We start from the raw sequence: 58,714 nt of genomic DNA on the forward strand, positions 1-58,714 counted from the left end.
CGATCACTCCAAAGAGGATTCCTGTGTGTATATGTTATAGCACGAGCCACCACGTGCCCAATCTTCCAATGTCTTGTCTGTCTCTGTGAAACTTCCCTGCCAAATTGTAAACCAATCATGCATAACCAAGCATTCATACATGCATAATCATGCATTTTGTGTGCTCATACATTTGACAATGTTGTTATACCACACATACATGTTGCATTTTCAATCTCAAACTCCAATTCAACTCAATCTCAACTTCCAATTCAACTCAATCTCAACTTCCAATTCAAGTCAATCTCAACTTCCAATTCAACTCAATCTCAACTTCCAATTCAATTCAATTTCAAACTTTCAATTCATTACCATGTCTATGTCTATGTCTATGTCTCTGGCTATTTTCAACTTCCAATGTCTCTTTCAACATCAACTTTCAATTCAATTCAATGTCTCAATCAATGCCAATCCACTCTCAATTTACTTTTGGGCCAACAAAAATGGTCATGTCTATCTTCAAATCCCGTCAATGTCAGGCTACCCTCAATTTGTATCTTGTTAAATCAAACCTCCAATGCATCTTGCTATATGTCTTGTTCAAGTGGCTAGTTCGATCCAAAGAACAGCTTGTACCTGCTTGTATGCCTATGTTTCCGGTCAAACGACAAGTTCGATCCAAAGAACAGTTTGTACCCTGCTTATGTTTTGTTATCGGTCAAACGACAAGTTCGATCCAAAGAACAGTTTGCACCTGCCTATATGTTGTGACAGTGATCAAGCAGCAAGTTCGATCCAAAGAACAGCTTGTATCAGCCTTTTGTCTATGTCTCCAGGTCAAACGGCAAGTTCGATCCAAAGAACAGTTTGTCCCTGCCTATCTGTTTGTGTTTTCAATCAAGCGACAAGTTCGATCCAAAGAACAGCTTGTATCTACCTATATGTCTATGTTTCCGGTCAAGTGACAAGTTCGATCCAAAGAACAACTTCTACCTGTCCTGTATTTCTATTCCCAGTCAAGCAGCGAGTTCGATCCAAAGAACAGCTTGTACTCACCTTCTGTTTGTATTACATGGTCAAGTGGCTAGTTCGATCCAAAGAACAGCTTGTACCTCCCTTTTGTCCCCTGGCTTGTCTACCTTGTTAATGTCTACCTAGATCCCTAGTGATATGGCATGCTCTGTAGACTCCAGTTGATTGTCTTGCATTCATAATTAAAATGTTGCATGGCATTCATGTTTTTGAAAAATCTGAAAGCGTATTTTTATATCCAAAAACAGTGCAAATGTTAATATTTAAGTATCTTCGTCCCGTCAAATCAAAGACTTCGTCTCTTGACCCTCCGGACAAAGAAACTTAAATAGGGGCAGCTGTTATGCCCTAATTTTGGACCTAAAAATACTAGCTCAATTCTTCTTTTCTTGCATTTCAAGTCATCCAAAATATTTTTCTTGCATTTCAAGTCATTTGAATTTGTCCTTGATCAATTGCATCTTTCTCTGCATCTTATTTCAATGTTATTTGCAAAAGTCATGAAGAAGGGTATTTTAGTCATTTCCTGCATTCAAACTCATTTTAGTCCTTGAAAATTGTTTGAGTCCTTTCAATTGGTTTGAATAAGTTTTTGTTTAATTCCATGTCAAAATCCATTTCAAAAATTACATTTGAGCCATTTTGGGCCATTTTGGGCTTAAAAATTGTCTCTGAGTCTGTTAATTTGCTTGTATAAACTCTTGCTTTAATTCCCTGTTAAAAAACCATTTTAAAATTGCATTTAAGTCATTTTGAGTCATTTTAGTCCCTAGGGGCATTTTGGTCATTTCACATGAAATTTTGACAGAGAGAGGTTACTTTGAAGTACCTCATTTATGTAATTGGTTCATTTTAGTCCTTTTTGTGTTTTTTATTGGTTTCACTTTACGTTTTTTCTAATTTACCAATTTTATTTCAATTTTATTATTAATTGCATTTCAGTCCTTCAAGTTTTAAAAATTGCACTTAGGTCCTTTTCTTCCATTTTATTTTTCTTTTAAAGACTTTTTCAATTTACATTTTAGTCCTTTAAGTCAAACTTTTGTTTTTAGTCCTTTTTCTATAATTACAGTTTGGTCCTCAAGTTTTAGTCAATTGCAGTCCAGTCCTTTTTTGCAAATTGCAGATTGGTCCCAAAGTCTCAAAAATTGCACAAAGGTCCTCAAGTTTAAGAACTCAGCAAGGCCGAATTCCTCAAAGTCCAGTCCAGGTGTCAACTTTCTATTGGATTACAAGTACACATGTCAGCTATAAAAGGATCCAATCATCACCATTCCATTCAGAATCGAACAACTCAGCAAAATCATCACAAACCCAAAAACTGATTCTCTCTCATCACACAAAAGATCAAAATCCTAACCGTTTTCAGAAAACCATCAAGAATATGAAGAACAGTTCGAAACCCTAGAATTTTCAGAACCAAAATTCATCATAAATTGAAGCAATTCGCTTCAGTTCTCAGTGATTACTTGCGTAATCATCATCATCGAACTATTTTCCTCGCAATTCAAGCAAGAATTGGTCAACTACGAGGATGAATTCATCACGATCACGAGGAAGTTGTGAGGAAGAGAAGAAGAGAAGTTGAATTCGAAGTGAACCAGAGAAGAAGAAGAACAACAACGAAGCACTTACCAGAAGCTCAGAGAAAGTTCGCGAAGGTTCTCTTCGTCTTCTCACTCGAATCTCCGTTCGAATTCAGGTAAACTCATAAAACCTCCTCGTTTTCGTTTCAAATCTTCATCGAAGGTTCATACACATAAATAAACGGTGAAACGAAGTAGGTTAACAAGTTCTAGAACTTGTTCTTTCGAAAAAGATTGAAAAAGATTGAAAAAGAAAGAAACCGAAACATCAAACGTAGATCTACAACATTTCACCGTTTATTTTTAAAATCTAAGTTCATATTTGAAATCAGCATGAAAAATAGAGTAGTTTAGGGTTTAGATCCATGTAGATCGGAGAAAGTTAGGGTTCCGTCACCAGAAACTTCGCCGGCGGTAGTCAAACCCGCAGGAGAAGATGATCGGAAACTTAGAGAGAAGGGAGAGAAGTTTGAAGCTTAGAGAGAGAAGCTAACGTTGAAAATGAGGTGAACCGGTCCACAAACCCTTATATAAGCAGTTGAACCGGTCTGGTTCAGTCTTGGTTCACTTGTCCTTGTATCCTGGCCATTAGATCTAGGGTTTGATCCAATTGGATCAATCCAACGGCCTCTGTTGCTTCCCTGTAGATCCAGGATCCACCTCCCTTTGGGCCTGGGCTTTGGTTTGGGTTTCTTGCCTTTTTATTTTTTTATTTTTTTGCTACTTCAACACTGTTTCTTGCTGTTTGCACCCCTATGTGTTCAAAAACTTTGCAAAAAATTCCAAATAAATTTCTATTAATTTTCTTGTGTCTTTTGATGAATCTTGATGCTGTTTGCATGTTGAATTTTGATTAAAAGTGTATGAGAAATATTTTGTGTTCTTGTTAATTCAATGTTTTGATTCTTGTTAAAATTTTGTTAAAAACTCTTAAGTGTTTGTGAACTTTTTCTTGTAGTAATTTTGGCACTTGAAATCTATCTTTTGAGATGTGGGTTCATGCCAAAATTCACCTCAGGATTATGTGTAACCTTTCCTTACTTGTAGCTCACTTTTTGTTAATATTCTTGTGAAATTGTGACGTGATTTTGAGCTTGGATATTGGTACATAATTATGGCTTTAGACATATAATTTTGTGGAATAAATTTGCCTCTTAATGTGGTGTATGCTTGCTGTTTTGAGTTAGATTTTTGCGAACTTTGTTTTGTAAATAATGTGAAATGCTCTTGTGAAAAAAGTGCATAAAGAACTTGAAAACCTTATAATCTTTGGCATGTTGATTTTCCTTGATCCTCATGTTTCTTTCCATGAAATAAGTCACCTAAAATTTCCCAATGTTGTGAGAATTTAGGTCTTAAACTTGCTTTAGAAGTATATTGAATTTCAAGTCCTTTTTGTCACTTTTGGTTAAGTTTGTTGGTTTACTTTACTTGCAAGTTGTAATTGCTTTATTATGCATTTGTTATTTTATTCCTATATCATTGGTACTACTAACCCCTTTTATTTCATGTTTCATGCATTCCATAAGCTCATCTCATCTCATATTCTAGCTTAATTTTCTTGCAATTTATATTTCTTACAAAAGCTTAGCATGTATAACCTAGGATTTTTGTACTTTATCTTATGCAATTTCAATTCTTGCAAGACCATAGAATGTAAACTAGGGCATATGTAAAGGACAATGGACTCTAATGATGTACACCGACACAAGCACCGACACATGCACACACACATCACATGGATACTTTAGATGTATGTTTAGGGAATGTATGCTTAGATGTATGTTTAGGAGCCTTGAAACTTAGACAAAAATTCTCTTTTCAAAAAATATGAACAACTTCACTCAAATCATTTTCCAAATAAACCTTGGGATCAAAATCCCATTGAATTTTCCTTTTTCTTTTCTTAAATAAAAATCTTGATGAATTTTAATCATACTTGGATTTCTTTTGCAAAATGACTAATTCAACCTCATATTTTCACAATCTTATGCCCTTGAGGCCTCTCTCTCTCATTCTTCAAAATTCCATTTTTAAACTTAAAATCAACCAACAAAAACAAAAACATTTTTGGAAGAGAACTACATGGAGTTTGATCCCTTAAAAGGGTATGTAGGCAAGAAGTCAAAACTTCTCCAAGTCCAATAAAACAAAAATTCAAACATCTTCTTCTCCCTCCAATTCTTCACTTAGTAAACTCTTAGGTGTAAATATCATTTTTCAAATAGCATTTAAAAATAAAGCGCGCGCGTAGAAAGTAAAGACGGTTCCTATAGGATACTATAGTCGTTATGGGTGCCTAACACCTTCCCGTAGCGAAAACAACTCCCGGACCTCGATTCTCAAGGGTTTTGCTTATTTTTCCCTTCCCAAGAAAAAATGAGATATCAAAGGTTAAAAAGGTTCAAACTTAATCAATGTTTGACACCCGAAAAACCAAGATAAAACAGGTTGCAACATGATATTTTTCAATTTGTCGAACACCTCTTTGCATTCTTACGTCCATTCAAATTTTGCCTCCTTTCGCAAGAGTCTGAAGAAAGGAAGGGTGTGTTGGGTGGGTCTGGAGATGAATCTACTGAGCGCCGTCAACATCCCATTCAACTTCATGATTCGTTCTTTCCAGGAGGCGGGCTCCATTTCCCGGACGATCCGACATTTTTCCAGGTTAGCTTCGATCCCCCTCTCCGTCAAGTAGAAGCCTAAGAACTTACCCGCCTTGACTGGAAAGGTGCATTTCTCCTGATTCAGGCGCATGTTATATTGGCGCACCCGGGTAAATACCGCCTCTAAGTGATGTCTGTGTTGGGATTCTTCAGCCGATTTCACTATCATGTCGTCCATGTATACTTCGAGCATCTATCCTATTTCCTTCTGAAAGACTTTATTCATCATCTTTTGGTAAGTGGCGCCCGCGTTTCGTAACCTGAACGACATGACATTGTACATGTAGTTGGCGCCTTCGGTCTTGAAAGTCGTGTGTTTCCTGTCGTTTATGTCCACGGGGATCTGATTGTAGTCAGAGTAAGCATCCATTAAGGATAACAACTTGTAACCGGACACCAGCTTGCCAATGTTGGGAAATGGGTACATGTCCTTTGGGTAGGCCTTGTTCAGGTTCGTGTAATTGACGCACATCAACCATTTCCCGCTCGCCTTCTTCACGAGAACCATGTTGGAGAGCCACTAGGTGTAATTAATTTCGGAGATAAACTTGGCTTGGAGAAATCCTTCAACTATTCCTTTGGCGGTCTGTGGCTTCTCTGGGGATTGATATCGCCTCTTCTGGCTCACAGGCCTAACCTCCAGGTTTACGTTCAGTTTGAGACAAGTGTAACAACCCGTTTTTCGCTAGAGTTATTTTAATTATTTATTTTTTTTGAAGGATTATTTTAATTATTTATTATATGTGTTTATGTGCACTTGTGCGTGATTAATTGTCTTTGTGTGTATTTTATTCAGGATTAGTGGATTTTTGGCCTATAAGAGTATTTTAGTCATTTTTAGACTATGGGGTATTTTGGTCATTTGGTGAGTAAGAGTGATTATTCATTTTTATTAAGAAGGTTGTTTTTGGTATTTTAGCTAGAAAGATTATTTTTACTAAGTTACTAGTGAGTTGGGGGTAATTATTCGGTATTTTGATGGTTTAAGTGAGTAGTAACTTTTGAGAATTAGAAACCTAGCCCAATTAGAAGGTGGTATATAAGCATAACTCTTATGAGAAATTAGCTTAAGCCACTCATTATTTCATTTCACAAAAACATAAGAGGTAGAGAGAAAGTGGATCAAGAGAAAAGAAGAGTGTTGGGTTTTTAGACATGTGTTGACTACATTTTGTTAAAACAATAGTTCTAACAAGATGGCTTAACATGTTGGTACGACATCAGAGCGTGCCTTGATCTGCTTCATGGAGATTGGATTTTAATCGTAAAGATTTTCATAGAATATCTAAAGATTTGTATCACGAAAAGAGTTGACCAAGATAGCGTGGTTCTAAAAGCAGAGGAAGACGGTTTATGCTTATCTTAGTACTTAAGAATGTTGTTGCAACACACCTATTCTGCATTCAGGCTATATAAACAGAGATAGAAGACCTAATTACTCAATGAAGCCGTCATTTACAAAAGAGTCATTTAAGGTTTTAGTGTGTCCTTATTTTTTGTGAGCCACTCTTGTATCACCTTGATACTAGAGCTTGACTGATGTATCATTTAAGGTAGAGTTGTATCTTTGAATCACTCAAAGCTTTTAAGCACGAGTAGATTCTATCTTTCACGGAGCGTGTCTCCAATTCTAGGACTCGTGACACTTTTATTTTAATATTTAAATTTATTATTATCTATTTGTTACATGAGTTATTTGTATTGAAAATTGAGGGCATTTTTGAAAAGAGAAAAAGTCAGCCCAAAAAAGCTGAAAGTGGTTGTTTTCTTTATATATACTACATAGTATAGACTACCCGAAACCTTTGGGATTTTAAACATTTTGTATTTAATGTTTCTTAAGAATATGTATGCTTAAAGTCTCAAAATAACAACATTTCAACCTTCTAATATTGCGCCTCTATTTAACAACAATGTGTCATTTCCTTGATATGTTGATTTTAAATGTGATATGATGGTCATATGATATTTGATGTTGTATTTTTCTATGGAATATATCATAATTGGTTTCACTACAATTAATATATTGTATAAGATTAATTTTTATACGATTGTAGGATGGAAGTGGAGTCTTCTACAAGATAAAGAGACATACTCAACTCAAGAAGTTGATGAATGCATATTGTAATCGAAAATCTATGGACCTAAATTCAATAGTTTTCCTATTTAATGGATGCAAAATACAAGAAGAACTAACTCCTGATGAGGTATTTCTCTCTAGTTTACTATTTATCACATTTGAGATGTAGGTAACAGATCAACATTATAACACTACAATTTTTATGTATAACCTTTCAGCTAGAAATGGAGCATGGTGATGAGATCAATGTCATGTTGCTCCAAAATGGTGGAACCTCATTAGTTTGGATATTCTGCTGGTTTTAGTGATAAATTTAAAACTTCATTATAGAGTATTTATTTAAGTGTATGTACCCAACAAATTTATAATATGAGAATTTTTATAAACATCATTATTGTAGACCTTGCTTGAAAAATACGACATGCTCTTAAGGAGTTCTGTCAGTGGCATCCTCATTGAAATATTAAGTATTATATTTATATTTTGTTTTTATTCTAACACGACACCCATGAGAATTGTTTGGAAATCACAACGTGCTTATTTTTCGTTTCTAGTGAGAATAGTTTATAAAGTTTTCCTTTGAAATAAACATTCTTAATGATCCTTAATAGAGAAATAAACATCGAAACTAGTACATTAATTTGTATCTTTCCAAAATTTTTGCTTTGAAATGATTTAATTGTCTTACAGTTTTCATGGAAAATTGGTAGAAACTTGTTGTTGCATGTAATTCATAGTTTGATTATGTTAAGTTGATAACTATGTGTTTTTAGCTTAACTTGATGAAAATTATGATGTTGTTGTTGAATATTCACTACTAAAAAAACAAAAATTAGTGAGGGAAATTTTGCGAGGGAAAACATGAAATCCCTCTCAAATTCCATCACTAAATTTTGCGACCAAAGAATTTGTGACGGATTTTATTTTTTCCGTCACTAATTTCCCTCTCTAATTTTGCTTTTTCTAGTAGTGATTGTTGAATTCATGATGTATGTTCTTGATAAATGATTGGGTATGTGTGGGTGTTGTTTGTATGAAATTTAAGTGACAAGTTCATGGTTAAAAAGTGATTATGTGATGTTCTTGAGTTTTGGAAAATTGGGTGAAGAATCATGAATTTAAAAGTGGAATCAGTGTTTTGATCTGTTATAAATGCTCATACAACGATTTTGGGATGAATGTGATCAAAAATGGGATTTTGAGGGATTTTTGTGAGTGTTCCCGAGAAGGAAACCCATTTTCTAGGTGACCAGGAAAAAGGGGCTCGCTGAGCGACCTTGTGGCTCGCCATGGCAAGCTATGCAAAAACAACATCTGTTGTTTTGCATGCTTTGGTTCTTTGGGGATGTTTCCAGACATCCCTGAGTACTCCTTATGTGATGTTTTGTTGTTGTTTTGGTGTGTAACAGATATGTAATCAATGATTACTTAAGATTGACTTGATTTTGTTGATTTTGACACGAACATATACATGATGAGTTACAACAAAGTAGTGTTTTCTCGAATGAAATAATGATGTTATGCTTGAACTACGATGATAATGAACATAGGAGAAATATGTAGGGTTAACAAGGATATATATGATTGTGTAATTTGTTTTTTGATGAAATATGTAAAAGTAGACGAACTTTGGAAAAATAGACGGACTTTGGTGAAATGATGAATTATGGTATGATAGTTTGCAAATGATTTTATGCTCATGATAATATGATGAATAATGACTGAATTAGTGAGTAATAAGCTCATGATATATTGATTAACTAGGTGAAATTGATTGATTGTCTAGTAGTTGGAATGATGCTACCTAATCACGATCTTCTGGCGGAATCAAACTGTTGAGAATATTTTCAGTTGATCTTAGCAACGTGACAAACATATCGATCCACAGGAACATGTTGTGCTGCCGAAAAATCGAGAACATGCTCCTCACGTCGTTGTCGTTCTTTAATTCTAGCCGACTGAATGTTATTCTCCCGTCGTCCAACGTTGGACGTTCATACCAAATGTATTTCACCCTCCTTGTGTCTCCGGGGTTGAGTCCTTGGTTGATTTCATCCAGTTGATCCTTGAGACATTTTAACATGACATTAATGTATCGAACCTTGAATATCCAAGGATTTCCACCGTTGAAGCGTATGCAAACACTGAACAAATCGGTCATTCTTTTAAACCTACACCATCTTGAACACCTCAATTTTCCACCGTCTTGAACTATACCCAACAACCAATTCCTTCGTTTCTATTTCCAACATCAATATTACACTGAAAAATCAATTGGATCCATATTGTAACTGTAACTTGATTTAGTCGATGAAGTGTAGTTGAAAATTCTTATCAGGCCTAAGTGTTACCAAAGATTATTATTAGAGACAACATGCCTGTATTTTTGTGGTTACCAATGATTATTATTGGAGACATTGTGCCTATATTTTTGTGGGGTGAGGACAAAAAGGGTAAAGTCGGAATTTTGTGATTTATAGGGGTGAAAGTATAAATGCAGGGGTATAAGATAAAATTTTCCGATGTCAATGTTGTTAATTTGTGCCCAAATTGAAGTAAACACTTTGGAAGGACTAGAACCAATTAAAAGAAAAGGAGTTATATTTGTACAACTAAAATTAGACAACTTTGATGACAACCAATTTTCTCCTCTTGTGATTGGACAAAACAATAGAGAGAGAAAGAAGAAGAGAGAGAATAAAAAATACATGTGAGTATGAGAGAGAAGATTGTTTAAAGAGTTGTCAAAAAGTGGTTGTACAAATATCATTTCTCTTAAAAGAAGTACTCGTGGGCTTGTCATGATTTCCATCTTATTTTAGATTGTCAATTGTTGTTTAAGCGTCTTAAAATTGCTCACTTTATTAAAATAGTTGGTTGGGAGTTACAACTCGATCGACTTTTAACATATAAAAACAAATGATTGAGAGTTACGATTCAATCGTGAGTGAAATTGATTTGTCAAAGGAACGATTCTTGTTTAGTTTTTGTATTATTTAAGACTGAATTTTGTAGGTATCTTTTGTTTCTGTAAGCCTAGTGGGAATTTATTTCTTAGTTTATGTGTGTTTTCTAGGCAAAGGCACTTACAAAAGTGGTGATTAGTTTTTTCTATCTATCAACCTTAGCCTATAAATAGTCATATAAGAATAAAAAAATGATGGAATGCAATTTGCATTTTAGAGAGATTTGTGGTTTTTTTCTTTCTTTCAAAATTATCTTTGTGGTTCTTGTATGTTTGGGTCTTATCAAAAGTATTCTTTCCTTTGTGATTTTATACACTTGACTTTATCTTATTTCAAACTTCTACTTTCTCCATCTTTTTAATTTTGGTTACTTCAAAATGTGATAAATTTATATGTTTAATTGAATATCTACAAAACAATAAAAAAAAAAATGCACACGTAAAAATATCCAAAACATACACATACACATACAGCGACAGAAGTCGATGCTTAAATTTGTCAAAAAAACAAAAAACAATATTGAAAAGATAAAGATACTTAGAAAACAAATTCAAAGATGTTACTCTAATGAGGATGAGTGCTAGTCGCTTTCACTCTAACACTTTCTTTTCAACAACTTTTAATCATTTATTGAATAAATTGATTTTGTAAAATTGATTCTAGGCAATTGAGTTTGTATTGAAGTTTATTTTTAGTTTAAAATCATGTTAAAGTATGGCTTTGAAAGTATGGAACTATAACTCTTGTAAGATGATATATGCAATTTGAACAGAATAGTGTAGTTTGGTAATTATGAGATGTGGACTTGGTTCCATGAATGAGTGTTTTAACTTTTAATTGCTAAGAAGTATAGAATTTTATGGGGGATGGCTCGGGGTTTAACAGATTTTACGATAATTTATGTGTTATTTGTGTCTTTGTTAACTATATAAGTTTTTGATTGAGAGTATTATGTAAGTGGGTTGAAATGAACTTCTGTTGCAGTATATGCCAGTAATTAATTGGTGAGTTATGCATTTTTTAAGTTGCGTTGGTTCATCTGTCTCTTGTGAATGCTATTTTTCATTGCACATAGTTGCCATCACCATCTGATCAAGCACAAAAATACATAGAAGGAAATCATTATATTAATTTGTTAAAGACTTTTAAAAATCGTGAACGAAACTCTTTCTGCATAATTCATAATTATCGGGAAGGGAAGTCTCATTGACGACACTTCTTTATTAAATATTGCAGTAGACTTATATATATACGAGACTTCATAGCTCGGATTTTAAAATTTGGTGCAATCTGTTGCCTTGAAAGAAACCACCTGCCTTTCCAAATCAAACCCAATCAAATAGTTTGACTGGGCATAGTTTCCGTAAGTGACATATTCGTCACTAGTGTTGAAGACTGCAAAGCAGAAATTACCACCTTCAACCGGAATGAACATTTGAGCGGGCGTTAAGAGTACATCTCCACTTTCAAAATGAACGGTTAGTGTTGGAAACTTTGATTGATGTTTAGAAGGCTTTCAAATTTTGGTAATATAGTGATTAGCATGTCGACGGTGTGTATCCTTATTTATAATGTTGCGTGAAGTTGTGGGATGATGTTTGGCAAGCATGTTAGCCCTCCAATTGCTAACAAGAAGATGAACTTTTGACACCGCCATTGTTGAGGTAAATGCTATTTTACTGTTAATTTTCATTTTTAAAGTTTATTCCTTGAGGGCAAGTAATGATGCAAGTTTGGGGTTGTGATGACACTAGGTCATGCATACTTTTATGGTGGTTTTTTATGCACTTTTGAGCTGAGTTCAGGTGATTTTGCATGAGTTAGAAGCTACAAATGACACATTTCATGTTGACAAACAAAGAAGAAATCGTGCTCCGATTTAAGGCATCGGGCTACGATTTTGATGCAGCTTTGAGACATTTTGTCTCGCAAAAAATAGTGCTCCGATGAGACAAAATCAGGCTACGATTTAGCATACATGCCAGTTGTGATCTGAGTTAAGTGAAGCAATCGTGCTCCGATTTACAGCACCGGGGTACGATTTTAGCGTTTCTAGAAATTTTCCTCTAAAAGGGAAGTTTTTTTCTGAAGGAGGGGTTCGAAATTTTGTAGAGAAAAACTGACTTTTGGAACTGGATCACTGTGAAGAAGGTGGGTGACCATCAAAACTCATAGCCGGTTATCAACTTCATGTAATGAATTTTTCTTTGTCATTAGTTATTGTGCTTTAGCCATGAGTAGTAAATCCTTTGTGATTAGGTCAAAGATGATTTTGTACTAGCTCATACTTATGTAACCTGAAACTCTATTGTTTATGAATGTCAATCTAGTTTATTCAGTATAAATGGATCTTAATGCTTTTATGATTCTAGCCCAATATAATTGATTCAAGAGATTATAGGACTATTGACAGTAGATTGTAACTCAGACATATCTATGATGTTCAATATAACGGACAATCTAGGGATAGAGCGTTGTTAGGTTGTGATAATTGAATTAACGGACTTAAAAACCTTTGATGATTATAGGTTCACCTAAGGAATTAGGGAATTATGATTAGATAAGAGGACTTAGGATCAAGGGATTGACCTAAGTTAAATTGTTGATTCGTCGTTAACTTTGTGACATTCGTAGACATAAGAAACAGGTTGCTAACGAGTGAAGTGCAGATGAATCGAATGACCTAGTCATCTCTCTCTATTATTTCAAAACCAACTTAACTTTCGTCATTTTAATTACAATTGCACTTAAAACCAATTTGCCTGAGGCAACCCCCGATTTAATTATATCTTAATGTTAATGTTCTTGTTAAGTAGAGATTAAAACAGTCCCTGAGGAAACAAATTATTTTATTACTCGATTCAAATTAGTACACTTGCTAATTTTCTATCAGTAACGCCAACAATATATTTCCCTTCTTTTTCATTAGATTAAGATTTATCTTATTCTTCTTATTTTTCTCTTTATTCTTATGTGCATCTTCTATAAGTTCTTTCACTAGATCAACACCATTAACATCACTTCGAGTCTGGAGATCTTCATCCTCGTTAATGTTTTCTTCTCCATCTTCATCAAGCCAAATAAACTTGCGACATTTTTGTTGTGTCTGGGATTAATACACAAAAACAAAATTATTAATAAAATCCAGAAATAGAAATAGACATGAAAAATTGAATTTTAATGAAGAATAAAATGGAGAAATAAATACCATTCAAAGCGGACATCTCTAGAATTGTCTACCCGCATTTAGTCCCTGTTTACAAGTCAATAAAACTGTATGATAACCACGAAAGCATTTTCGTCCCCTTCTTGTAACATTTGAAGAAGAAGATGTTGAACATGATCTATTAGGGTTAGATGTGTTTATATTTCCAAGACTTTTCATGTTTAAATCGATGAAGAAGTTGTTTCTACTAAGATGCATAAGTGGGTTCTACTTATATAGGGGTTTGGTATAGAAATAGGGTTAATAATGACTTTTGCCATTATTAAAGTTAAAGACTAGGGTTATAAATGACTTTTGTAATTTTTGCCATTTTTTTAAGTTATAATGACCTTTGCCATTATTAAGCTTAAAGACTAGGGTTATAAATGACTTTTACAACTTCTGCCATTTTTTGAAGTTAAAGCCTAGGGTTAAAAATGACCTTTGCCATTTTTTTAATTAACGAGTATAGCAAAAAAGACTTAAATCCGAGTATAGCAAAAAAGACTTAAATCACTTATGTAGTTAAGGACTAGGGATATAAATAACCTTAAGTCAAAAACTAGGGTAAATATTGACTTACGAGACTTCAAGGAGATAATCGCCAACTTCAAGTCATAGCGTTAGGGTTGACAATGTTCCAGGAGATAATCGCCAACTTCAGATCTTAATGTTAGGTTTGTCAATGTTCGAGGAGATAATCGCCAACTTCACGTCTTAGGGTTAGGTTTGTCAATGTTCAAGGAGATAATCGCCAACTTCAAGTCTTAGGGTTAGGTTTGTCAATGTTCGAGGAGATAATCGACAACTTCAAGTCTTAGGGTTAGGTTTGTCAATGTTCAAGGAGATAATCTCTAACTTCAAGTCTTAGGGTTAGGTTTGTGAATGTTCAAGGAGATAATCGCCAACTTCAAGTCTTAGGGTTAGGATTGTCAATGTTCAAGGAGATAATTTAAATAGCGAGAATATTTCTTTAAAATTTTAATTTAATATATAATTCAATATTATCATATTTAACATATAATTCAAGTTTTTATTATATGTTGGGTATTTGTGTTGGCTGCATTATTGCTAAAACAAATATCCTTGTCCTGTAGGTTGGAACAAATGTTCCAACATGTGGTTAGGCAACTCTGTAAGATGTTGGATACAATGTTCCAACATCCTGGCACGGTTCAGTGTGCCTGGGTTCTTGCCAAAATATACGCGCGCCCTTTATTGTTTAAGGAAACAATATTTCCTTTACTTATTGATCAAGCAACGCGCATATCATCTAAGAATCAGCTGTGGAATATTTCTAAAGTAGATATTTAATTTTTGGAAATATTTGTTATTATTTGGAACGCTCCTATAAATGTTCCGACATTTTAGGACTTTCCAGATTAGTTTCTGATTCTTGTTTTGTAGGTTAGCTGAACCGATCTGCAAGTTACTGAAGCCCAACGATTTATTTAGCCCAAGCTGCTTCAGTATAAAAGGAAGACTTCAAGACCTAATTGCTCATTCAAGCCGTCATTCTAAAAGTTAGATTTTTAGGGTTTGAGTATTCATGTATTCTGTTCTTGTATCGTTTGTGATGCAAGTCTAGAATCTCTTACTGTGTACCTTTCTAGTGTCGTCTGTGATACTTGTTTAGGACTGAGTGTGTGAGTTTGATACTCTTGTGCACTAGCCCCTAGACGTAAGCGTGTTGTGCTGATCTGGGTTAACAAACTTCCTGTGTTCTTTACTTTTCTGTCTTTTATTTTCTTGTTTTTATTTTCTGTTTACCTCGTGATATTGAAACATTAATCGGAACATTGTAAACGTTAAAACATCAGACAGAACATATTAAAAAAAGTGCGCTAGAATTTCAATTGGCATCAGAGCAAGGACCCTTCTTGTTTTAGGGTGAGCTCCAGGGAGTTCTATTCTAGCATCATGGACAAGGAAGGTGGATTTGTAAACAGACTCCCTCTGTTGGATGACTCTAACTACGACTATTGGAAATCACGCATGAGTGCTTTGTTCAAATCCATTGACAACAAAACCTGGAAGGCAGTTCTGAAAGGTTGGGAACATCCTATGACACTTGATGCTAATGGTAACAGGACTGATGTGTTGAAACCAGAAGAAGAATGGAGTGCTGCTGAAGATGAATTGGCTCTTGGAAACTTAAAGGCATTGAATGCTCTGTTCAATGGTGTAGACAAGAATATGTTCAGATTGATCAAGCAATGTACTGTGGCTAAGGATGCTTGGGAGATACTCAAAACTACACATGAAGGGACTACTAAGGTAAAAAGTGCTAAATTCCAACTCCTTACTACAAAGTTTGAGAATTTAAGAATGCTGGAGGATGAAAGTATTCAAGATTATCATCTAAATATTCTTGATATTGCAAACTCTTTTGAGTCTCTTGGAGAGAAAATCTCTGATGAAAAACTAGTCAGAAAAATCCTCAGATCTCTACCTAAGAGGTTTGACATGAAAGTTACAGCTATTGAAGAGGCTCAGAACATTTCAAGCTTGAAGGTTGCTGAATTGATAGGGTCCTTGCAGAATTTTGAAATGACTGTCAACAGCAAAACTGGGGATTGCTTTTGCTTCTTGTGTAGAATCTGATGAGTCACAAGCAAATCAAGAAGATGATGAAGACATGACAGAGTCTTTGGCACTTCTAGCGAGACAGTTCAAGAAGTTTTTCAAAAGATTTGACAGAAGGTCCAAGCCAAATGGGCAGAACATCCGACCCAACATTGACAATCAACCTAGTAAAGAGAAGTTGACAAGACCTGATGAATTGGACTCTCACTACAAAGGAGTACAATGTCATGAATGTGAAGGTTATGGTCACATCAAAACATAATGTGCCACTTTTCTAAAGAAACAGAAGAAAAGTTTGGATGTGTCTTGGTCAGATGGGGATGACTCAGATGATGAGGTAAAAGCTGAATCTGCTAATCATGTCTCTGCCCTAGCTGGTAGAATTATGTCTGACACTGAGTCTTGCGAGGAAGAAATGTCTTATGATGAGCTTGCCATATCCTACTATGACCTTATGTCTAAAAATAGTGAATTAACCCAAAAGGTTGAGGAAGAAGCAAGGAAGATTGCACATCTGGAGGATGAAAAGATTGATAATCTGGCTCATATCTCAGAACTCAATGATGAATTGTTAAGGTTGAGTCTTCAACTGAAAGAACAGATTGGAATGAAGTCAGCAGAGTTAATGTTCAAACATCCAGAGGAACATTAGACAAAGAAGAAATCAAAGGTGTGGGTATGTGATCATTGTAAAGAGAAGGGACACATTAGACCCTACTGCTTCAAGCTGCAAGGTGAGTTCTTGCACTTTTAATAGAAACTGTCCAAGAATGGATGGAACCTCAGAAACACCAAGACTGGGTTAATTGCTCATACATCCCTCCGAGCATCATCTAAAGAGGACTGGTATTTAGATAGTGGTTGTTCAAGACATATGACTAGGGTAGAAACCTATCTGGAAGATGTAAGACCTTATGTTACAAGCTATGTTACTTTTGGTGATGGAGCTAAAGGGAAGATTGTAGGAATTGGAAACCTGATTAAACATGGGTTGCCTAGACTTGATGATGTGCTCCTGGTTAGAGGATTAACTGCAAACCTAATTAGCATTAGTCAACTGTGTGATTTAGGACTACGAGTAAACTTCACCAAACCAGAATGTCAGATCTCAGATGATAAAGGATAAGTTCTTATGAGAGGCACAAGGTCCAAAGACAACTGCTATCTATGGGTATCTCAGGAGGAATCATTCATCTCAACATGTCTATTAAGCAAAAAGGAAGAGATCAAGCTGTGGCATCAAAGGTTGGGACATTTGCATCTGAAAGGGATGAAGAAGGCCTTGTCATCAGAAGCTATTAGAGGCCTACCAGATCTGAAGATTGTTGAAGGAAGCATATGTGGTGAGTGTCAGATTGGCAAACAAACAAGGATGTCTCATCCAAGGTTGGAACATCAAGCAACCTCTAAAATTCTTGAACTATTGCACATGGATCTGATGGGACCTATGTAAGTTGAAAGCATTGGTGAAAAAAGGTATGTTCTTGTGGTTGTTGATGATTTCTCTAGATTCACTTGGGTAAACTTTATTAGAGAAAAATCAGACACTTTTGATGTGTTTAAAGAGTTGTGTACACAATTGCAAAGAGAAAAGGGTTGTGGCATTGTTAGAATCAGGAGTGATCATGGAACTGAATTTGAAAACTCTAGATTTGATGAATATTGTACAGAAGAGGGAATTAAACATGAATTCTCATCACCTATAACTCCACAGCAAAATGGTGTTGTTGAGAGAAAGAATAGGACTCTTCAAGAATCTGCAAGAGTCATGCTTCATGCCAAGCACTTACCTTATTGTTTCTGGGCTGAAGCTATGAACACAGCTTGCCACATTCACAACAGGGTGACTTTGAGAACTGGTACAACAACAACTCTCTATGAGCTTTGGAAGGGAAGAAAACCTACTGTTAAATATTTCCATGTGTTTGGTAGCAAGTGTTATATCTTGTCTGATAGAGATTACAGAAGAAAGATGGATCCTAAGAGTGATGAGGGAATTTTTCTAGAGTACTCCACTAACAGCAGAGCCTACAGTGTTTTCAATTCCAAAACTAAAACTGTGATAGAGTCTATTAATGTAGTGATAGATGATGTGCCTAAAGAAAGGGTTCCTGATGTTGATGCTGATGTTGAAACACCTACTCAGGTAACAAATGCACCTACCCAGGTGAATGAATCTGAACTAGAGAAAGATGAAAATGAAGATACTAAGCCAGATCAGGTGTCCACTACTAAAGGTCCTTCTACCAGGATACAGAAGAATCATCCTCAAGACCTAATCATTGGGAATCCTGATCAAGGAGTCACAACCAGAAGGTCAGTTGGAGTCATTGCCAACTCTTGTTTTGTGTCCAGGATTGAACCTAAGAATGTCAAAGAAGCCTTGACAGATGAATTCTGGATTGAAGCAATGCAAGAAGAGCTTAATCAATTCAAAAGGAGTTAAGTATGAGATTTAGTTCCAAGACCTGAAGGTGTAAATGTGATAGGTACCAAGTGGATCTTCAAGAACAAGTCTGATGAACATGGAACTGTGACCAGAAACAAAACAAGACTAGTAGCTCAGGGTTACACTCAGATAGAGGGTTTGGATTTCGATGAGACTTTTGCACCTGTTGCTAGACTGGAGTCTATAAGATTACTGCTAGATGTGTCATGTATCCTCAAGTTTAAGATATTTCAAATGGATGTGAAAAGTGCCTTTCTGAATGGGTACTTGAATGAGGAAGTCTTTGTTGAGTAACCTAAAGGATTTATTGATCCCAGCTTTGCCAATCATGTGTACAGATTGAAGAAAGCTCTGTATGGCTTGAAGCAGGCACCTAGGGTTTGGTATGAGAGACTCACTCAATTTCTTGTTGGTCAAGGGTACTAGAAAGGTGGTAAAGACAAGACTTTGTTTGTAAAAGATGACAATGGTAGACTGATGATTGCCCAGATATAACACTCTTCATCTCTCAGAGTAAGTATGCCAAGAATATTGTGAAGAAATTTGGGTTGGATAATGGTGGTCACAAGAGAACTCCAGCTGCCACTCACTTGAAGCTGACAAAGGATGAAAGTGGTATATCTGTTGATCAAAGCATGTACAGAAGCATGATTGGGAGTTTACTATATCTCACTGCAAGCAGGCCAGACATCACCTTTGTTGTAGGTGTGTGTGCAAGGTATCAAGCTGAACCAAAGATGAGTCATCTTACTTAGGTGAAGAGAATACTGAAGTATATCAATAGCACAAGTGACTATGGGATTTTATACTCATCCTATGAAAACTCTAAGCTGATAGGATACTGTGATGCTGACTGGGCTGGAAGTGCTGATGACAGGAAAAGTACCTCTGGAGGATGTTTCTTTCTAGGAAATAATCTGATTTCCTGGTTTAGTAAGAAACAAAATTGTGTGTCTCTATCTACTACTGAAGCTGAATACATAGCAGTTGGGAGTAGCTGTTCTCAACTTGTTTGGATGAAGCAGATGCTGAAAGAGTATAATGTGGAACAAGATGTTCTAATCTTATACTATGACAACCTAAGTGCTATCAACATTTCAAAAATCCTATTCAACATAGCAGAACAAAGCACATTGACATTCGACATCATTTCATCAGAGATCTTGTTGAAGAGAAGGTTGTGACACTTGAGCATATAGACACAGAGGAGCAACTGACAGATATTTTTACTAAGGCTTTGGATGCTAAACAATTTGAAAATCTAAGACGCAAGTTGGGAATTTGCCTCCATGAGGAAGCCTAATCTTTTGCAGTGTGAGGCGTGCTGACAAATCTCTACTTTTTGCATGTCTTTGAATTGTGGGATATACTAGCAATGATGTACTTCTGGTGTTCTCAACATATTTCTGTTTGGCATATTTTATGGCTAAAAAGGGGGAGAAAAATTAAAATTAGTATATCTATACTCCCTTTCTGTATATGTGCTCTTCTGCATGTATCTTGTCTGCATTAATCCCTAACTTTGCAGCAGCTTTATGTATGCCTGAATGATATAACTGCTATTCATGTTGTTGCATTTATTTTGCAACTATGTCAGGTTTTGTGTAGATGTTGACACTCATGTTGCAACATCTTGATGGTCTGATGGTCTTCATGATAATCTGAGAATATCTGTTCTCAGTAATTTTTTATTATTGTACATGTTCCTTGTTGATGTTCTCTGAAATGTTGGAACGTGTCTATAGAAGACCAGTGTAGATGTTAGCACTTGTGCTAGAACATCTCTATGATGCTTCTGAGAATATATTTCTCAGATGATGTACATGTTCCCTAGAACTACTCAACAAAAGATTGGAACATGTCTGTGAGATACTGTGCAGATGTTGGCACTAAAACTGCAACATCTTGCTGTAATTCTGAGAATTTATTTTTCTTAGAATTCTAAGTGTACATGTTCCCTGCTACTTCTTTATATTATGGAACATGTCTGGATGACTTTTCTAAAGTCTCAGTGTTTGTGTGACCTTTGATAGGTCTGCTAGCATATATCTGCTAATAAGTTTGCTAGTTTAAATATTCCTTGAATGTTTTATGCCTAGATCCTGAAGTTTTTATGCTTATGCATTAGGAGCTTGTTAAGGGTTCAGATTTTCTGTATGCATGTATTCAGGGGGAGTAATGGAATATTCCTGTAAGTAGTCACTCATAAATTCATATATTCAGGGGGAGTGATACTTCTATGTGTGCTTGTGCTAAGTCCAAGCTGGGTGAAGGATGTTGAGTCAGAAGTTCAGACATTTGTGTCTGTCACTTGTAAGTATGGGAATTTATTTTTCCTTGCTTCTATATGCTGTTGGTGACAGTTCTCTGAAGGCATCTAAGTCTGTCACATGTAAGTATAGGAATTCATCTTTCTGTGCTTTTTTGGTTGGTTGGTGACAACACTCTGTAGGTATCGGAAATTTATTTTTTCCCTTACCTCTATGTGTGGAAGGAACTCCTGTCTAACATTCTGAAGGATGTTGGAACATCCTATATCTGTAGCACTGGAACTCAGTTTTCCTCTTCTCCTGAGAGAACTCGCTTCTCTCTACTTCTGTGTGGGAATTTGTTTTCCCTGAATGTAGCATAGGAATTTATTTTTCCTCTGCTCTAGTGGTGAAGGATGTTGGAACATCCTCTGTACAGGAACTTATGTTCCCTAGTTGTAGCTCACGAATTTATTTTTCCTTTGCTCTTGAGACTATGCTATTGATCTGATCCGCTGCTGCATGTCTCTGATCCAGTGTAATACCTCTGCCAGCTGAAGCTGTGATTGAAGATTCGTGAGGTATTCTATGTATGCACATTTTTGCTATCTCTAGAGTGATACTACCTGCTACTTCTTCTTCTTGAATATGTGTTCGTGATGACTTGAGGAAGTGTAACTATGGTATCTCTTTGGATTCTATGTGCTAGTTGTTTCTTCATAGGTATGGCTTCATGCTCTTGGAGAAATGGTCTTGTGTATCCCTCTTTTTTATAACTATTGGCCTTAATTTGTGTTAGCCAAAAATTTGTCAAAGGGGGAGATTGTTGGGTATTTGTGTTGGCTGCATTATTGCTAAAACAAATATTCTTGTCCTGTAAGTTGGAACCAATGTTCCAACATGTGGTTAGGCAACTCTGTAAGATGTTGGATACAATGTTCCAACACCCTGGCACGGTTCAGTGTGCCTAGGTTCTTGCCTAAATATACGTGCACCCTTTATTGTTTAAGGAAACAATATTTCCTTTACTTATTGATCAAGCAACTCGCATATCATCTAAGAATCAGCTGTGGAATATTTCTAAAGTAGATATTTTATTTTAGGAAATATTTGTTATTATTTGGAACACTCCTATAAATGTTCCGACATTTTAGGACTTTCTAGATTAGTTTCTGATTCTTGTTTTGCAGGTTAGCTGAATCGATCTGCAAGTTACTGAAGCCCAACGATTTATTTAGCCCAAGCTGCTTCAGTATAAAAGGAAGACTTCAAGACCTAATTGCTCATTCAAGCCGTCATTCTAAAAGTTAGATTTTTAGGGTTTGAGTCTTCATGTATTCTGTTCTTGTATCGTTAGTGATGCAAGTCTAGAATCTCTTACTGTGTAACTTCCTAGTGTCGTCTGTGATACTTGTTTAGGACTGAGTGTGTGAGTTTGATACTCTTGTGCATTAGACCGAAGTTGTGAAACAAGGTTCTAGTTGATTGTGTTGGAAGGTAACTTCTACTCTTGTTTTGGTTGAGGTCTGATAGGTCACTGGGGCAGTGACTGACCATTAGGATAGTGAGATGGGATCTCAGATCTAGGAGTTCCTAGGTTGAAGTCTAGACGGGTAGGTCCTAGGTCATATATTGTAAACGAGGAGTTTGCTGAGAGCTATTGAATAAGGACTACACTAGTGGATTTCCTTCCTGGCTTGGTAGCCCCCAGACGTAAGCGTGTTGTGCTGAACTAGGTGAACAAACTTCCTGTGTTCTTTACTTTTCTGTCTTTTATTTTCTTGTTTTTATTTTCTTTTTATCTAGTGATGTTGAAACATTAATCGGAACATTGTAAACGTTAAAACATCAGACATAACATATTAAAACAAGTGCGCTAGAATTTTAATATATAATTCAATATTATTATTTAGAACGAGATAAATTGCTTAAAATAATTTTCCTTAAAATAATGTTTTTTACCACATAATTTTCCTTAAAACATTAACATCCACTTAGTAATGATGACAGATTTGATTAAAAAAGTTTTGGTGAAAAATGATGACTTAGTAGCAATGCCATTAATAATTGTTCAATTTCATTAAAAAATAAGTCTTATTCGTTTTTTATTATTTTTTAATTAAGAATATGACTGAATGTAATTACATTGAAAAATAGATTAACAACCACTTAGTAATGATGACAGATTTGAAAAGTCACATTTTAGAGATTCAATGTTACAGAGAAGTCATATGGATTCCCACTAATAATCTGAACCATTGCTCCCTTCCATGAATGTTTATATCTATTCCATCACATCTTTTCCATTCAAACCCAACTGGTATAAGTATATCAATAGTTCTCTCTCTATCCCTTCCATCACATCTTTTCCATTAAAAGCCAATTTCAGACTTCAAATCCCATTTTAGAATGAACCAAAACTCAAACATGGCGGTTCTACCAGCAGAAGTAATGATCAATATCCTTCTGAGGGTGGAGGCAGAAAATCCTCTACATTTTAGGTGTGTTTGTAGATTTTGGAATTCGCTCATTGTTGATCCTCATTTCATGAATACTCACATTCGTAGGTCAACCACTACCATTTTTGCTGTTCTGAACAATGCTCTTGATCAGTTTTGTGATTTCAAATTGCAATACATTACAAATAACATTGTTAGGCGTCAAGAAAATCGACCCGACAATGAAGAGATACTTAGGGTTATGAATGCATTTAATGAGGTTGACAAACTTTGAAAAAATGTGGAGAACCTTTGTGAAGAAGAACTGGAAAACAATCAAGGAGATATTCAAATTGCTTTGTTGAATCATATGTTGGTGGTTGTTATATATTTGAAAGAGAACTTCAACATTATGATAGTATGCAAAATGTTGAGGATAGAATGAGATGTTATCAAAATTGTTGTAGAATTTCTAACAATTGAATGACATCTTCATCTTCATCCTCTTAGTTGTAATTTTGTCTTTGATTATCTTTGTTATGATTTGTCTTTGATTTAAAATGTATCTTAATGTTCTCAATGACATCTTCATCTTCATCCTCTTACTTGTAATTTTGTGTTTGATTATCTTTCTTATGAATTGTCTTTGATTTAAAATGTATTAGTTCATCTTCTTAGTTCATCTTGATTTAAAATTTATTGGTTCATCTTCTTAGTTCATTTTCTGGTTCATCCTATTATTTTTTACTTAGATAAAACTTAGCAAAGAAAAAAGATAAATAAAACTTTTATATAATTGTCAATATTTTCAAAAATAAACTTTTATTGACTTAAAGAATTCGTAAAGTTTAAAATAACAAGCGAAAAGTTAAATAAATTTTTATTGAATTAAAGAATTCGTAAAGTTATAAATAACAAAGAAAAAGTTAAAAAAAACTATTTTTTTTTTACTTAAAAGAATTCGTAAAGTTTAATAATAAAAAATAAAAAGTTAATGAGAAAATTTATGTTGATAAAAATTGTGCATTTATTGGTGCTTAACCTATGCATTGTTGCAGAGGATAGAGAGTCTCATCATAATTAACTGCAGAATAAGCTAGTTGGAATTGGCAACCAAATAATGACTTTTGCAACTTCGAATTGACAACCAAATAATTATTAACTTTTTGCAACTTGGAATTGACAACCAAACTATTCTAATTGACTTAAAGAATTCGTAAAGATAAAAATAACAAATAAAAAGTTCAATAAACTTTTATATAATTTTTTGATTAACGAAATTTTTTGGTTAACATTATGTGCATCTTCCATAAGTTCTTTCACTAGATCAACAACACTAACATCACTTCGAGTCTGGATATCTTCATCCTCGTTAATGTTTTCTTCTCCATCTTCATCAAGCCAAATAAACTTGCGACAATTTTGTTGTGTCTGGGTTTCAATACACAATAACAAAATTATTAATAAAGTCCAGAAATAGAAATAGACATGAAAAATTGAATTTTAATGAAGAATAAAATGGAATTTATATAATTTTTTGATTAACGAAAAATTTTTGGTTAAAATTACTTCATCAACATCATAAAAAATACAACATCATAAACCACTTATTTACTTAAGGACATTATAAATGACCTTTACCATTTTTTAGTTAAGAAGTATAACAAAAAAGAGTTAAATCACTTGTGTAGTTAAAGGGTTAACAATGTTCAAGGAGATAATCCCCAACTTCAAGTCTTAGGGTTAGGTTTGTCAATGTTCAATGAGATAATCAAAAACTTCAAGTCTTAGGGTCAAGAATGTTCAAAGGAGATGATCACCAACTTCAAGTCTTAGGGTTAGGTTTGTCAATGTTCAAGGAGATAATCAAAAACTTCAAGTCTTAGGGTCAAGAATGTTCAAAGGAGATGATCAACAATTTCAAGTCTTAGGGTTAGGTTTGTCAATGTTCAAGGAGATAATCGCCAACTTCAAGTCTTAGGGTTAGGTTAACAATGTTCAAGGAGATAATCGCCAACTTCAAGTCTTAGGGTTAGGTTTGTCAATGTTCAAGAAGATAATCAAAAACTTCAAGTCTTAGGGTCAAGAATATTCAAAGAAGATGATCGCCTTCAAGTCTTAGGGTTAGGTTTGTCAATGTTCAAGGATATAATCTCCAACTTCAAGTCTTAGGGTCAACAATGTTCAAAGGAGATAATCGCCAATTTCAAGTCTTAGGGTTAGGGTTAACAATGTTCAAGGAGATAATTTCCAACTTCAAGTCTTAGGGTCAACAATGTTCAAAGGTGATAATCGCCAACTTCAAGTCTTAGTGTTAGGGTTAACAATGTTCAAGGAGATAATCGCCAACTTCAAGTCTTAGGGATAGGGTTGACAACGTTGAAAGAGATAATCGCCAACTTCAAGTCTTAGGGTTAGGTTTGTCAATGTTCAAGGAGATAATCTCCAACTTCAAGTCTTAGGGTTAACAATGTTCAAAGGAGATAATCGCCAACTTCAAGTCTTAGTGTTAGGGTTGACAATGTTCAAGGAGATAATCACCAACTTCAAGTCTTAGGGATAGGGTTGACAACGTTGAAGGAGATAATCTCGAACTTCAAGTCTTAGCGTTAGGTTTGTCAATGTTAAAGGAGATAATCGCCAACTTCAAGTCTAAGGGTTAGGTTGACAATGTTCAAGGATATAATCGCCAACTTCAAGTCTAAGGGTAAGGTTTGTCAATGTTCAAGGAGATAATCTCTAACTTCAAGTCTTAGGGTCAACAATGTTTAAAGGAGATAATCGCCAATTTCAAGTCTTAGGGTTAGGGTTAGCAATGTTCAAGGAGATAAACGCCAACTTCAAGTCTTAGGGTTAGGTTTGTCAATGTTCAAGGAGATAATCGCCAACTTCAAGTCTCAGGGTTAGGTTTGTCAAAGTTCAAGGAGATAATGGCCAACTTCAAGTCTTAGGGTCAACAATGTTCAAAGGAGATAATCGCCAACTTCAAGTCTTAGGGTTAGGTTTGTCAATGTTCAAGGAGATAATCGTCAAGTTCAAGTTTTAGGGTCAACAATGTTCAAAGGAGATAATCTCCAATTTCAAGTCTTAGGGTTAGGGTTAACAATGTTCAAGGAGATAATCGCCAACTTCAAGTCATAGGGTTAGGTTTGTCAATGTTCAAGGAGATAATCACCAACTTCAAGTCTTAGGGTCTACAATGTTCAAAGGAGATAATCGGCAACTTCAAGTCTTAGGGTTAGGGTTGACAATGTTCAAGGAGATAATCGCCAACTTCAAGTCTTAGGGATATGGTTGACAACGTTGAAGGAGATAATCGCCAACTTCAAGTCTTAGGGTTTCGCCAACTTCAACGTTGTCTTAGAACGAGATAAATTGCTTAAAATAATTTTCCTTAAAATAATTTTTTTAACCACATAATTTTCCTTAAAATATAACATACTTTAAGTAGCAATGCCATAAACAATTGTTCAATTTCATTAAAAAATAATACGTATGTGTTTTTTATTATATTTTAATTAACAATATGACTGAATGTAATTACATTGGAAAATTGATTAACAACCACTAAGTAATGATGAGTTCAAAAAAAAAACCACTAAGTAATGATGACACATTGAAAAAGTCACATTTTAGTAATTCAATATGCTTACAGAGAAGTCATATTGTTTCCCACTAGTAATCTGAACCGATTGCTCTTTTCCATGAATGTTTGTATCGATTCCATCACATATTTTCCTTTACAAGCCAACTGTTATGAGTATCAATAGTTCTCTCTATCCCTTCCATCACATCTGTTCCATTACAAGCCAATTTCAGACTTCTTATTGAATTTTAGAATTAACCAAGACTCAAACATGGAGTTTTTACCAGTAGATGTAATGATTGATATCCTTTTGAATGTAGAGGTAGAAAATCCTCTACCTTTTAGGTGTGTTTTCAAGTTTTGGAAATCCCTCACTGTTGATTCTTATTTCACGGAAACTCACATTAGTAGATTGACCACTGGCATTTTTGATTTACTAAGCAATGCTTCTGATCAGTATTCTGCTTTCAAAGTGCAATACATTACAAATAACATTGTTAGGTGTCAAGAAAATGGACCAGACGATGAAGAGATACATAGGGTTGTGAATGCGTTTGATGAGGTTAAAAAACATTGGGATACTGTGGAGAAGCTTTTTGATGAAGAAAAGGAAAAGAATGAAGGAGATATGAATCATATGTTCGTGGCTGTTATATATATGAAAGACAACTTCAACATATTAAGATATATTATTCAAAATGTTGAGGATAGAATGAGATGTCATCAAAAGTGTTTGCAGATTTATCGCAATTAAATCTTCATCTTCATCCTCTTAGTGTAATTTTATCTTTGATTATCATTCTTATGAATGGTCTTTGATTTAAAATGTATTATCTTAACATGCTCAGTTCATCTTGATTTAAAATTTATTAGTTCATCTTCTTAGTTCATTTGCTGGTTCATCCTCTTAATTCATTTTCTAGTTCATCCTCTTAAAATCTGATTTTCTTGGAAAGATAACAAGGATATTAAATGTATTAAATGCATTAAAAGAATCATGGCTTGGCAGAAGTGAAATTGGCAACCAAATAATGACTTTTACAATTTGGAATTGGCAACCAAATAATTAACTTTTTGCAACTTGGAATTGGCAACCAAACTATTTTTTTTTACTTCAAGAATTCGTAAAGTAAAAAATAACAAATAAAAAGTTAAATAAACTTTATATATTTTTTTGATAAATGACTACAACTTAGAGCATCCACAATGGTGGGTGCTTCACCTATTTAGCACCGGAATTAATAAGCACCCTCTCTCTCTTTAATTTTCGTGGGTCATATGTAATAAATTGTACACAAACCAATAAACTTTTTTGAAATACAATGACATTGAGTTATTAATAAGATCTATTTATTAACTTTTTTTTAGGTGTTGGGTTGGAGAGACTGGGTGCTTACTAAGTAATATTATTGAAAATTAAAAAAATAGATGATGTGTACATGCATGGCCCACTTATGCACCCAAAATGGAGTGCACTGTTGCAGATGGTCTTATAAATTTGGACAAGGGGTAATATTGACTTTCACAAATTTTTTAGTTAATGACTAGGGTTAGTAATGACTACAACTTATTAACTTAATGACTAGAGTTAAAAACGACCTTTGCAAATTTTTAGTTAAGGAGTAGAGCAAAAAATAACTTATATCACTTGTGTAGTTAAGGACTAGGGTTATAAATGACATTTGCAATTTTATTCAATGTGTTAAGTTTTTTATTTAAAAAATAAGACAAAATTTAAGTAACAATAATATTTCCTTAAAATATTATAATTTAATATATAATTAAATATTATTATTTAATATATAATTCAAGTTTTTTTTACCAAATATCACCAACTTCATGTTTTTAATATTTAATTCAATATATTAAATTTTTAACGACATAAATTGCTTAAAATACTTTTCCTTAAAATAATGTTTTTGACCACATTATTTTCCTTAAAATAATACATACTTTAAGTAGCAATACCATAAACAATTGTTCAACTTCTTTAAATAATAATACATATGCGTTTTTTTTAAGGAATAAATGCATTGCATTTCATTAACTAAAATATGCCAAATACATGTAGGCACATCATCCGTTTTTTATTATTTATTAAGTAACTATAAGTAGCAGCAATAGCAACAACAATAATAATAGTACAACAACAATAATAATAGTAATAATAATAATATTGAAAATGAACTACCATAAAAAAGGAACTGCTAATAATGAAAATAAATTGTTATCAGAAAAGACTTTAATACCATATGACTGAACGTAATTCAAAAAAAATTAGGGTTAACAAGCACCAACTAATGATGACACATTGAAAAAGTCACATTTTAAAAATTCAATGTGGTTTCGGAGCAGTCAAATCGCCTCCCACAATACTCAATTCATTTCATCCCTCAGTCAGACTAAACACCACTAACATTCTGATTAGTTTACACATTTTCATTAATGTCTATATAAACCACATCATCTATTTAATCACATCTTTTCCCTTCACCTTCTTTGATAAGTTTCAAAAAAGGTTCTTCTTTTATTAACTTTTTTTTACTTTTCCTTATGTTTCATCTGAAGATGTCTATGGCTTTGGCGATGGTAAAGGCGACGAAGAAAGATGTTTGCATCAGACAGAGTCTGTCACACTTCATGACCGTCCATGTGAAGAATCGGGTTAGCCATTCATTTTTCATTTCTCATTAACATTTTTCATGATTCCTTTTTCATGCATGATGACTTTGACTTCTATCAATATGATTTTTCATGTGTAAAGTTAGTTTGTATGGAAAAATGACTATGTATAATTTATCAGTATCATTTACATGCATGTTGCTAATTTATGAATCTGTGTTCAGTGTTCATTATGATTTAAAACTTTGCACAATAAGAATGTTTAGAATAAAACGGATTGTTTTGAAGGAATCTGGTTTTAATAAACAACTAAGAATAGATTAAGACTCTGTTTAAAAAACCATGTTTAGTATAGGACTCTATCTTTGAATTACTTTAAAGGAATATTTTGAAACTATAGGACTGTGTCTTTGAATTTCTTTGAAGGAATGTTTTGAAACTATAGGACTGTGTCTTTGAATTGCTTTGAAGGAATGTTTTGCAACTATATGACAAAATCATTGTAAGTTAAGTTGTGGTCACTAAAACATCAGTATGATTGTATCATTGAATTAGATTATAAATGATCCTGATTGGTTATATTGTTTCTGGTTGTGACTGCTACAAGAATGAAACTTGCACTTCAATTGGTGCAAAGTTCAAACAATGTGTTGTCAAAAGAGGTGTTATCAAAGGCTGCGGAGTATTGGACTCATCAGGAATCAAAAAGAAAGGCGTTGGTCAAAGTTTGAATGGAGATGGAATCTTAAAGTTATTGTCTTGTTTGCTTGGAGTTTTAAGACTTTATTTATGTTTTGGTTGTAACTTATGGTCTTTTTAGGTCCATATTTGACATTGTTTCGGTGATGACATGTGATACAATCATGGTATTTTGCGTATTTTGTTGAATTCTATATTATAACTATGGTAATTGCTTGAGAATTCTATTTACGTACCTCTATCAATGTCGTTTATGCCGATTTGATGTCCGAACCCTTTTACTTCCTTTTTATGTTCCCTGACTTGATCATCTCATCTTCATATTGTTGATATGAGCTGTATGAGAATATAACAAACATTAGATTATCAATGCATCAGGAATGTATCCATTATATAACCATATTTTTGAACCAATCACAAAGTTAGTAGTAAGAAAACCTATTTTTTCCAACAAATCTTTATTCAGTTTTAACAACATAACATAAGGGTGATCAACAATAAACTAAATTTACTATATTCATGCATCATTTCGAGTTGAGTCCAATATAAACTATATACTTTCAACAAGTTGTTGTTCTTTTAATCAGCAGGCAAGAATCAAAGACCATAGATTAATAAATTGACAATTCTTTTCTTTCGTATATTTTTGTTTGGTATCAGCAACATGAGCTTTAAGAACAAAACTTCATACAATAGGTAAAAACCCAATCAGAAATGCTAGAAAATAGAAACCACAGTTAAGACTTAAAACGTTAATCCACCAAGTACCAGACTAGAAGTGGGAAAATTGAAACCCTAATTGCCAAAATTCAAAATTCATACACAATAGTTGCTTCAAAATCAAAATAACAATTAACACATAACACGTTAATCCACTAGTTCACTTTCCAGAATTGGGAAAATCGAAACCCTAATTGAGAATATTCAAAATTCAAAAACGATCAAAATAGATAATAAGAAGTACCTTAACTTTTTTTGGGATAGCAAACAACTTCGAACTGCAACAACTTCTGACAAACTAGCCCACAACGACGAACAAAAAATGAACCTTAGATAAAGAAAACGATTCGACAGAAGAATCAAACACGGAGGTGAACCATACGAAGAAGATGATGGATTTTGAAAACATTAAATCATTTTGGATGACGAAGAAGATGATGATTTCAGAGGACTGGATGATGAAGACGATGGATTTCGTGGTCTGAAGAAGATGGTGATTTCTGAGGACTGGATGATGTGAAGAAGATGAAGTTTCATTTCTGTAAGAAGGGTAAATTCAAAAAACAATAAAAAACATGATGGAGGGAAAATTTTAAAATTAAATATTCATTTTTATTATTCAATATAATAAATTTAATAACTTTTATAAATTAAATAGTTAAAATATATGTAGGGACTAGATTGCAATATTTAAAAGTTACGGTAATGTAGACCGCACTACACTGTAACATGATTAGGGTTTCTGATGTGTCAACACTTGAAATCTGATCGGCCCATTCAAACGACTGCACCGAAGAAGTCATTTTCCTGACTTCTTCATAGAAGCTCCCATTTAATATTTGTTAGGTATGTGTGTATAATTTTTTTTAGCAAAGGTATGTGTGTATATATATCAATGTACGTTCTCTAACAAAAAACCAAGTAGGGATATTTATGTCATTTAATAAAAATAGATCTATCTTTCCTTTAACTTTTTATCCACTTTCTTTGATACCAAACAGCTAAATAATCATCTCACTTTCCATTCAGTTTCTACTCTCTTTCATTCCTTGAACAATCTTTCCTCTTACTATCTTTCCTTTTACTTTCTTTTATCATCCAAACATACCCCTAAAGATTTGTGAAGACCTTGGGAAAATGAAGAATAAAGATTCAAGTGCCCTCATAAGATTTTACATAGAGAGGAATTATGTTCCCAAGTTCCAAGACATCTTATATGGAAGAAAACACCCAAAAAGACGAAGAAAGAGGCATTCCTGGGACCAATCAACACTCATGCTCCTGACACATGTTTCCGTGCACCTAGGCATATGTTGAGGCGCCTGATGCATTCTTTTATGCGCCTGGCTCAGAGAAACTCACTCACATGCGCATGTCGCATGGTTCTAGGCGCCCTGTGCCTGTTCCTTATGGGCCAAGGCGCTGTTTTATGACTTTCTAGTGCAAAAGGTCCGATATTTTAGCCTAAGTTCAGGTGGAAACTCTCCCTATAAATAGCAAGCCTTTCATTCATAATTTCTCAATCAGAATAAAGTGGTTCAAGAGGAAGGTAAGCACTAGGAGCTTCCTGGGAGGAGTTTGTCTCCTCACTCCACGTTTCTCTAGGGGATGTTTAGTTTCTTTTGTAATTTGTCTTTTGTTACCATGAGTAACTGACTCTTTTAGGATAAAGTTCTAAGATGAACCTCTATTTTATTTGTTGGATAATTATTTAATTTAAAGTCTTTTATTCAGTTATTTTTTGTTCGCTATTTAGTTTGACTGTAGTGCGTAAGATTTGTCTCCTCTAAAGCATAACCCTAAATTAGGCCCTTAGGGAGGTGACTGGGCTGATTTAAGTCGTGAAGTCACATGTTTCCTTAATCGCTAACTAGTTACTACCTGATTTTGTAACACCCTAAACTCAAAAAGGGATAATTTACTCTAATAACACAATCATATAGAGAATTTAGATGTTACATCGCTCTAATTTACCAATCATGCATAAACTATTTTATCAAAACATCGCAGCGGAAATAATAACGTCATTACATTGACATTTAAAAAAAAACATCTCAACATCCATCCATAATAAAATAAGTCACCAAGTAGCCATGTCATCACAACATCATCAATACGTAGTCTCGACATCTCCAAAAGTCATAATATAAGCTAAAAATAAAGACCGACCTCTAATAAGAGCCCTAAATCTAAGCCACCGAAAAGCAATAAACGTGGTATCTCCAAGATATCCTCAAGCAACTCACCAAAGTAAAGTAAACTATTCCTGCACACCGTCTACCCATCCATACGGATAAGGAAGGCGGTCACACAAACATATTTATCACCAAACATTTATCAAATAGTCATCACAAAAAAGAAGCAGCTTCACCTCATAATTCACAAGTCATACTCAACAAGAGTCATTACCAAATCATTAAATTAAAATCACCAAAGAATTATCATCAACAACTATCATCCCAAAGAAATAACAAGGTTTCAAATTCACATTTCAACTACAAGACGGATATCTATCCGCATTGTGATATACATCATATTAAACATTCAAACATCATTAATTCATTCACATTCTATCATATTAACTTGAATTCAAAGTCTCTTACAAGTTATCCAACCATAAAGTATCAATTTGACAAAGTTCGTCTAAGTTCATGAAAACTAGCATTTTCCAAGAAATTCTCCAAATCAAAGTAAACAAGTTCAAACGCCTCAACTGAGTATATACACCATTCACATATGAGTGCAGTAGCATATACATATACGTTTCATAGGTCAATTCTGACAAATACCAAAATTCACCTAAGTTCATATCGTTTTGACATTTTCTAAGTTATTCAACCAAACAAGCCAAACACCTCAACTAGCATATATACTACTCAGATATGATCACAATAGCATATGAATATAGGCATCATAGGCCAATTCACATCAATCCCATAACTTCACAAAGTCTGTATCGTTTTATCTCAAAACACCGAATCTTCCGAAAATCAAGTTCAATGATATTATAGTCCTATGACAAGCCTACATTCTTATTTTAAGTCCATCATTATAGTAAACAACTCAAAACACGCCACTATTCTTCAGAAAAGTCATTGTTCGATTTTCACAAAAACAAGTTCGTCTCAATATAAAGTTTCCTCTCATTTATGAAAATCAAATTAAGGGTAGGTATACTATGTTACAACAAGTATGTTATTGAAAACAACAAAAGAATACCCACCAAAGATCAACTAGGAACCACACGTGTTGTCCCCCAAGCACCCGCGACAAGGCGCAAGTAGAAACTTGCCCTGTCAGGGCTGCCTAGCGCCAGGCATGCAGCGCCTAGCGCTGAATCCCTGTAACTGGGCGCCTAGCGCTGCGAAAAGGGTCGTTTGGTGTTTTTCCGCCTTGGATTTTCGTTAAAAATGTCCCAAAAGTGCTTATTTTGATTCACCCATTTCCCAAAACCATTAAAATCAAGTTCCAAGGCTCAAAAACGCTAAATAAGCTCTTCTCACAACCCTTAAATTAGCTTATGAAATAATTCACTTAGTTTTCAAACAAAACACCAATTTTCAACAACAACACTTTGATTTTTTCGACTCACTTCCTAAGACTCTCCTAGTCCTAAATATGAGAACCCACTCACTTCCTATTAGTCATAGACGTGACCGTCCTTGAAATCCTTAACAAATATGGAGACACTCTCTTGGAACAAAGAATCAACTCGTGCTTAAAAGCTTATAGAAATTCAGAACATTACAACTCAATTACAAAGTCCAACTCTAATATCAAGGTGATACGAGAGTGGTTACAAATAACAAAGACAGGCTAAAACCCTGGATGACTATTTTTCAATTGCGGCTTCAATGAATAATTAGGTCTTCTGTCTTTGCTTATATAGCCTGAATGCTGAATGGGCGTGATGCATAAGTTCGGCTAAAGATCATCCGAAATCTCGATATTTCAGCATAAATATTCTGAAGCAGATCAGATGTTTCTTTAAATGTTGCAACAAGATTCTTAAGGACTAAGTTAAGCATAAATCGCCTTCCTTTGTTTCTAGAAACACGCTTTCCTGGTCAACTCTTCACGTGAAACATATCTTTAGATATTATATGAAAATCTTCACATTTAAGATAAATCTCCAAGAATGCGGATCAAGGCACGCTGGCATGTCGTACCAACATGCCAAGACATTATGACTGATATCTTGCTATAACTAAAGTTTTAACAAAATGTAGCCAATACATGTCTAAAAACCTAACAATTACAAATTGCTCAAGCATACAAGCAAGAAACTTCCTTTTCTTAATCAAGAAAGAGACTTTAATTTCTCAATCACATATGGAAGAGACTTCTGCTATCTAAGTTAATCAAATAAAAGATTGTTGAATTTTTCACTTGATATACAATCAGAGGTGTAATACAATAAAGTTCAGATGGACTCTGAGACTTACGGAATTCTAAAAATTGAAAGTTTGTAAGAATTTCTCTAAGTGTTTTATGCACCATTTGATTTTGACAGAGTAAGGGCGTCTGTTAAATTAAGAGTATTGTCTTGTTTTTCTTCAACTACTCTGGTCCTTATATATAGGAGAAATTCTGGGAGCCATTGTTGAAGAGTGTCAGCGCATCAAATAAGTCCTTGAGAAGCTTCATTAGAGACGTTGAGATGTTGTCTCAAATGGTTAATGTCATAGAGTATTTATTCGAAATTCTCTTGCTCTTAATAGAATGGTCTGTTACATTCTCTTTGCCTTTGTATACCTTTTGTCTGTTTCAACTTGCTCAGAAGAAGATAAACTGTACTACTCTGAGTCTGATAGTGACATTTCTTCAGAAGACGACAAACTTCTTAAGAGTCTTCAGCTTCTGACGTCACCTTCTGAGGCCCCAACTTTCATATTCTTCATTTCTTCAGATGCTTTTAAATGAAATTCTTCTTCTTATCAAAACATTGACTTTCTGGTTGACCTTTCTTTAGATTTTGTTCAAAGTTATATAAGTTTCTCCTTTTCTGCAGATGCATTCAGAGTCTTTATATTACATGATCAGAACTTGACTTAAGAGACATAATTTAATTATATAGTTCTGTAAACTTTAGCACACATTAGCATATCCAATTGTTCTTACATACCTTGTTATCATTAAAACTTCAGAGATATTGTACAAAACCCATTTTGGTTCAACATAGTTTTTTTGTCTTCTGACCACGTGCAGAAACAAATAGGAAATTTCAAGGACAAAGAGAATGTAACAAATCATTCTATTAGAAGCAAAGCATTTTCGAATGACTACTCAACGTCATTATCCATTTGAGGCAACATTTCGACGTCTCTGATTAAGATTCTCAATGAGTTATTTGATGCAATGACACTTCTTCAACAACGGCTCACTCATTCTCTCCTATATAAGGACTTGAGCAATTGAAGAAAAATAACAAGACTTATATCATTTTACAAGTGCCCTTACTCTGTCAAATTATATAGCGCACAAACACTTAGAGAAATTCTTTCAAACATCGAATCAATGAGAACTCCTAGAACGACGGTGGATATGTGAATCAGTGAGAACATGGAGAATGACAGTGAATCAGTGGTGGATCGATGGACGACAAATGATCGAAATGCGGAAGCATCGTTCAAAGATGGTGAAATTTGATTAATATTATTAGAGATAGAAAATAGATGAATATTACTAAATACCAATTATTAATTAATTAATTAAAATAATTAAATAAATAAATAAATTAATTTTTTTTTGATAAAAAAATTAAATTAATAACCGATGAAAAGAGGAAAATGAAAGGTCATCCAAAAGAATACCATAAGAAGTTTTTTAAAATATGTAACAGGTAAAAAAACAAAATATGTGGTAACAAAACAAAAAGAGTAATAGTTTAATACTCTTAAGCTTATTTGTTTTCAAAAATGGATTATGGTTTTGTTAGAACTTGGATGGTCAAGATAGATTGTCTTAAGCACAACAGGATCTAACAGTCATTTGTCATTATTATCAACAAAGAAATGAAAGTTGAACATGATAATAGAATGATTGACAGATCTTAGACGTCATAATTCACTAAATTTTACGCAATCTTACGATCAATGAAGGTGAAGGAAGATATCTGGAAGCATAATGAATAACCTAAAACTTTTAGAATGCACAAATAAATATTCAGGCTTAATGGGTCAAACTAATATGAATTATTGTGATAAATAGGCTTCCGTGTTAGTGAAACATTAACTTGCTCCACACATCAAGTATTTTATTGGTGTGATTTTCATCGAATTCACAACAAGAGGGAACCGCGGAACAACAATTAGGTAATTTTGATCGTTTTAGTTGTCTCTTTCATTTTCTTTCTAGGAACAAGATTCAATTAATCCCGCCACACGTGCATCTAAATTTTCAAAATTTTATTCATACACAGTTTCTACTTTAGAGCAAGTAAACCAAAACATCTTAAGAAATGATGTAATAATTTCTGTTAGTTTATCTGCCTAAGCTTGTTAGACTTGTGTTCTTATTTGTTGTTTGCTTTAACTGAACCTTTTTTTAGCATGGATGATTCTGTTCATAGAGAGCAATTAACTAATTATGAATCAAATCAAATATTGCACACCTCATACTATCTTTTCTTTGGCCTATTGGATAACAATTAACTATACCATAAATCATTTCTAAAGGCTTAGATTATGAATCACATACAACTTTGTCATTTTGTCTTAAGAATGCTGCAACTTGCTTTGTCTATCTCTATGTTTTAGTTGTTGCAGTGTCATCCGTGAATGTAGATGTATGTCGGCATCCAGGTTCGTTTGAAGGCTTGTGTATACATTGTGGGCAAAAGATGCATGGTGATTCTGGTTTGACATTTGGATACATACACAAGGTACACATTATTTCTAATGATTATCTTGTTGTACTAACAATTTAGATTTTGATAATTGTTGTTGTCACTATTTTGGAATGAACCTTTGGGATATATATTTCTATCTATTGTGTTGAGTTCTCACATATACAACTTTCTAAAGAATGTAATCTCTCATGAGGTCCATTAGGAATACTTGGCAATTCCCTTTAGACTTACAAATGTTCCCTCTACATTTCTTGGTCTCTTGATACATGAATGAAGTCATAAGATACGACCCTATTTAAGTAAGTTTGTTCTACTATTTTTTATGATATCCTCATATTTTGCAGAAACTTGGAAGAACATCTAGACCACTGAGGTGCTGTTATTGTTGTGTGAGTTTGCAGCAAGGGAGATTGTAAATCAGAATTTAGCCCTATTGTATCAACTTTGCTCTCAGGTCTAGCAACTATAAATCCTATATTTATTCATATTTTTTATCTTCTCCTTCGAATTCTTGTTGTATCCTATCATACACACAATCCAACTATTATTCTACATGATTTAAATATGGGGATTTTCGTATGTTCGGGGACTAAGACTTCATTCTATTTTTTCCTTTTAACATTATCTTATTAATAGTGAACAAGAGACCTCTGTATTCAGCATAATGTGTGCTAGTTCTACTGTATGTTGTCTGTAGATCATCTTTTTCTGACATGGAATCGAAGAACTTATATTCAATCTAATCTTCCAGTTGTGTTTGTTAAATGCTTTTGGAAAGGTTGCAACATGCTTTATGCATTTTGTCTTTGATTCCATTATGAAAATTTTCTGAAAAAACATTTGTTCAACATTTGTTACTAAAAGACAGATATCATTATATTATTCTGTAATTGCAAGTACCAACCTGCACATCATCACATAGAACATCATAAGTTATAAAAATAGCACCATTCTCATGAGTGAATTTCCTTACAACTCTTTCTTGATGTTCTAGGTTTTTATGTCTTTTTATATATGCTGCCTTCCTGAACTTGTATATGATGAAATAGATATCGCCAGAGGTAGACTCTTCGTATTGGAGCATATGCAAAGAATGACCAAGTTGAGGCCCTTCGTCCACACATTTCTTAAAGAAGCAAGTAAAATGTATGAAATGTAAATCTACACCACGGGTATTCGGCAGTATTCACTAGTTCACTATAGATGGTCAGGCTGGTTGATCCTTAAAGGAAATACTTCAAAGATAAGGTGATTTCTCAAGATGATGAGACTGAAATGAAGCCGAAGGATCTGAATCTTGTGTTGGGGACAAAAAGTGTGATCCTAATTATTGATGATAAAAAAAACGTTGAGTGCACTCGTAGTTTCTGACTTGTTTTTTCTGAATGATCTAATTGGAATGGTTGGTGATAGTTAATCTATGTGGATGACAATCTCAAAATATTTTTCTTTTCACTACCTACATGAATGAACAAATTAAACACAATTGTATAATATGAATCAAAGAACTTTATAATCATATGTTACGGGAGATAGATATTCTAGCACTCTTAGTTCCTACAAACATCGAATATAAATGTAAAACTAATTAATTACAGCTTCATAATCATTGGAAGCGTCAGTGCAAAGTAAAATTGATTTGGAACAGCGTTGCAAATGCACCTCTTTTCAAAAATCATTTTCCTGTTTAATAAAATCTATGTAGGTCCTACCACTTTTGGAAAGTGTTTCACGTTAAGTAGTGGAACCTACATGAGTTTTATCGAATAAGAGCGCAAGTGCTAAATAAAAGAGTGTTGCTAGCATTCTTCGTTGGTTAGAGCAAGTAATGAACCATTCCTCTAAAGTTTACTCTCTATATACCAAGTTCATAGTTTCAAATGTGCTAAAGATCTATCGACTTAATGATTCAGAAGTCACCACCTTTTATTGAAAATGTTGCTAACAAATGTTGTAGGTATGGTGAAAGCATAAAGATAATCTGATACTGATGGAGAGATACCACTTTTTCAATTCAAGTTGTCAGGAATTCGACCTCAATTGCAAATCACTTGCTGAGTTGCATATTGATGAAAACGAAACTGATGGAGCGCTTGCCAGAATTCTCAAAGTGCTTAGACAGATCAACTCCAAATTCTTCGATGTATGTCTCATATGTTCCTGATAAAATGTTTGTTGCATTTGATATATTGCTAAAACTATGTTGTGGGGTTTTGTAGGAACTTCAAGGAGACCTTGTCGATCGAGACGTGAGGCAGGTAGTTAGTTATCTTGTTGATATTTATCTTTTTTCTAGTTCGTGCATTTTGTATTTTTGTTAATGGAAATATAAGTTAATTTGTCATCATCCTAGTGTGATATTCGGATAATGTTATGTCATTTTTGCAATGAATTTATGTTTTCCAGGTCTTGTCATCACTTCGAGGTGAAGTCCTAAGCGGATGTGTGATCGTTTTCAGCTGTGCTTTTCATGGTCATGACTTACGAAAACTCAGGAGGATAGTAGAGCAGTTAGGAGCTACTCGTTTGACAGAACTTGGCCCCACTGTGACACATGTAGTTGCTAATGAGTTTGTAACTGAGAAGTCCATGTGGGCAGAGAAAGAAAATAAGTTTTTGGTTAATCTTCGATGGCTAGAGGCTTCAAATTTCTTTTTGCAAAAGTAGTCAGATAGTTTCAGAACCGTATTCTGAATGTTTGAATATTGGTGTTCTTTTGCAACAATTGCGGTGATAATCCATAACAAACCTGTGTGTGTATTTTCACATTTTCCTTACATTTTATTTTTCTGTATACAGCGTACAGGTATTTTTTGTTGCTCTCTAAAGTTTAGGATTAGTATACGATTAAATTGATTACTTTTTAGATTCTTTTTTGGTCCACTGTTATTATCAATACAAATGAAGAGTTTAATGAATGAAAGGTTTTGCTTATTCTATTGGTTTCTTAACCTAATTACTTCAATTATAGTTACATTTTGTTGTTTGTGATTTCTATCTTTATGAAGCCTCTAATTTTTCCTGATTTGTATTTTATAGTACCAGGTGCTAAACCTATTGGATATTCAAACAGTCAAAAACAGTGATACGCCTTCAATCAAAAATGTATGTGCCATACAATATTCAAACAGTCAACAATAGTCAAATCAGTGGCAGCAAGGTCTAATATTTCCATGATGAAGTCCATCGAACAAAGTTGTGCTTGCTTTTGCTCTGCATTTTTTATGAGATCATGAGTTCTTTAAGTATGTGGAAGGAAACGTATAAAAAAAATCACAAATAAAATGAATTTTATTTGTGAATTTTAGTATCCATGGTTCAGCCACGGTTTTCTAGTTCATAAAAAATGAGCTCATGAATGTGGAAATTAAGTGGAGCTCACGTTAATTTTAGCCTTGGACATTCATTTCTTATAATTTTAGTGCTATTGGATTCATCGCATAATTTGATACAACAAATTGGGATTTGATGATCACAAGTTGACCAAGGGCTATTCATGTTGGTTTTATTGCCACCACCATTCAGATCACGTCCAAGAAAGATTGAAATAAATTCAATTAATGTCATTCAAAGGTTTTGCATCAGTTTTGGAATTCATTTGGAGCAGCTTGCATCAAATTGGAAATGCAGAAATTGTGAAAGTCACATTTTGGGCAATTAGTTCACACCTTTTGGACTCCAGCATGTTACGTAGTAATTTCATATTTTAGGAAAATAGTTGTTATTCTTAATATGTAATTTATTTGTTTTCTTTGAATTATTGAGTGTCATTTTAATTTATTAAGGTCCATTGGGTTACTTTGTGAGAACTCTATAAATTGTAAGTTTCTCTATGAAATAAAGAAAGTTGAATTTTGTAAAAATTTACACTTATGTGTATTGAGAGCTTTGTCTCTTGTGGTTCTGGATTGAACCATCTTTGATCTTATCAAGAAATTCTTTTCTTGTGGCGATCCTCACATCCACCGGCTTATCAATCTTTCTTGGATTAGAAAGAGTGTGGCACCGTTGTCTCCATTCCATTTCTTCATTATTTTAGTCTTTTCACCATTTCCACCAACATTATTCATAATTTGCTTCCGACGGCTTCGTGACATTCTTCATTTGGTAATCAGAGCTCACGTTCAAATCAGGTGTTATATATCATTTTTCTTTCTTTCATTGTATCTTCTTTGTTTTATTTTGTTTGCAAAGAAAATCATCAAAAAAAAGTGTTGAAAAAAAAACGTAGCATTTTGAAAAGAAAAGTAAGAAGAAAAAAAAAAATTCCAAGAAAAAAAAATAATAAGTTTCAACATTTTTTTTCTTAGTGGTCCTTCATAGAAGCCAAACAAATGAATATTTTCTTTACAAGATGTATCGTGAATGATAAAGTTGAAGGTGAGAAACACACAAGAAGGGGGGGTTGAATTGTGTTTTGGAAAATTCTTCGTTTCTCCTACAAACTGAACACACTTGATCAGAAGCTAAGTGAGACAACTTCTGAAGTGGTAATCAAAATCTAAATGCAGCGGAATAAAACAGAGAGAGAAGAACGACACAATGCAATTATACTGGTTCCTTCCACAATCCGGAAGTAGTCCAGTCCCCCTTGCACTTCCAAGGAGATTTCACTAAGAGTAATATCTGATTACAATTGCTCAAACACACAAGCAAGAGACTTCCTTTGCTCAAGCACACAAGCAAGAGACTTCCTTTGCTCAATGTCGCGTCATTTTTCGGAGATCAAGGCTATTTGATTAGCTTATTGACTCACTTTTATTTCACGACTGAACATTTCAATTTTAAGGAAAAGGGGAAAGAAAGTTCAAAATACCCCATTTGAAAAAAGATTTAGGGTTCGGGGGTTAGTTACATAAAGGGAAGGTGTTAGCACCCTTTATGTCCGTAGTACTCTACGGGAACCTCTTGGTTTTATCTAAATAATGTGCTATAACTTGCTTATTTTTTTGAAGAAAAAAAAGAATTTCGAAATGATAAAATAAAGGAGGACCTAATTATCTACATTTTATTGATTTGGAAGGACAAGGTCCTCTGCCTACGTACCCGTGAAGGATCAAAATCACGTAGTTCGTGGTTAAAAAATGACGTTTGATTGGTTGAGTGTTTTTTATTAGTTTTGAAAAAAGTTTTGAAATGAAGAAAAGCCAAGTGGCAAAATAAGTTTGTTTGTATTTTTTTTATGTTAAAAGGAGACTCAAAGTAGAATTAAATTGATTTAATGTTTGATTAAGAAAATAAAAAAAAGACGGCACTTGATTTAAGATCAAGGTTTATTTAAAAAATATTTTTTTGTTTGGGTTTTGTTGTTTTTTGAATGATAAACTAACGGAGCATAAAATATAAACACGTAGGTACCTTATAGTAGCGTTGGACCACCACAAGGACCATTAACCTAATCTAGCAAGAAATATAGAGGCATACACACACACGCACGCACACATGCACCTAAACTATTACAAAAAAACCTAGTTACATTCTACGGTCTGCGAGGAAAATAAATAAATAAATTACATTTAGCCTATATTTACATTCTAAATTCCATGCAAGACGAAGAGAAATAAATAAATTACATAATGCCTAAATACATTCTAAATATCCGACGAAAAATGACTTAAAGTGCAAAAATGATGAAGATGCGTGAATAAAATACATTAAAGCCTAACTACAATCTAAGATGTAATAAGATAAATGACGGAAATATAAACATATGAAGGACAACAAAATAAAGTGCTAAAAAAAAAATGCATGAAAAGGAGCTAATAAAATGAAAGGGTCAGGGGTGTGCTATGAGCATGTGTGCGTGTGTGCAGGAAGTAGTGAAAGAAGCAGCAGAAAAGAAACAAATGGGCCTTGCTGGATTCTGAAGTGGGCTTAGGGACAGGTCCGGTTCGGTTCAAAAGAACCAGACCGGTTCGGTGAGTGTATAAAGTGAGACAGGCCGGTTTTCTATCATTTTTCATCCCTCTTTCTCTCTCTTCTTCCCTATGCTCTCTCCTCTCTCTGTAATTTCTATCTTCTTCTCCGATGGAGAAGTGAGTTGCCGGAAAGAGTTCCGGTGCGGTGGCCGGCGAAACATCGCGGCGGCGCCACCGCACCGGAGTAAAAAAAAAATGTCTCCTTTTTTTAAAAACTTTTGCTCTTTCTCCTCTACTCACTTCCCTCTACTCATTTTTAACAATTATAAATCCAAAAAACCACTCTACAGTCTTAGATCTGCGAGTTTCAAAAAAAGAAAATTACTACCTTCTCTTCACTGCTTCTTTGACTGGTTCGTACTTGGCTTGATGACAGCACAGCTTCGGCGTTCTGAGTTCCTGGTGTATTGTTGTCGTACGGACTTGTGCTCCTGATGCTGACGTGGTTTGCGGCCGATGGCTGGTGTACGAGTTGTGCTTGCACGACAGTGATGATCGATGTCCTGGCTTCTGCTCTTTGTCTCTCTCTGCCATCCCCTTTTTCTGTGCAGGTAATGGTCTGTATTTATAGTGCTAGGCCGAGGCTACGGTTTGTTGAGAATCAGCAGAAATTTGTGCTTGCAAACGGATGAGAAGGGAAAAAAAATTGTGATTATCCCTTTTGCTGGAAAAGAAAATTAGCGCAGATTTGGACTAGATTCGGATGGGAGGGAGCGTGACAGCCTGTGTCTTGTGGATTGGGACGAGAAAAGGGTGAAACCGTTCTGGAGACTCGAATTGCAACGCGTTTGGGATTGGGACGAGATGAACGTGTGATTCTGTACTTGGACTTATTTTTGGGTTTTTAACAAATAGAAAAAATGAATAATAATAATAAAAACAATTAACAAAAGGGTAAAAATACAAGAGGATAACTACATGGATTTGATTTTTGGGGCTTATCGCCTAATAAAAATAAAAATGTAAAAATAAAAAAGGGATACACACATATATACATACTCGATCATTATCTTCTAATTAATAAGTAAATAAAAAGAAAAAAACTTGGATTTATCTAAAAAGAAAATAACGAAAGAATTAAAAGAAATAATGACTTGATTAAAACTTTAAAGTTGAATTTGATTAGAGAAAAAAAAAAAGTTTAAAAGATGGAAATAAAGAATAATAAAAAATGATAGAGAGAAAAGGGTTCAATTCGGAATTGAATATGAGGTATTTTAAAATACCTTTCTGTCGAATTTCTAACTGAAAATCGAAGATTTAATCAGGGTTACGTGACACGTGTCAGTGTGACCTTAGGTCAAAAATTGGGGTATGACAGATGCCCCTATTTAAGTTTCTTCGTTCGGAGATTTGAAGATGAAATCTTTAATTCGATCGGACCGAAGAGACTTAAATACAAAGTACACCAATTTTGGACCTAAGATGCTATGAATGATTGTGAAATGCATGTATGAATGCAGGACGACAAAGTTGATTTGACTGAGACGAGAAACAACGACGGGATACCCAAATTTGTTGAAGAATGGGATCCGACTCCACTAGGGGGATGTAGTTTCACTGGGGAAAAGATTGTCTACTACTGTATCGGTTTGGAACGATAGCTTAATGAAGACAAGACTTTTATAGTGACATCTCTTGGACAACTACGTCGGGGATGACACTTTTGAAATTGACATTGAAATTATTGAAATTAAAATTGAAATTGAAATAGAAATTGATTAGTGACATCACTAGAACAGCTATTGCTGGGGATGACACCTTTGGACTTGAAATTGAAATTGATTGAAATTGAAATTGAAATTGAAATTGATTGAAATTGAAATTGAAATTGAAATTGAACTTGAAATAGAAATTGATTAGTGACATCACTGGAACAGCTAACGCTGGGGATGACACTTTTGGACTTGAAATTGAAATTGATTGAAATTGAAATTGAATTGGAATTGAAATTGAAATAGAAATTGATTAGTGACATCACTAGAACAGCTATTGCTGGGGATGACACTATTGGATTTGAAATTGAAATTGATTGAAATTGAAATTGAAATGGAAATTGATTAGTGACATCACTAGAACAGCCAACGCTGGGGATGACACTCTTGAACTTGAAATTGAAATTTGAAATTGATTAGTGACGTCGTGATAAATATGATCATGCATGAATGATGTTGTGTATGATGTGTATGAATGAAAGTAATAATGCGTGAATGTGTGAATGGATGAATGAATATAATGAGTGTGTAGACTGGATTGTGCTAGATGAATTTGATGAAACGAGACAAGGCAGGTAAGATGGGAAGCGGATTGACATCACAGTACATACACTCGGCAAACTTCATTGGAGATGATATTATTGCGAACAAAATCGAGCCGTTGACGGGGTGGAGTCTGGCACAAGGTAGCAATTGATGCCCCTGGGGATAAAGCTCATTGTTGACCAAAAATCTGGGAGAAGTCGCCATTTGTAAACCAACACAGAATGCTCTTCCAATGACCCACCTTAGTCGTCGTGCCTTTTCTTGATTTGTTCGTTTCTTTTATTCTTACTTTTTTGAATCCCTAACTTTTGCCTGGATCGCCCTTTCGGGTTTTCAATCCACCGGGAATATATTCCTTTTTTGTGCCCCTAATTTTTGCCTGGACCGCCCTTTCGGGTTTTCAGTCCACCGGGACGCTCTCTATTGCCCAAGTCGCCTTTTCAGGTTTTCGACTTAGCGAGCTCGATTTTTTTTCTTTTTTCTTTTTTTTTTTTTGAAGGCTTCCCACAGTGTCTAGCCATATGCCCATTTTAGTAGGATTTAACCACCCTTGAGGGGAGTGTCGATGCACACTTCTTTTACTCTCGAGCTTTATAATGCACTTATTCGTTTATGCCTTTTAGAGATGTGAAAAAGTTTTAAGGATTTTGCTTCAAAATATTATCATCAAAGAAAATAGAAAAAAATTTGGGAAACGAAATAAATGAGAATTCCAAGTAAAAGGGCACAGGCTCAAATTTTATTAATTGAATGGTGGCCCGCTAAAGGCGCGACTCCATAGATATTTACAAAATTTGGAAAAATGGTAATTTAAAATGGAGAGGTACTTTGAACTTCATAACCCTAAATTTCTAACAACTTTGAATTCCGCTGCTTTTGATGCTTCAGATTGGAGATTCTTTGATAGCAAGTATGTCCCAAGTGGATGGTGCCAGACTGGATGCAGTTACTTTGTCTTTTCTTTTTATCCTTAATTTTTGCATAGACCGCCCTTTCGGGTTTTCAGCCTATCAGGATGATTTTCTGTTTAATGTCTCTAACTTTTGCCTGGACCGCCCTTTCGGGTTTTCAGTCCACCGAGACGCTCATTCTTGCCTAAGCCGCCCTTTCAGGTTTTCGACTTACCGAGCTGTTCTTATAATTTTTAGACAAAGTATTTCTTGACTGCATCCGCGTTTACAGTACGTGGAAGTTCTTCACCATCCATGGTTTGAAGAGTCATGGCACCACCGGAGAAGGCTCTTTTGACAACATATGGACCTTCATAGTTAGGCGCCCACTTGCCCCTGGAGTCTGGTTGGAAAGTAAAAATCTTTTTGAGCACAAGATCACCTTCTTTGAATTCACGGGGACGAACTTTCTTGTCAAAAGCCTGCTTCATCCTCTTTTGATATAGTTGACCATGACACAGGGCAGTCATGCGCTTTTCCTCAATCAGATTTAATTGATCATACCTACTTTGGATCCACTCAGCCTCTGATAACCCAGCTTCCATCAGAACTCTCATTGAAGGAATCTCAACTTCTACGGGAAGTACAGCCTCCATACCATATACCAAAGAGAAAGGAGTTGCCCCTGTTGACGTGCGTATGGAAGTACGATATCCGTGTAATGCGAAGGGAAGCATCTCATGCCAATCTTTATATGTCACCACCATCTTCTGGACGATCTTCTTTATGTTCTTATTTGCAGCTTCGACAGCACCATTCATCTGAGATCTGTAAGGCGAAGAATTATGATGCTCAATCTTGAAATCATCACATAACTCTTTCATCATCTTGTTGTTTAGATTTGTCCCATTGTCTGTAATGATCCGGTTAGGGACACCGTAGCGGCAGATAATATGATTCTTGATAAACTTGACCACCACTTGCTTGGTCACATTAGCATATGATGCTGCTTCAACCCACTTGGTGAAATAGTCAATAGCCACTAGAATGAAGCGGTGCCCGTTTGACGCTTTTGGTTCAATCCTTCCAATCATGTCAATGCCCCACATAGAGAAAGGCCAGGGAGACGAAAGAACATTGAGTGCAGTTGGCGGCACATGAATCTTATCGGCATAGATCTGACACTTATGACATTTTCTGGCGTGTTTGTAACAATCAGCTTCCATCGTCATCCAATAATAACCCGCTCTCAATAGCTTCTTAGTCATTGCATGCCCGCTTGAATGAGTTCCGAAGGAGCCTTCATGTATTTCATGCATCAATAAATCAGCCTCGTGCTTGTCCACACATCTAAGCAATACCATGTCAAAGTTTCTTTTATACAAAACGTCCCCGTTCAGGAAGAAATTGCCAGACAGTCTTCTTAGAGTCTTCTTGTCTTTATTGGATGCCCCGAGTGGATACTCTTGACTCTGAAGGAAACATTTGATATCATGGAACCATGGCTTGTCATCAACAACTTCTTCAGCAGTGAATACATGGGCAGGTCTCTCAAGACGTCTGATGCGGATCAATGGCACTTCATTCCAACGATTTACTTGGTACATTGAAGACAAGGTAGCTAGGGCGTCTGCCATCTGGTTCTCATCACGAGGGATGTGGTGTAGCTCGACTTTGTTGAAGAAGGTCAGTAATCGTCTTGCATAATCTTTGTAGGGAACCAAGCCGGGGTGACGAGTCTCCCATTCTCCCGTGATCTGATTGATTACTAGGGCTGAGTCACCATAAATGTCGAGGATCTTGATTCTCAAATCAATGGCTTCTTCGAGACCCATAATACATGCTTCGTATTCTGCCATGTTGTTTGTACAGTCAAATGTCAGTCTGGCAGTGAAGGGGATATGTGCACCCTCAGGAGTGATAATGATTGCCCCAATTCCGCTACCATACACATTAACAGCTCCGTCAAATATGAGGCCCCATCTTGATTCAGGATCTGGACCCTCTCCGAATAACGGTTCGTCACAATCTTTCATTTTCAGATACATGATCTCTTCATCAGGAAAGTCGAACTTGATAGGCTGATAATCCTCAACTGGTTGGTGAGCTAAATGATCTGCAATGATACTCCCTTTGATTGCTTTCTGGGTACGGTACTCGATGTCATATTCAGATAACAACATCTGCCACCGGGCGATTCTTCCTGTTACTGCAGCTTTCTCGAAGACGTACTTGATCGGATCCATTTTAGAAATCAACCAAGTAGTATGATTAATCATATAGTGACGAAGACGTTTGGCAGCCCAAGCTAGAGCACAACATGTCTTTTCGAGCATGGAATATCGAGACTCACAATCAGTAAACTTCTTGCTTAAGTAATAAATAGCGTGCTCCTTTCTTCCAGTTTCATCTTGTTGCCCTAGTACACAACCCATAGAATCTTCTAACACAGTCAGGTACATGATCAGAGGTCTTCCTTCAACTGGAGGGATAAGGATTGGAGGTTCTAGCAAATACTCTTTGATGCTGTCAAAGGCTTTCTGGCACTCTTCTGTCCACACAATACCTTGCTCTTTGCGGAGTAGCTTGAATATCGGCCCACATGTTGCAGTCATATGAGAAATAAAACGGGAGATGTAGTTCAGTCGTCCGAGAAACCCTCTTACTTGTTTTTCTGTTTGTGGAGCGGGCATTTCTCTGATAGCTCTGACCTTGTCGGGATCTACTTCAATACCTTTCTGGCTGACAATGAAGCCCAAGAGCTTTCCGGATCTGACGCCAAAGGTGCACTTGTTAGGATTCAAACGGAGTTGATACTTTCTCAGTCGTTGGAACATCTTCAGCAAATACTCGACATGCTCATCTTCAGTACCTGACTTGACAATCATATCATCTACATAAACCTCAATCTCTTTGTGCATCATGTCATGGAAAAGAGTAGTCATACCTCTCTGATAAGTAGCACCTGCATTTATTAACCCAAACGGCATTACTCTGTAACAAAAAGTGCCCCAAGGGGTAATGAAAGATGTCTTCTCTCTATCTTCTGGTGCCATTTTGATCTGATTGTAACCGGAGAAACCATCCATGAAGGAGAAAACTTTGGACTTTGCAGTGTTGTCAACTAATACATCAATGTGAGGTAGTGGAAAATCATCTTTGGGACTAGCTTTGTTCAAATCACGGTAATCAACACACATTCTGACTTTACCATCCTTCTTCGGAACAGGCACAATGTTGGCGAGCCACTGCGGGTATTCTGATGTGACAAGGAAACCTGCATCGATCTGTTTCTGTACTTCTTCTTTAATCTTGAGGGCCATATCAGGACGGGCTCTTCTCAACTTCTGCTTGACTGGTGGACATTCAGGCTTCAACGGCAGACGGTGCACCACAATATCAGTATCCAGGCCTGGCATATCTTTGTACGACCAAGCAAATACATCAACATATTCTCTGAGAAGTTCTATCACTCGCTTCTTGACACTTGCTTCAAGTGATGCCCCAATCTTGACCTCTTTCCTGTCTTCTTCAGTACCCAAGTTGATCACCTCTATTGCTTCCCCATAAGGCTGAATGGCTTTTCTTTCTTGTTCAAGTAGCCGAGAGATTTCGTCGGGAACCTCTTCATTCTCTTCCTCTTCCGCCTCATACACAGGGGATTCAAAGTTGGGAGAGATCATAGGGGTATGTTGTTCAAAGGGTTCATTGATGTTTAATCTGCACATATGATTGATGATTTTAGAAAATAAGTAAATGCAGATTTTTCGAAGGTGATTATATTTTTTGGTTTTTTGTATTACCATTTTTCAGAAAAAAAGCACAAAAGAAAAATAAAACAAAAGTCGGGAATAAAACGACATTTTCATTTAATTGACAATAATTTTTTGAAGCAAATGGCCCTAGATAAATTCACTTTCGCTTGGGGCGGGGCGAAAGGATTTTTGAAAAAACATAAAACGAACAAATGCATTACTTTGACAAGTGAGCGACAAAAGGAACATCTACAGCGACCCAATTGCGGCTAGACCCTCCATGAGTCACGAAGCTTCGTGGTATCCCCTCAGGATTGTCTTCAATGATATCATTGGCTTCTGACAGGGCATTAATAAAACCCGCACTGTGGAACGTATCTCTTGCTGGCACGACGACATTCCAAGGCAAATCAGTTGACAGAGAGAAACCCAGACCTTCTCGACGCTTGTTCTCTGGCAATTCTATCAACTTCCCCCAGCTTGCAGATCCTCCAGCTTGCACTATGCTTTGAGCATCTTTTAGAGAGGAAATAGATGCTTCACTTTTCTTGGTATTCTCTTTTTCCACGGCAAGTCCCTGGAATGACGTCCCCTCAACACTGTCGGCCTTGATAAAAGAGAAAGACGACAAATGGCTTACTAACAGGGCTTCCTCCCCATTCACAGTTATCAGCTTCCCATTATGCACAAACTTCAGCTTCTGGTGCAATGTAGAGGTTACTGCCCCAGCTTTATGAATCCAAGGGCGACCTAGCAAGCAACTGTATGATGCCCGAATGTCTATCACTTGAAATGTAATCTGGAAGATCTGCGGCCCAACTGTAATAGGCAGATCCACCTCCCCATGGACATCCTTCCTCGAACCATCAAAAGCTTTTACCATTACCTCACTTCGTCTCAAAGGTGTACCCTTGTAAGAGAGCTGGTCATAAGTTGTTTTGGCCATCACATTTAGAGACGAACCGGTGTCTATCAGCACATTTGACAAAGTGTCGGTCTTACAATTCACAGATATGTGCAAAGCCAGATTATGGTTCCTTCCTTCCTTCGGAAGTTCTTCATCACTGAAACTCAGGTTGTTGCATGCAGTGATGTTTCCCACTATTCCTCCGAATTGACCAACAGTCACATCGTAGTCCACAAAAGCTTGTTCCAGGACCTTCATTAAAGCCTCCTTGTGAGCATCAGAATTCAGCAGTAGCGACATTATGGATATCTTTGATGGAGTCTGCATCAGTTGATCAACCACCCTGTACTCACTCTTCTTGATTAGCTTGAGAACCTCATCAATCTCAGAATTTGCATTGGTCCCACTAGACTGACCGATATCTTTGACTGCACTGGGATTTTTAGTTCGGGTCTCCTCGATCACCGGAGCACTAGCTTTCTTTGGGAGCACCACAGGAACAATATGCCCATTTCTTAGCACTCTACTGACCTCAGCGACATTCCCTACATATGGCAAAGGTGGTATTGGAACTTCACGTCCGTCCTCTATCATAGTGGCATTGTACTTATAAGGAATGGCTTTCTCAGAAGCATAAGGCATCGGACCAGGCAAACATATCACTAGAGGAGCAGCAACTGACTTTCGACTGTCGTAGAATATCTCCAAAGGCTCCTCTGAAGTTATAACACATACATCATCACACTTTCTTTCAACAACAAGTTCTCCTTGGTCTAAAAGTCCTTGAATATCATCTTTTACTTTCTGACAACCTTGAGGATCTAGAAGACACACTTCACAGTTGGCATGATCATGTTCAAAGAGAGACGCTTGACACATCTTGGTATGTATAGGGACCAGAGGTGTCCGGATGTGTTGGACGTTCAGGATGAGATGAGTCTTCTGGCAATCTTCGATCATGTTGACAGTTGTGGTACCATGGTTTGGCAACGGATTGGTTTGAACATTCGGTGCTGAGTCTGTGAAGGTTATCTTCTTGTCATTGATTAGCTTCTGAACCGCATACTTAAAGTTATAGCAATTCTCGATATTATGACCTCGGCCTCCCTGATGAAAATCACAAGTCTGGTCAAGTCTATACCATGCTGGCAATTTTTCTGGCACTGGAGAAGGTGCTCTGGTCTGGACCAAATTCTTTTTGAGTAACCCTGGGAGTAATTCTGCATAGGTGACGGGGATCGGGTCAATTTGCATTTTTCGTGGTTGAGAATGTTGTGGTTGATAGGGTTGTTGTTGATATGGACGTTGTTGGGGATATTGTTGAGGGTATTGTTGTGGAGGATATTGTTGTGGATGATGATATTGTTGCGGAGGATATTGTTGTGGATGATGATATTGTTGTGGAGGATATTGTTGAGGGTATTGTGATTGTTGTGGATATTGTGGGAATTGAGGTTGTTGTGGATATAGTGGGAATTGAGGTTGGCCATTTGGTGGTTGGATGGTATTGGCAGCAGGTGTGAGGGCAGCAACGTGTTGATAGGCTGAGAAATTTTGTTGAGGTCTCCCATGGGTCACCATACCGACCTCTTGTTCTTTCTTTTTCGGGAGGTGATTCCCAGACTTCTTGGTTCCACTTGCAGATGTCCCTTCTTTTACTAAACGTCCTTCTCGGACTCCTTCTTCCAGCCGTACACCCGTAGCAACCATCTCAGCAAAGTCCTTGGGAGTACCTCCGACCATATTCACATAATAAAACTGATTGAGAGTTTTTAAGAAGAGCTTGGTCATCTCCTTCTCTTCTATGCGCGGGCTGACTTGGGCAGCGGCATCCCTCCACCGCTGGGCATACTCTTTGAATGTTTCTTTGTCTCCCTGAGTCATAGCTTGTAGGTCACTTCGATCTGGGGCCATATCCACATTGTAACTGTATTGCTCCACAAAAGCATCACACAGATCTTGGAAAGTTTGGATATTTGTTTTATCTAGATTCATGTACCATTTTGAGGCAGGATTAGCCAAACTTTCATGGAAGAAATAGATAAGGACTGAATCATCCTTGGAATAGGCAGACATTCTTCTCACATACATTGTTAGATGTTCCTCAGGACAGGATTTTCCCTTATACTTCTCGAAGTCTGGTACTTTGAACTTGTGGGGTATTTGAACATTTGGCACCAAACAGAGATCATAAGCAGTCTTCCCAAATACTTTCTTCTTGTGGAGGGCTTTCACATCTCGCTGAATTTCATCATATTTTTGCTGCAAGTCATTCATTCTATCATAGGCTTCCATATCCCCTGAATGGTAGATGGGCTCTTCTTCTTGTGGAATGGTATGCATCACCGGAGCCGAATAGGTCATAGCGGCTGGAGGAGCTCCTACCAGAGGTGGGGGAACATGAGTTGCATTTTGACGAGTAGGCATTGGAACTTCGGTCATGATAGGGCGGAATACTTCACTGAGGCAAACTGGCACACCCCAAGAACGACCTTCTGGCGTAGAATTCGAAGCTTCACACACAATGGGACGGAGTATTTCGCCGGCAGTGAAAGGCGAGAACCGAGGCGCAGAACGTTGCGGAGCAGAGTGCATCGGAGTATCTGCACATATTGTCCATCCAGGGGTAGCAGCGGCAGCTGCAGAGGCGGAGGTTTCGGCCTGAGTTCTGACTGGAGGAGGAGGCGGTGGTGCTTGTGCCTGAGATTGTGCTTGAGCTTGTGCTTGAGCCTGAGCCAGTGCTTGAGCTTGAGCTTGTGCTTGAACGAGTGCTTGAGCTTGTGCTTCAGCTTGTGCTTGAGCTCGAGCCTGTGCTTCTGCCATTGTCTTCATCATTTCAGCCATCTCATCCATCTTAGTCTGCATGGTTGACATCTCTTCGCGGAGCACTCGATTTTCTTGTTCGAGATAATCCATCTTCTTCTTAACGTTTGCTCGAGTGTAGATAGTGCGGGTGGGCTTGTAGATGATACGTGGGGCCACCTTTTGAAACGAGCTGACCTTTTTCTGGAAAAGAAAATTTGTGTGAGACTTTTGGATTTGAGACTGTGAAATGCAAAATGATGCATGGTGTTATGCAAAAATAGACACATTTTTTATTTATCGAAGGACTTATAAAAGCAAATTTGTAAACATCATAACTGAAAATTTATTACAAGATAATTCCCTTTTAACAAAACTGAGCCAAGGGATAGACTCCAAAGTACATCACAAAAAAAACTAGGAAATAACATAAAGTGGTGAAACAACTAAGATACTCTTGAACTCCTATAGCAGACTACTCTTCGAAATCTGGATGGGCGCCGGCGAACATATCCATGTACTCCTTCTTCCTTTTAGAATCCCGCCTGAGTATATCATCCTTCTGCTGGAGGAGATCATTCTGCTTAACAATTAGTTGGCCTAGCTTGAGAATTTCACGATCCTTTTGCTCTATCAGTCCATCCTTTGTCTCCATCTGAGCCATAACCATCTCATACTTCCTCTTCCAATTGTTCCTTTCACGTGTCATCTCGGCCAACTGGTACTGGAATTCTTCCACATTTTCAGGGAGTACGGGCAGTGGGGGAGCCGGAGTAGTTGAAGATGGGACTCTGGATAAAGTGTAAGGCATCTTGTATGTTGTAGCTCTATCAATGACCCATTCCGTGTAAGAGCTATGGACGAAACTTGATCTTTTTCCCATCTTGCTCCTCTCTTTTCTATGGATGGCACGCCAAGCTTGTATGAATTTTTCCCTCTCATTTGTGTAATCATCATGGTTATGGTAGAATACGCTGGACAAGTCGAGGTATAAAGGTTTGGCTTTGACCGGGTATCCGAGCTGTTGTTGGGCAAGGATAGGGTTGTAGCTAATTCCTCCCCATATTCCGATAAGAGGTACATTAGGGAAGTCACCACAGTGGATAATGACGGTCTTGGTATCACTGGCTGGGTTGTACCAAACTATGTCCGCGGGGGTAAGGGACATGATTCTTTGGGACCACGAGAGCTTTTCAGGGTTTTTGATGAAGGGTTGAGTTCGAGGTAGATGGGAGGTAAACCATTTGTAAAGTAAGGGTGCACAGCAGAGGATAACCCCACGACCGGCTAGATTACGATCATGAATGGAATGGTAAGTGTCTGCAAGTAATGTAGGGACAGGGTTTTTGGTGAGGAAGATTTTGATGGCGTTGATATCAACAAAGTTGTCAATATTTGGGAAAAGTAGGAGCCCGTATATGAGTAAGGCTAAGATAGAGTGAAAGGCTTTATTGTTGGGTAGTTCGGCGAAGAGGGAGGCTTTTTGGAAAAGGTAATGTGTAGGCAAGCATTGGAGTTGGGGTTTCCCTTTGATGGTAAGTTGAGCTTTCAATTCAGAGGCATCAAGGTGAAGAGCTTTAGCAATGGTTGAGGCTTCAGGATTGGGTTCAAGGCCATGGAAGGGTACTTCATTGGACACAGGTAAGCCAACCAAGTCAGAATATTCTTCAAGAGTGGGAACCAATATGAAGTCAGGGAATAGGAAGCAATGATAGAGTGGGTCATAGAATTGGACCAACGTATTGAGGACCCCTTCTTCAACTTTTGTTTGGAGGATACTAAGTAGTCTTCCATGATGAGCTTGAAAGTCCTCCGGACTGGTTACTCTCGATCCTAGCTCCCTTAGCTTCAATAAATCGGGTTTCTTGAAGGTGTACTTCCTAGTGCTCCTTATTATAGGATTCATATCTACAACATTTACAAAAAGCTTGTTTTAAGTCCTTCGATGTTTAATGAGAAAAAAAAAATCGATGAATGAATGCATGCATGCATGATTATGCTACACAAACGGTGAAAACATGGTGAGGTTTAAGGTCCATGATGATGGAGTCAAGGGTAACAACGCCGTTTGGTAAGGACTATGGTTTTATTTTCACTTGTAACAAGGGTTCTACCAAGTTCCCAGAGTTGTCAACCACTTCCGAACATTATCGGGTTGCGGAACTACTTCCGGTCCAACAACGTTCGTAAGAAAGTCTCGTCTGAGTGTAGTATCGCGTATCAACCAACTCAAGACTACTCTTGATTAGCCACCGCACTACGTCCTAAAAGGCCAAGATGGGTTAAAGGTAACTAAAGGTCCTCAACATTAACAGTCACTTGAAAATAGCAATGCCAATCATGACTACTCATGTCGACATAAATTACTTCCAAGAGACCTCCGTTGAGTGGGGTTATCACATGTGCCATATCCCGAAACTTACTCTCGGTATGGGACTTTGATTATACCACCATCCTATCTTATGTTTCCCTCAAGTCCGGGTGTAGGACTTATCTCACCACTCACGTTAGAAAGGAGAAAGAAGAAGGATGAACAGATATACACGTATTTCCATCTTTTATTTTTGTTTTTTTAAGCAAGTTATAGCACAATAGTTAAATAAGACCAAGTTAGGCTCAACCCTCTTAGGGGTATTCCCCAGTGAAGTCGCCATTTCTGTCGCGTCATTTTTCGGAGATCAAGGCTATTTGATTAGCTTATTGACTCACTTTTATTTCACGACTGAACATTTCAATTTTAAGGAAAAGGGGAAAGAAAGTTCAAAATACCCCATTTGAAAAAAGATTTAGGGTTCGGGGGTTAGTTACATAAAGGGAAGGTGTTAGCACCCTTTATGTCCGTAGTACTCTACGGGAACCTCTTGGTTTTATCTAAATAATGTGCTATAACTTGCTTATTTTTTTGAAGAAAAAAAAAGAATTTCGAAATGATAAAATAAAGGAGGACCTAATTATCTACATTTTATTGATTTGGAAGGACAAGGTCCTCTGCCTACGTACCCGTGAAGGATCAAAATCACGTAGTTCGTGGTTAAAAAATGACGTTTGATTGGTTGAGTGTTTTTTATTAGTTTTGAAAAAAGTTTTGAAATGAAGAAAAGCCAAGTGGCAAAATAAGTTTGTTTGTATTTTTTTTATGTTAAAAGGAGACTCAAAGTAGAATTAAATTGATTTAATGTTTGATTAAGAAAATAAAAAAAAGACGGCACTTGATTTAAGATCAAGGTTTATTTAAAAAATATTTTTTTGTTTGGGTTTTGTTGTTTTTTGAATGATAAACTAACGGAGCATAAAATATAAACACGTAGGTACCTTATAGTAGCGTTGGACCACCACAAGGACCATTAACCTAATCTAGCAAGAAATATAGAGGCATACACACACACGCACGCACACATGCACCTAAACTATTACAAAAAAACCTAGTTACATTCTACGGTCTGCGAGGAAAATAAATAAATAAATTACATTTAGCCTATATTTACATTCTAAATTCCATGCAAGACGAAGAGAAATAAATAAATTACATAATGCCTAAATACATTCTAAATATCCGACGAAAAATGACTTAAAGTGCAAAAATGATGAAGATGCGTGAATAAAATACATTAAAGCCTAACTACAATCTAAGATGTAATAAGATAAATGACGGAAATATAAACATATGAAGGACAAAAAAATAAAGTGCTAAAAAAAAAAATGCATGAAAAGGAGCTAATAAAATGAAAGGGTCAGGGGTGTGCTATGAGCATGTGTGCGTGTGTGCAGGAAGTAGTGAAAGAAGCAGCAGAAAAGAAACAAATGGGCCTTGCTGGATTCTGAAGTGGGCTTAGGGACAGGTCCGGTTCGGTTCAAAAGAACCAGACCGGTTCGGTGAGTGTATAAAGTGAGACAGGCCGGTTTTCTATCATTTTTCATCCCTCTTTCTCTCTCTTCTTCCCTATGCTCTCTCCTCTCTCTGTAATTTCTATCTTCTTCTCCGATGGAGAAGTGAGTTGCCGGAAAGAGTTCCGGTGCGGTGGCCGGCGAAACATCGCGGCGGCGCCACCGCACCGGAGTAAAAAAAAAATGTCTCCTTTTTTTAAAAACTTTTGCTCTTTCTCCTCTACTCACTTCCCTCTACTCATTTTTAACAATTATAAATCCAAAAAACCACTCTACAGTCTTAGATCTGCGAGTTTCAAAAAAAGAAAATTACTACCTTCTCTTCACTGCTTCTTTGACTGGTTCGTACTTGGCTTGATGACAGCACAGCTTCGGCGTTCTGAGTTCCTGGTGTATTGTTGTCGTACGGACTTGTGCTCCTGATGCTGACGTGGTTTGCGGCCGATGGCTGGTGTACGAGTTGTGCTTGCACGACAGTGATGATCGATGTCCTGGCTTCTGCTCTTTGTCTCTCTCTGCCATCCCCTTTTTCTGTGCAGGTAATGGTCTGTATTTATAGTGCTAGGCCGAGGCTACGGTTTGT

At 36.0% G+C, this 58,714-nt stretch overlaps 3 protein-coding genes and 1 pseudogene across 5 annotated transcripts; 2 read left to right on the plus strand and 2 right to left on the minus strand.

Annotated features, from left to right (window-relative positions):
- The first annotated feature begins 15,434 nt into the window (after positions 1 to 15,434).
- Positions 15,435 to 16,118, plus strand: LOC146947166 (uncharacterized). The gene has a single exon (XM_085748399.1). It carries the CDS (start codon positions 15,435 to 15,437, stop codon positions 16,116 to 16,118), a length of 684 nt encoding a protein of 227 aa, XP_085604525.1.
- Positions 16,119 to 38,612: 22,494 nt separating this feature from the next.
- On the plus strand, positions 38,613 to 40,514 carry LOC146947167 (RNA polymerase II C-terminal domain phosphatase-like 4; annotated as a pseudogene). The gene is made up of 4 exons (XR_015025344.1): positions 38,613 to 39,060; positions 39,671 to 39,856; positions 39,933 to 39,971; positions 40,120 to 40,514. The product of XR_015025344.1 is annotated as an RNA polymerase II C-terminal domain phosphatase-like 4 (transcript).
- A 6,097-nt stretch (positions 40,515 to 46,611) lies between these two features.
- Positions 46,612 to 54,456, minus strand: LOC146947168 (uncharacterized). 2 transcript variants are annotated; one of them, XM_085744815.1, is made up of 3 exons: positions 50,759 to 54,456; positions 49,730 to 50,502; positions 46,612 to 49,654 (listed from the first exon to the last, which is right to left on the minus strand). In XM_085744815.1, the coding sequence occupies exons 1-3, from the start codon at positions 54,358 to 54,360 to the stop codon at positions 47,037 to 47,039; spliced, it is 6,993 nt and encodes a 2,330-aa protein (XP_085600941.1). In that variant the 5' UTR covers positions 54,361 to 54,456; the 3' UTR covers positions 46,612 to 47,036. The 2 variants fall into 2 exon arrangements, with proteins under 2 accessions (XP_085600941.1, XP_085600940.1); XM_085744814.1 differs by having other exon boundaries at positions 46,612 to 50,502.
- Positions 54,457 to 54,520: 64 nt separating this feature from the next.
- Positions 54,521 to 57,790, minus strand: LOC146947169 (uncharacterized). The gene has a single exon (XM_085744816.1). It carries the CDS (start codon positions 56,150 to 56,152, stop codon positions 54,722 to 54,724), a length of 1,431 nt encoding a protein of 476 aa, XP_085600942.1. The 5' UTR covers positions 56,153 to 57,790; the 3' UTR covers positions 54,521 to 54,721.
- Positions 57,791 to 58,714: the final 924 nt, after the last annotated feature.

Source organism: Medicago sativa, chromosome 2 (assembly GCF_051527215.1).
Source record: "Medicago sativa cultivar Bolivia chromosome 2, Bolivia_mono, whole genome shotgun sequence".
In the NCBI taxonomy this organism is placed as follows: domain Eukaryota; kingdom Viridiplantae; phylum Streptophyta; class Magnoliopsida; order Fabales; family Fabaceae; genus Medicago; species Medicago sativa.

What these genes read in the sequence shown, in the direction of transcription:
- LOC146947169 (XM_085744816.1), bottom strand. Translation starts at nt 56,152, where the DNA reads ATGAATCCTATAATAAGGAGCACTAGGAAGTACACCTTCAAGAAACCC.
- LOC146947168 (XM_085744814.1), bottom strand. Translation starts at nt 54,360, where the DNA reads ATGGATTATCTCGAACAAGAAAATCGAGTGCTCCGCGAAGAGATGTCA. An exon ending in TTTGTCGCTCACTTGTCAAA is followed by an intron (nt 50,503 to 50,758) that starts GTAATGCATTTG and finishes TCATATGTGCAG; the next exon opens with ATTAAACATCAATGAACCCT.
- LOC146947166 (XM_085748399.1), top strand. Translation starts at nt 15,435, where the DNA reads ATGGACAAGGAAGGTGGATTTGTAAACAGACTCCCTCTGTTGGATGAC.